At 43.3% G+C, this 71,403-nt stretch overlaps 1 protein-coding gene across 3 annotated transcripts; it reads left to right on the top strand.

Moving 5' to 3' along the window:
- The first annotated feature begins 31,342 nt into the window (after positions 1-31,342).
- On the top strand, positions 31,343-52,246 carry BTBD3 (BTB domain containing 3). Of its 3 annotated transcripts, none has more exons than XM_061989236.1 (5): positions 31,343-31,387; positions 42,748-43,012; positions 43,565-43,655; positions 44,113-44,231; positions 48,042-52,246. In XM_061989236.1, exons 2-5 carry the CDS (start codon positions 42,870-42,872, stop codon positions 49,072-49,074), a joined length of 1,386 nt encoding a protein of 461 aa, XP_061845220.1. In that variant the 5' UTR covers positions 31,343-31,387; positions 42,748-42,869; the 3' UTR covers positions 49,075-52,246. The 3 variants fall into 3 exon arrangements, with proteins under 3 accessions (XP_061845220.1, XP_061845219.1, XP_010207760.1); XM_061989235.1 differs by lacking the exon at positions 31,343-31,387 and adding an exon at positions 40,861-40,917; XM_010209458.2 differs by lacking the exon at positions 31,343-31,387 and having other exon boundaries at positions 42,497-43,012.
- Positions 52,247-71,403: the final 19,157 nt, after the last annotated feature.

Here is a 71,403-nt window from a genome sequence, read left to right as displayed (position 1 = left end):
AGGAAGGGCTGTGGTGTGCAGTGAACGGCTGGGTAAGTGCTGACTTTCCCCTCTCCTCACCCTCAGTCTGTTGGACTTAGCCCCAAGTAAATCTGTAGTGCCAGTTCTACCCCTGAGGACCTTCTCCTGTGTAACAGGAGTCTTGATAAACCAGGTCTGTGATCACACTGGGCCAGTAGCAAAAGCATGTCTGGAGGGGGATTGTGGGGAAGGGTGCAGAGGGGGCATCAAGTATTCTGTGTGTTTGTGCTCAGATACCTGGAAAACGAGGGGGAGCTCATATAGATGAGCTGCCCTGAGTGGTGCTGAAGTCTAGATCAGGCTGAGTGCAGAAGGCAGTGGGGAAGCTGGAAGTCCCCTTGAGTGGTCATTAGGGTGAAAGATCTCCATTTGATTGTTTAAATGCAGAACATTTGCACGAGCAACATAAAGTAACGTTCATTAAGGTTTTGGCTGAAGTGAGTGACTAAAGTGCAAAGCAGGTGGTGGAACAAGGTGGAGGGTCTCATTCTTATTTGTACCATCTGTAGATTTGGCCCACTGCAGTAATAATGGGAAGGATGAAATGTAAGTTTTCATTCTTCTCCTACCCCTGTGGCTTCTGAATGCTTTAGTAGATGTACAGGGAACAGCTGCAAAGCAGGTTTCTACTTGCCAGCAGCAAGCAGATTCATCAAGTTAGTGTCTTATGAATGCCAAATTACCCCAAACTGGGAGAATGCAGCAGGTACAGAGCAGAAAGAAAAGACCACAAAGCTTGGGGGTGAACAAAGAGGTTTCACAGTAATAACTGTGGAAGCCAGTCTGAATTGTTCTCCAGCTTAGCTCTTATATCTCACCTTTCCTGGTATCGCCGCCGCTGATGGTGTAATGGGATGTGTGTGGTGGGAAGGCTGCATTTCTGAAGGCTTGGCTTCATCCATTTGTTCAAAAGTGAGAGATGAATCTTAACCAGTGCCCAGGAAAAGTTAATGAGAACAACAGGGTTTGTGTGCCGTTCTGCTTGCAGGCTCCAAGTCACATCAAGGGCTACGTCCCGTGGTCGCTTTAAGGCACGCACTGTGCTAAGCAGATTGGGTTTTAGTACTTAACTCTGCAAGGGAGGGAGCTTGACAAAGGATTTCCATCATGAAATGATGTTTTCATCTCTGCTGAATGCATTTGGTGATGAGAGAAATGTAATAATCTGAGGTATCAACTGTCCCTCTCTCCTGCTGGCAGCGTGACTCGTGCCTCTTGCATGTGATACCTTCTCTCCTGCTTTTCCTCTCAGGAGGAGCAAAAATGTATGTAATGTTTTATTTTGGGCAGCTTATTTTTCCTTATGTTTGAAATAGTTAGTTATGTACTGTCTTGTTTTATGAGGTAGAAGCTAAAAATACACCTGGCATATCTTCATTGCCTTGGGATCCTTACTGCATGTCACATGGGTAGAAACATTGTCAGGTAGGGCATATTTCTACTGCAATGCTTCAGAGTTGCTCTTGTGACTCAAGCTCACAGGGAATGGATGGTGTCAGGTAGGGCATATTTCTACTGCAATGCTTCAGAGTTGCTCTTGTGACTCAAGCTCGCAGGGAATGGATGGGCCTTGCAGAGCTTCACTGATTATAAAGCCTAATGCTTCCCAAAATGGCATTATCTCTTGCTTTGGGTTTCCTTGGGATGGCAGAAAGCTGGCAGTCCCATTTCCAGATTGCAGAGGATGTAACAGCAGAGTCCATGAATGCTTCCTCTGCTGGGTTGGGGAGATGAGCTAGCAGCTGGTTGAAAGGCAAGGAGTGATCCAGAAACAACAACGCTGCCAGCCTGCTAATATCCCTCCTTGGCCAGCTGCTTTCCAGAAGTCAGTTCCTGGGCTATCTCATGTCTATGTGTTGGCTGATAACAAGGGTGTATCTTTCCTAATGCTTTTTCTGGTGTCATTTTCTTCTTTTCTCCTTCTGCCCCACTATTTGTAGCTGAATTTCTAGCTCAGGAGTCACAGGGAAGGAGATTCAAAACCCCCAAGATGGCATCTAGCGAGGCAGGTTTGCTTCAGCCAGGTCAAACACCCAAGTACCACAGCTTCCTTCATTCAGCCCTTAAGTAACAGCCACTACACCTTACAAAACAAAAAAGATCCTCCTGAATCAGCTTCCACTAGATCATAGAATCTTAGGGGTTGGAAGGGACCTTGAAAGATCAACTATTGCAGTGTTATTCTCTGAGGATGCACATTTATCCCGTGTCTTGAGCCCTGTGCCTGTCAGGCTGCTTGGTCTGGCAAATCTTAAGCTAATCCTAAAAATCTTTGCATCTTAACAAGCAAAGTATGTGGCATCTAGATGGAAATTTAATGAGAGGAGGCTGAGAAGCAAAGCTGACAAAGCAGTGACCTCTCCTCTGTGGTGAGCCAGCCCGAGCCTATCCTGAGGTGCTGAGATTAATGAGCATGTCGGTTTCAGCCAGAAGCAAATGGGCATTATTTATATCATAGAAGTGCTTTATTGGGATGCAAATTTCATAGCACTGAACTCTTTGCTCAGGAGAAGCCTTGAGCTGAGCCAGCACAAAGAATCACTGAATTATCTGCAGTTGCTACCACAAGCACGCTCTGGGGTCAGGGCTGGAGCAATCTCTCCCAGTGTGGAGTTGGCCATCTGATATGATTTATCACACAACTCACTGAAGAGGGGTACAGGCTTTCTGCTCTTATTTCAGTCTGTAACACAAAGTTATCTGCATACATTTTAGTGGAAAGAAAAAAGCTGCTTTATTAGTATAGCTTTATGACCAGGAGTTCTCAGCCATTCATGGCCTGAACACTGAAGTATTCTGATGGTAAGATTCTTTTGCCATTGTTGATTGAAGTGCTAAGATTTAGCCCTTTGGCCTGCAATTCTGGCCTGTTTTGTGTTTTAAAGAGTGGCTTTTTGTCTGCTAAATTATCTAACCAAACAGGCTGTAACCCAGGAAGTAGAAGACCTCTGCAGAGTTCACTTGATGCTCTTACTTGTGATGCACTTCTGAGCTCATCGCTGGGAGCTGAGAGCTGGAGATGTCTCTGGCAGCTTCAGAACTCCCTTTGCTGGCAGTCAGCTCCCTGTGAGGAGAAGCAATGCTGGCAGCAGACAAGGGTTGTGTGGAGAGGGGCATTGCATGGCAAAAAAATAAAGTAATCTTTAAACTAGCTGAATGATTTTTAACAATCCAAGCCTGGGACACAAGTAGGGGTTGAGGAGATAACATGGAAAACAAGAGGCAGCTTTGAGATTACAGGCAAGGAGGGGAGGTATGATGCCAAAAGTAGAAAGATGGAGAGGGAAAACAATGTAGAAACTGGTCTTCATGCACTGACTTAGAAAACCAGTACAGGGATGAAAATGGGAAGTGTCTGGGACAGAAGGGTGTTTGGCAGAGTGTATTTGTAGTGGCTGAGTCTGTCTGCTCTCAGCTACAACTGCTGCAGCTCCATCAGCAGGCTGGTGTCGCTCACTGTTGGTCCTGCCTTCTTGTAGCCCTTCAGTGGTAGCTGGAATTAACCTCTGTTAAAAAAACCCCAACAAATAACTGAATTGATAAAGCTGAACGTGGTGCAAATGGAATGTTGGCTTTTAAAGTCTACTAACACTGAAAGAGAAAACCCCAGTGATGTATAGACTGCTTGTCTGCCATTGACTCCCATCTCTGGGACATCATACCAGAGAGGAGGTGACCCCCTTGTCAAAGCCTTGTCTTGTGAGGGTGAGACATTCTTAGGAACTTATGATGAGCCTTTATTTACTGCAGACTGCTCAGACCTTGTTGGGAGATGGCAAGAGATCAGATAGGAGGATCAGAATGGTCCCCTTTGGCCTATTTGTCTTCCTATATGAGTAGAGAGTAAGTATCTTCTCTATAAGCCCTTCTTGGCTTTACACTAGGTTGAAGGAAAAGAAGAAATAAATCCCCAAAGCATCAAAGTTAATGAATTTACTAATGCACTTAAGAAATAGAATTGCTTGATATAGGGTCAAATGAGTCAGTACTCCATGTCCTGGGAGATGGAGAGGGAGGGCAGCCAGAGGTGATGCTCTGGCACACTCTTGTATGGGCAATGCCCAGCCACAGGAATTGCTTCACTATTTCTGAAGAGCACTAGAGTGTGTCTTGTACATGGCTTCATGTTCTCAACACCTAATTAAGCACAAGGCCAACAATTTTGTGGAGGTGATCTATGAGACCACATCTGAATCATACCATGTGTCCATTTCTTTTGACAGGTTTTCTAGAAATGGAGTCATTAAAGTGTTGTGTGTGTGTGTGTAAAGGAAGTCATGTGGATGCAGCAGGTCTCTGTGGCACAAGTCAGAGGGTGTTTTGGGGTCTCAGAAAGATGAATCTGCCCTTTTAAAGTGCTAATCCTTTCATCTAAGCTGATGTGAGAATCCTAACCACGTTCCTGTTACACCCCATTACCCAGATAGGTAAATCTTTTCAGGAAAAATAGGCTTCCAGCAGCCAGAAGTGATTCATTTTTGATGCAAGCAGAGTCCACGCAGGTTTGACGTGAGATTTCAGCAAGGTAACAGGAATTAAAGGGCACATCTTAAGCTGATGAGATGTTGGGTGATCAGAATTCTTACTGTTACACTGTAAATAATCTCTTACCACTCCATTAAATGAGAGGCTTTCAGAGCATGCAGCTATTGTTAATGACTGCCTCCTAATCCTGACTTTCACGGTGTGCTAATTCAAGGTCTCTGCAGAACACAACTATTTGCAAGTTAGGACTGCATAGGGGAAAGGGATGCTAGGCTCCAATGCAGAATTAGAGGCCAGCCACTGTGTGCAAAGAATCCTTGCTGCCATTACTCAGTGGTGCTTATTTACCTCACTTGAAGGTAAAGCTGCTGCAGAGTGGGAGGTGGAAACAAATCTTTTCCTAGCTTTACCCAGAAAGGAAGCAAAACCACATCTTACTAACAGATAGAAACCTCTCTATTCATAGGATGGTAGGGGTTGGAAGGGACCTTTAGAGATCATCTAGTCCAACCCTCCTGCAGAAGCAGGGTCACCCAGATCAGGTCGCATAGGAACATGTCCAGGTGGGTCCTGAAGCCCTCCAAGGAAGGAGCCTCCACACCCCCTCTGGGCAGCCTGTGCCAGGGCTCCCTCACCTCAACAGTGAAATAGCTTTTTCTTATGTTTAAGTGGAACTTTTTGTGTTCCAGCCTCACCCCATTACCCCTTGTCCTGTTGCTAGCTACTACAGAAAAGAGGGATGTCCCAACCTCCTGACACCCACCCTTTAGATATTTGTAAATGTTAATAAGATCCCCCCTCAGTCTCCTCTTCTCCAGAAGACCTTGATTTTTTTGAAAGATACTGAACTGCTCCTGTAAGGCTTTATTTTAGGCACTGTCATCACTCCCAGCAAGGTTTTCTTTCTGTGAAGAAACGAAATAATGGCATAAAAGCCAGTTAAATGCAGCAAATATTTGCAGTGCTGTAATTCCTTGGGTGGTGCCATGACTGAAAGCAGTGCAACACTGTGGGAAAGCTGATAAATGGTATTCATTTAAACTTGCAATTAAAGGAGAAAAATCTCTTCATTTGATGCTTGGAATGGTTTCACACAGATGGTCAAAGCTGTCAGCACATCTTGAGGGTGTTCTCTGCCATACAGTGACAATTGGGAGGCTTTTGCTGCTGCAGGAAGATGAGATAACTTTATCCTCTCCTCATGCTAAGCTGCAGCACTGCTTTTCACCTTTCAACAAATCCAGCTCTTGCTGACGTGTGATGGTAGAGCTGCAAAGGCCTGGCTGTGAAGGTGACCTCCCTGGTGGGAGCAGTGCTGGGTGGGATGCTTCTGGCCTGTGGCAGGGTTTTGTAAGAAACTGCTTGTTCCTGTGTCCAGTTACTGCCTGAGAGGGTTTGTTTGAATGTTTGTCAGTTACTGTGCTTCGTGTGTTTTAATTACTCAGATGATAAAGCTTTTATGATGTTCTAATGTGAAGGCTAAAAGCACTCTTTCAGTGTGGAGCTAGCAGCAATTTGTCAGCCCAGTTGCTGTGGCCTGTCTTGGGGCTTGTGCCAACGTGCCTGTGGTGTTTGTTACTGCTGTGACAGTCCCTCTGGCAGACAGACCCTGTCCTTTGCTGGGTTACCTATAGGAAGGGGTGGGGGGAACCACTCAGAGTACTTTTGGATGAAGGGCCTCTTTCATGGATGCCAAAGGAAAGGGGATCTCCTAGCTGCATCTGCAGAGCTCCAAATTGCCAAGGATGGAAATGATGAATGGATAATGAAGGTGCAAACCATATCTTTGGTGTGCTTTGAACAGTAAGTAGTATCCTGGCTGTACATGAAAAATGCTACATCAAGTAGAGTACTAAAGCTTATTTGGGCAGTTGTCTTTCGAGGGCATCAGTCTGAGACACAGCTGTACCAAAGCTGACTGCTACCACTGTTATGCAATTTTTTAGGGGGTTTATAATCATGTTTCCAGTAAAATATCAGTTCAGCCCAGCTTGGACAGGTCTTGTTGACTCCTCAGTCATGCTGCAGAGTCACAAATGAGGGTGGGTAGAGATACAGAAATGTCCTCTCATGAACTCAACAACCAGCAAATTGTTGGAGGCTGAAGGAGTGTTTGGAAGAAGTGTAGCTATATGTTTGCTCTAGTCTTACATTTTTTTCCTGAGGCATCTGCTTTTGGCTTTGTTAGAAATTGGTATGTAGGGCTACGTGGATGCTTAAGCAGCTTCAGCTCTTAAAGCCTTTGGCAAGCGTCTGCTTTTGGTTTTGGTAAGGATCTGCAGAGCTTTCTGCCTTGTGCCAGCTCTGAGCTCTCCATCCTCCCAGAGGGGCCTCATAAACTAAATCCTACTGACAGACCTAATGCCTTACAGTTGTTTTGCCACTAGTGAACATCAGTTCTCACATCCCTCTGTAAATAGTTCCTTACCGGCATCCTGTCCTTCAGGTTTTGGTTGTGAGAACAGTATGTGAACAGCAGGAAGCACTGAAGCAGACAAGTGAACCTCTTGCCTGCAGAAGAGCTGGACAAAGCAAAGCTATAGCTAAGTTAACCATAACCTTAACTTTCAGTTATTGACTGAGCTGTATGGACAAAGACTTTGGATAAAGCTTGCCAATCTAATCTATGTATGTGCTCACATGAAGATTGGCCAAAAAGTGACTCACTGGGGAGGGGGAAATCAAAATGGATGCTGCAAGTCCAATTAGACTGAGTTCAAGTACCATGCCAGGTACTCAGGATGTGTGGGAGCAATGGTGTTGCTCCTCTGCTGGCTTCTGCCCTAGCAGGGAAGTCTAACTTGGGGACCACAGTGGCACAGAGGCTTCCAAAGGGAAATGTGAACCAAGCAACAGGGATCTGAGTGGCTACAGATATCAACGTGCTCTTTATAATAAACATCTGCAGGCACACTGGCAAGCAGGAAACCTGTCCTGTTAAAGCAGAGCTGCTCCTGGGTGCAGTCTACAGTCAGTTCAAGGCATACTATTGTCATTCATGGACAAAAACAGCCCAAACCCATTTAATAACATCAGGTCTGTAATAGAAATTAAACCAGGAAGCTCATAGCTGAGGTTGGCACTTGATCGTGGCCTGCTCACCCACCAGGAAGGTTTCTTCTGAGTGACATAAATAGAGGAGTGGAGGTCACAGAAACCTCTTTACAGCTCAGATTGAGATGCTGCAGTGGAGTGTGCTTAGTCCCAAGGGTGCACCCTGGCTGGAAATAGCCAAAGGTGCCTGAAACTAGGCAGACCTTGTCGGTGAAGCTGTATGTGTGTGGAAATCCACACGGCACGGTGTTTTGCAGTAACCAGAAGGACTTGGGTCAAAGATGTCATTAAGAAGTGCAAAGTAGCTATTCCAGAGGCAGGCAGTCTGAAATATGGAGGTAGACAAACATGTGTCAGGGTGGCACTAAGTGACTGTATCACCAATGATCTTAAACCCACAACAGGGTCCTGCCAGCAGCTGTTGATCAGAGGAGCTGAGCCTTGGCTCTAGACCCATCAAACCTAAGAGTGTGGTTGGTTTTTATGCTAAAGATATGTAACATTACACTGTGCAGGAGGTTGCCAGGACCCCTTTTTTGCTGTTCATGTTTGTTTAGATCAGGCCAGAAGTACTGGCATTGTGTGTGAGGCAGCAAGCCATACCCTTCCATCCTGTACTTACAGTGTGTTTAGTCAAAACTGCAAAGACAACTAGCAGGAAAAATACCCCACTGCTGACCAATTTCTCTGCCTTAGTGATGCTCATCTGCACAGCAAGTCTAGAAACCATAAAAAGCTTTATTTAGAAAGCTGAGCCCTGAGGAGAAAGAGCAAATACTCTGCAAAAGGCAGAAAGGGTTCGACAGAGCAATTATGAAATGCAGAAAATTACACTCAACCTTTAGAGACACAAATGGGGTCCTGTGGCAGCAGTTTAATCACCCATCCTATTTTCAGCACTGTGTTTAGATTCAAACCTCTCTCAATAGGATGTCCTAGGTAAATAAGGCTGGGGCAGGGGTGCATTTGTGCTCAGCAAGTGAGTTAAATATAGAAGCATGTTTTTCACCTTCTGAGGAAAGGTTTTCTGGAGGAGAGAGGTTGGAGCTCTGATCCCCTCACAGATAGTGCCTCTTGTGCATGGTTTTCCCTCTGCCTTTTTTTTCCCCCCTCTTCTTTTCCCCAAAGGATTTGTGATCTTTTCTGTGCCATGTAGTTAGACATGAGGTGTCTTTTCATTAGGGGCTGTGCTGCAGGCTCCAGCTCCTGTGACAGCTTGGATAACTCATGGCAGTGTGCAGAGGCAAAGGTCACCCAAGGCTCGTGGGCTTTTCAAACCAGCAGTGAAATGCTTCTTCCCTCGCCTTGCAAAATGCCTTCAGGTCTTTGCTGTGATAAAAGAAGGCAAAAATGTTTTCCTGTGATGGAGTACTGTGTGCTAGGGGAAAAAAAAAACCCAACATAGAGGAGCAAGGCATCGTGCTGTTTCAAAGCTGTGCCACACTAAGGTGCAGCCCTTTGCACGTGAAGGCAGAGAGCAAAGCCCTGCACACCGAGGTCTGGGGCAGCTTCATCTGCTGCCCCAAAATTCCAGGCTGGCATTCCTTGTGTCTTAGTGATGTGTATCAAATAGGACTGTAGAGTATCAAAAAGAGATGACCCAAATCACTACTCAGCATTCTGAACTCTCACTTTTGAAATGTCAGGGTGAGGTACTTTGGGGTTTAGTCGTGTGTTGTGATGTTACAGTGCTAATAAACTGGTGAGTAGTCCCTGCAGAGGGGGAGCAGCTCTTTTCAGTGAGAGCATCAGCAATATCACCTCTTGGAAATTACTTTTTTTCTTTCATCTTCCTTACAGCCCACATCTCTAAGCTCTGCTTATGTGCAACACAGCTGATGGAGCTAACCATAAGAATGCAGCAAGTAGAAAAATGCTGCTTGCAGCTCACTGTGGAGGACTTGGCTCTTGTAGCTTTTGCTGGGCTCCCATCCCTGGCTTATGCTCTGTTATAGCCTGATCTGCCACCTCTGAAAAGCAGGAGGTTTTATTCAAGCCTTTATTGACTGGAGTGTAAATCCTTCCCAACTGATGCAGACATCTCTGACGTAAACAACGTGGAAGAGAGTTTTGTTTAAATTAAGTCTCCCAAGTGACTTAAGCTGTGGACTTAAATCAGGATCAGCTTTAATCTATTTCAAATAGACAGGAAAACTTGAGAGCAGTGAGAGTTTAAGAAATGAAGAGCAATTTGTCTTCAATACCTTGAAAACTAAGTTTCAAAGAGAGTTTCTTTCAGTTCTTGATAAGTTGCTCAGTGCAGTAAAACCACTGGGAGTCTGGACACACAGGTGTTTGGTTGCCAGCTGTGCTCCTCAGCATCACTCTGCCTGTTAGAGAGGAGCCTGGCACAGCCTTTCTCATTTGACAGGGGATGCCTTCAGGATTCTCTGTTTTTCCTGCTATAGGGATATGTCCTCAAGCAAGTTATCTTAAGAGGGAGTGAGGTGGGCTGAAGGACAGAGCAAAGCAAAAAGGTGAGGTTGAGTCAGAATCAACAGGTAAAAGTCCATTTCACTGTTAATGTTTTCCTGTCTGGGAGTTTAATGATGAAAGAAATGAACTATTTGGGAAAACTAGTACTAGGTGACAGAACACTGAAGTGAGATATTGCTTGTGCTGTCACACAATGTCAGTGCTAAGGAAATTGAGTTGTTTCTGTGCTGCAGCCATTCGGGGGCTGAGCAAAGCTTTCCCACCCAGCTGACTGCTGCAGCACCTTCCTGCAATGACCATCTGTTTCCCTGGTGCTACCAGCCAGCCAGCATCATCCCACCTTCCTGGTCACAGTGTAAGGTGAAATAGAAACTCACTGTGTAGCTGCAAAACCCAGCACTGGCTAGGATTTATCTCTGCCACCCTGACACCTAGAAGAAGCTGTGGTGGTGGGTAGCAGTGTAGCAAGTCCCAGAGCACTGGGACCTGCTGTATGGAGCAGGGCTGAGAAGTGATGTGTCTGCTCCTGAACTGCTTTAATAACAGTGTTTTTGCATGTCTTAAATATTCAGCATGCAAATTCCTGCAATGGAAGACAACAATAAAATCTCAACAGCTGTTCCTTTGCTTTTTCAAACAACAAAAAACCCCCCAAAGTACAAAGCAGTGTTCCAAGGTCATGTTATTCATTTATGGGGAGAAAATGAAGAGACATGAAGCGTTTCAGGCAGCTTGAGAGTTTACTGTTGTGCATTTAGGGATGTGAGCTTTCATGCCTTGAGATGAGTCTTGCTGAAGGCCAGGTAGCTGCACTATTGCTGCCTGAACTTCACAGGAGTCCAGGGACTACAGCTTGACCCATACAAACTGAAGAGGGTCCTACAGCCACGAAGAATGCTGCAGGAGATCCCAGGAAAGGAAGGAATCCCCTCTGTCTCCTCTCTGGGTACAACAGTAAGATTTGTTCTAGTATCACTCCTTTAAAAAAATCACTCACAACCTGTTTTTTATACAAAGAAATTGTGCCTCTACCTTATCTGTGCCAACAAGGAAATACAGCCTCCAGTTGACAGGAGCAATGGTGTGTGCTCATCTAGACATGCTTTTCCTCAGACAGATGAGAGGTCCAGAAATGTTTCCCAGGTGTTTTAAAAGCCTATCAGCCTTTCAGTGCCAATTCTGAGAGCTACTGGAGGGAGAAACTGCTCCAAGCAGTAGATTACCAAGGTGACAACAGGCACAGCTGTGGATTTATTCAACTCATCAGAAGGCACTTCCTTGCAGCACAGTGAGGGAACTGAAATCTGCTGTTCTGCAGGCAATGTGCAATCCTCCCATGTCAGTCTGCCTTCTTACTAGCAGGGAGATGCCCCAAGAGATACAATGCCCTTGCATTTCTTGGTCTGTTCTGCCTGCATCTGCTTCCAGGAGGGAAGGATCTGACTCTGCTGCTTCTGCAGCAAACAAATGGTGCTTTCCCTAGCTAATAATTTCCCCGTTGCAGCAGATCGTGGGTCTTGTAGCTTTGGATTGGGGTAAAATTAGGGTATTGGGCTGTTTCTGAATCATTTTTTTTGCTATGTATTTACTGACAACTCCTCTGTCTCATCAGGAAGCCAATGCTCCTTACATTCATTACTGATGGGGTAAAATCCTCTCTTCCTCTGTGCTCTTCAGTAGTTAATGCAGTCAGACACAAACACAACTTATGTGATTAGGAGGAATCAGAAATTCCCTTTGAGTAGCTGACAAGTTTGGTGGTTTGCTGAGATCAGAGTAAAGGTTGCTTTTGTGTACAGGTAGCTTTGAAGCTGCAATGAGCTGTGTCCACAAACCTCAGTGTTTGAAAGAGACATCCTGTGCAATCCTTTAATCCTCATGGCTTCAGCTGTTGCCCATCCGAGGAGCGTTAAAGGAAAGCGATGAGTTGTTATGGTTCAGTACAGAAGAACCATGAGGCACTGGTTCTGCTCTTGCCCATGTGCTACTTGAGGATTTGTCATATCAGAGGAAACTATGTAAAGCTTTAGCCTTCCTCCATGCTTAGTATTAGAATAGCTGGAACAAGGTTCAGTGCTCCTCAGATTAGGACTCTTGGCATTTCCAGAGCAATCCAGGCTCTTCTGGAACCTTTCTGGCACAGAACCAAGGAGCACAGGTTGATCTTCTAGCTCCTCATCAATAATAGTCTGACCACACACATGTTTTCATGTGCTTTTAAAGAATATGATTACAAATATAGCTTGTCATGTCAGCTTTGAGAGATACCTTCAAAGCCCCTTAGTTCTCAAAAGCTTTCTAGGTGAGCTAAGTTGGTACTAGATGTGATGGTATCTCCTGATAAATGTAGCTGGGTGGCTGTGAGGTTGCATGCAAGCTTTCCATTAAAGTGACTGTAGATCAAGCTGTGGATGTTGCTGCCTTAATTGCATTATCAGCTCCATTTTTCACCTCTATGGGTTTGGATGCATAAAAGAAGTTGGTTTCTATAGGTGACCTGAGTGCAAAGTAGTGGAAGGAAAGTTAAACTGCCTTGGTAAGTTTGGTTTCTGGCCAGGTGGTTGAAACTGCTATTGTACTTACATTGCTTCAAATGTTGGAAGGGCTTGGTGAGGACAGTAAGAAATGTGGGTCCACAAGCTGGATCTTATTTCTGAGTCACTCTCCTCTAACTGCACATCTGAGGAGACTTTTGTCTCTTATCCTGTTTGTGCAGTGGAAGAGCCTCAAATCCCAACATAAGCAAAATGAAGAGGGAGAGACCTACTTAAGATAATTTAGAGTTGTCTTATTTAGGGCTTCTAGACAGGTAAACAGTGGTTAGCTTGTTTTCTGGGTGCAGGTATTGTTGGAACAAAGCCCATGCAGTAAGTGCAACATGCCTATGATTGAACCCATGCACAGACCAGCTGTGAAATGCTTCTACAGTGAGCTTGACTGTTCTCAGAAGCAAAATACCTTGGGTTCTTTGAGGCTCTGACACAGGTTTTTGTCAATAATGTATTCCAAAATGTTCTTCATTGTCTTGCACATGTCTAGGTCCCCAGACTGGTATATAGGGATGTGTAAGGGTTGCTGGGTAAGGGTTGTCCTTGAACCTGTGGGGTCCTTATGTTGGAGCATCATTCCTTCCGTTAACCAAATGGTGATACTTCGTACTGTGAGATGACACCCCCACCTCTGCATAAATCCCATTTCTGAACAAATTTGGGCATGGAGGCTCTTGCAGGAGAGGGCTTAATTGCAAGAAAGGTCCCCAGGGTTTACATTAGGAGCAGTGCCTCAGGAACTGCTGGGGATCAGCAGAGCTTTACAGGAAAACCTGCCCAATGCCAGTCTGCACTTGTCTGCCTGCAGCACAAACTATCAAGTTCCTGCTAATTTAAATTCTCCCTTTGGCATCTGTAGGTATAATTGCATAAAGCACTGGACAGTGAATTAATTCCACATCCATATGTAGATGTAGAGTCTTCAGAAAGACTACGTGTGTTAGCCTATATCTGTAAGACATTGGCTACTGAAGATCCAGAGCTATTATGCACCCTTCTTTTTTCACTTGAAAACATAATGATCTACACTTCACCTGGGTTAGTAATACCCTGGTATCTGTTCAGCTGTCCCATCAATGTCACTGGGAAGTGAAGCCCTTAATATTCATATGAATAGATTTGCTGATGGTTTCCAAGCCTGTGGATTACACAAATTGATCATGCTGGGTAAATGAAAGCTCACAGATTCAAGAGAAGCTACTTAATCTCAGTTGTAACATGCTGTATTTAATCAGTACTGCTGTGTAATGCCTGGAACCAGGCAGGAGCCCAAAGGCAAAGCAGATCAGCTAAAGCCAACTAGAAACATGGATGGAAAGCAAAGCCAGAGGCAAATCTCATCTGTGTATGCCTTGTGCTTGTGGTGACCCACTTGGTTGGGGGTTTTTATTTTATTCTGTTACACAGAGTGCAGTTGTTTCAGCAGAAACAATTCCTGTGTTAGAGCTCCCAGAGATGACCCACTATGAGTGCATCCCATGATGGCACCAGCAGCTCTCCAGTCTCCTTGCCAAGGGGGCGAGGTGCCCAGCTCACTGCTCCCGATATCTCTGCCTCCTCCCCCCAAAATGAGTCTCTGCCCCTGATATGGGCTCATTACCAAAATGAGTCTCTACCATCTTTAAAGAAATGAAAATAGATCTCAGCTTCACCAGGTCTCTCCATAGAATGCAGGGGAGTCTCTGCTCCAGCACACCTCCTCCTCTTTCATCACTGACCTTGGAGTCCACATGGTTGTTTCTGTCACTGTTCCCACTCCTTGCACCACCAGCAACCACAAGGAAAAGAAGGGGCAGAAGAAGAAGGAAAGGAGGGGGGAGGGATATCTTAAAGTGCTGGTTGTAATTTTCTCATAATCCTACTCCATCAACCATGCTTCTGTGATTCATGAAAACTAAAGAGCCTGTTTGGCCCAAGGCAGGTGCTGTGGCCCCAGTCAGATCCTGTCTGCAGGGCATGGGGCATTTGGGCTCTGAGGAACCCCCCTCACCTGGGGCAGGAGATCAGGTTGCCAGCACCTCCTGCTCCTCTCTTAACTGAGTTTTGAGGCTTATCTGGCTTTACTGGCCAAAGATTCTCTACTGACACACCTGCCCTTTCATTTTTTCCAGGTCCTAGCACATTTCACAGCCTTGTGTATTTTTAAATCCCTGCCTTGACATTTGAAGCTCTGTTTCCCTGCAAGGCCTCCTCCTAAGTCCCAGCTCTTCAGAAAGCCCCAAGGGGACAGTGTTTGCCAAGGGTGAACCTGTTCTGTGTTTGTGGGTGATGGCTTCTAACAAATAGCACATGCAGAGACATGCTCTGCTGGTTCTGCCTCTTGCTTTTGCTGGGGAGGAGTGAACTGGGATATGATAAATCACTTAATCTTCACTTCCAAATGCTTCTTGAGATGTAAACATTCTGTGTAAATCCCTCTAAATTGTATTAGCTTTGGCCTCTGTATTTCTTGCCTGCCACCACACCACTGCTGCTCTGCAGTATGATCTCTTAGTAGCTCAGTCCTGTTTTATTTGGATATTTATGTTCATTTTCCCATATCTTTAGGGGGTTTTTCCCAGCTTTGGTGTTGAATTATATTTCCTGTGTTTAATTATTCTGTATAAAAAAAGAGGCAGATGGAGAAGGCCCTGTGAAAGGAATATCCAGTCTCCACAGATGGTTTTTGATGGCTTTTGATACTGTGAGGGTCTGGAAAGAGCGAGTTCCTCATCCCAGGTTGGACATGCTCAAAAATATGCTCTTTGAACCTTCAGAATACAGATTTAGATTGATTCTCACGTTCTCCAGTCTTGGTTCTTATGTTGTTTCCTTGTTAAACTCCTCTCCTTCCCTCCTTTTCCCTGCTAATGTTGTCCTGCTGTCATGACAGCCGAGAGCCACAGGCGATGCGATTCAGGTGCACTTCACTCAGATGTGACTGACATCAGTGTTCAGACTGGCCACATCTTTCCTTTTCCCTGATAATGGTGATGCAGAGCAATGCATGGGTGAAACATGTGGCAGCGAGAGGATTCTATCTGCTCTCCTAGTTTGATGTTTAATGCATGAGGCAGAACCCCAAGCACTTGATCACGATGTCAGGGTAAGCCACGACGGAGCACGTTGACAGCAACACGGTTGCCTACATGACAACTAGAATCAATCTGATCTATGCAAAGGATTAATACCTCTAGCAGTGCCACTGCAGCTGAGCTGAGCCCCAGCCCAGGCCTAACTTAATCCCTGATCTGTGTAAAAGGTTTGTGTGCTTTCAGGAGGTGGGGGACAGTTGGTGAGGTTGCTCTTGACAAGCACAGGATGGCAGCTGTGGGCTAAAATTTGCTGAGCTGCCTCCCCAGGAGGAGACAAGCTGATGAGGGATTTAAAAGAGAAACTATTGTAATGTCTTTTTTAGCCTTACTTAAATAAATCAGAAGAGCTGGCTGCTGGTGATTTGGGTGGGTTTTTTTACTAGAAGCCAAATATTTTCCCTTTGAAGGCCTCTTCATAGTGTATTTATTTACAAAGGAAAGATAACAGCCTAGTTCATATTTGACTTCCTGTTGCTAAATTTATAGATGGAAGGTCCATATACTGCCTTGTTTAAGGTCACTCATACCTCACACAGATCATTAACAAGCCATTTGGTCATCCTTTATCAGCCATCTGTATTAGGAGTCTATTTGATTAAATACACTTAAAAAGCAGGAGTGAGAGAAAGGGGTTAAACTGGAGGCAGGAAGGGGAAAAGGCAGAAACCAAGCAGCAAACAATTGGCACCTGGGCTCCATTGAAGACTAAAAGTGGAAAGAAATGGCTTAATTGAAAAATCTGCCTATTGTGTGTGACTGTTAGCCTCCAAGGGAAACAAACAAACCCATTCAAAGAAGAAGGGGGGTGAAAAGGCAAAGAATTGGAAAATCCTGTGCTCTTGTGCAGGCTTGGGCTGTTTAACTCTTCCCCACCCAGGGCTATGGGGAGAAATATTTGTCACAACCCAACCACCCTCTCCTTTCTTAAAACATTCAGTAGGATGAGTATTTTCTCAGCTCCTCCTGGCATATTCTGTCACCAGCTGGAGCTGCTGGGGGCTCCCAGGGCAGCGTTGGACATGTGGGAAAACCCTAGTCTTGATGAAACAAGCAGAGGGATGATCCTTGATTTCTTTTCTGACTCAGAGGTGTTATCAAAGTGTGGATCTCAGTTTTCCCACTCACTTTTAGGCAACTTGTGGAGATCCCCCAAACAACACTGAAGTGTTTTCAGTACACTTCAGTAACTTTCCCTGGAATTTGCAGGTTTGCAGCTCAGAGGAAGGCAATGAGGGCTTGGTTTGCTTCCCTGTTGCAAACCCAACCTTCTTCAGCGATGAGTTGCTGAGACTCCCCTGAAGACAGTCTGGGAACGCTCATATATTATTCTTGGACCTGATCCATACTGAGGATGGCTCACAGCAGCAAGCCTGGTGCACTCTTGGATCAGCTAGAAAAGATGCCTTATTTACATGTGGCTCACCAGAATTGCTGCTTTGATAAATACTGTACCCAATACAGACCAGTCCCAGCTGCTTTGGACCAGCAGCTTTTGCCCAAAAGCTCCTAACAGTGCTGGGTGGATGCAAGGTGTCATTTCATTGAATTATCATATCCAGTTGTATTTTGCAGAGCACATAAATGCTTCAGCCCAGTTGTCTGCCATATGAAATACCACAAGCAACACCATCAGCAAGAGTTACCTCCAGACCTGAAGGCTCTGGGTTCCAGCAGGCAAAATGCTATTTGCAATAAGATCTAACCCCTGAGTCCCCAAAGAGTTTTAGACTATTCATAGTTGAAAAGAGAAGACTTTCCCTTCCAAACTTGGCTCAATAAATGAGGCAGGTGGGGTTGTGAGCTGTCAGATACCTCTAGCAATGACTTCATCAGGCAGTGAATTCAATTGTCTGTAATTGTTGAAGGCACAGTATTTTTGCAAGCAATGTAATATGCATGTTGGTAGTGTGGCTTTGTTTCAGAGGCTTTTAATTGAACAAACTAGAAGAGATTCTTTAATTTTGCTTTTTGCTCTTGAATTTGTCCTTGTGCTAAAGCACTTGTGCTGATTCTTAGGTTTCAGTGCATGAAGCAGTGGTGGTGGAGGGTTCCTGTTATACCAGATGTCTCTAGTTGTGTTGGGAGCTGCTGCAGTATCTTTGTGATGTACAGGTGTTTGTCTCAATTCTGTTCCATTAAGTGTGCAAGCAGTGGTGTGAGGATCAGAAATATCTGTGTATATACCCCCAAGGGCTGCTGCCCTCGAAGCACTAAAAAGGGTCCATCTCTTGTCTGAGCCTCAGTAATGTCTCAGCATTTCTATCCAGAGCTGCTGCTGCTACATCCTTTCCTATTTTGAGATCTGCTGTTGTTTGAGCATTCCCCAGAAACTCAGAGACCCTGGGTCTAAAGCTTGCTCCATAAAAAGCACTTTGATTTTACATGGTATCATTATATTTTAGAGCTACCTCTGGTGCCCTAAAACTGCAATATCTTGTTGTGCAGTTTCCCCCCCTCTCTTTCTGATCTAACAAAACCTTAATTAGGCTTTATGGAGTGCCAAAGCTCTAACAGGAGAACCTTCTCCTACCCCAGCTGTCCTGCAGCTTGAGGTGGTGAATACAAGTCCCCTGAGAGGGCTTCTGCTGGGTTCTGCTCTGGTTGATGCCCTGATGGCTGGAGTGGGTTGCTGGAGCTTTCTGTCTCCTAAACAGGCTTCTAAAGGTGTCCTTGTTGAGGAAACTACCTTGGTCTTTTTGCCTGATGATCTTCATGCTGTTGGGACGCAGGTGTGGGAGCTGGGGACAAGCATGGGAGAGGTCTGTAGAGAGAAAGATGGCAAGGAGCTTGGCTGCTTGACTGCCCATTCAGAGAGCTAGTTGCTGGCAGTCCTACTCTGAGGGGCCTTTTTCTCATCTATCTTTAATAGAAAGCACATACAGCAGAAGCTGGACTCGCCACATTACAGAGATAAGTCACCTGCAAGTGACTGTAGTGCTCTTTGCAGTCTAGCCCCAGGCCCTGCTCTAACATTATCATCTTTTATACTGTTAACAGAAGTAATAGTGCCAGCGTGTCAGGAGTTCAACTGCCTGGCTAAAAGCAGAACTGTGCTTGGATGCCTGCCTTTTTAATCTAAGACTTTTAGCAATGCTGAATTATGAAAACACTGCTGGCAGAGGCAGCAACACGAGGCTGTCATGGAGCTGAAAGCCCCTGCTCTCCTTTCCAGAGCTGGGGATTTAATGCCAGTTTGTCACATGGAATGGGTTCAAAATCAGGTCTCCAAGTACGTATCCCTGTTGCAGAGTTGCTCCATGGCTGGGAAAGCATGGAAGAAGCACAGGCGTGGGAAAGCACACCTGCCACGTGCTCAAGGAGAGAAGGATTGAGCTCAATGTGGAGGCAGCAAGAGCAGCAGCAACACAGCAGGTGATTAATATTTCAGAAGACACGAGTGAGCAGTGACTTTGTGGCAGATTCAAGCAGCCCCTGTCCCCTGTGCTCCTGTAAATGCTCCTGCATCTGCTTCCTTTGCGTGCTGAAAAGGCAGCTCTAATCCACATTACTCTCCAAACTGAAACAAATGGGGAAATGTATCAATTTGACACTCTAGTTCTTTGCAGTAAAGGATTCTGTGTTAGGATGTGACAGTGGTGCTCAGCATGCAGCCTCAACATGTATTATTAACACCATCCATTTGGCTACAGCTCTAGCAAACAACATGAAGAGGGAGTTAGGGCTGAGCTTATGGGTAAAACACACCCCAGAGATGCTCCAGCCCCAAGAAAACACACACTCAGGAACTTAAATTCAAACCTAGTTGCTAACATTTGAAAGAGAAGCACAAAGATGTTAAGACACAAATGCAAAAAGCACCACCCAAGCTACCTGAACTCTGCCCTGAGGTAATGTTATGAAATGCTGATTTGGGATTATTCTCTTTCATGATTTAGTCTCCAGCTAAATTGACTGAGGCATGGCTACTTGTCTAATTTGGGATTGAAAGAAGAATTAAGGCTGTTGGCTTCAATCATGAAATTAAAGCTAAAAATTGTTTCCAGCTTCAAATGTCTGCAAATAAGCTCCCTTCCCAGAGCATGGGGCTTATTTGCTGTTGCTTATTCCTCTCCCTCTTACATTACCCGTTATGCTCTTTCTCTTTTCTCATACTCTCTGGTGTGCCAGTACTCATTAAAGGAGAAATGAAAGATTCATACATAGAGGATTCTGAGACATAAAAATGTTATGGAGGATGGTGCAACAGTTGTGCCTTTTCCTGCTTTTGGCATTTTTATAATGATGGTTTTGGGAGCTGTTTTGTCTTTAGAGCATACAGTAGATGGTCAGAAAACTTGTACTGCCTGTGTTGCTTCGCAGAGCCTTTCACTTTGCTCTTTTGTCCTCTCTGTGTGAAGTGAAGGTCTGTTTGCTCTGCAAGGCCACTGTCTGAAGCATGTCATGGCAAGGTGACCAGCCATAGCCCTCCCCAGGCACTCTGCCAGGTGGTCAGTTACACTCTCAGCTCCAATTCCTCTGCAGAGGGCAAAAGATATTAATTTGGTGGGGCTCAGGAAGCAGACAAGAGTGTGCTGTTGTTGGAGAGAGGCAATCAAGCTTTAAGAGCTTTTGTCTTCCCATATTTATAATTCAAGCTGTTGTGTAAGTAGAAAAGCCCCTTGATAGGCAGGAAGTAGATGTGACCTGCTTTCAGTCCAGTCAGTGTCAATAACACCAGGTGGGTATTCAATATATGCTTGGCACAAGAAGGTAGGAATCTCCTCCTACCTTGCAGTTCATCACTGGAGCTTGTGGGCAAGAATGGAACTCCCTTCTCTCTGCCCTGTTCATAGCCTGAGGTATTTTGCCTGTCCATTAACCTTCATGGGATTTCTGAGTCCTTGTGCAGTCCAAGTGCTGCTCCTCAATCTAAGCAGTGACCTGCATCTGTGTGATCTGTGTGGGGCAGGGAGGCCTCAAGTCTTCTCCCTGTCATGTGAAGAACCATCTCTTCTTGCCTTTTTTTTGAGTATGGCTCTTATTAGCATCATTCAGAAGCACTTGCATCTTTTGTTGGAAGAGAGAGCAAACAACTGATGTCTCTTCTTCACCTGCTCTGTGTCACTTGGTTGTGCTCTTGCTTTGTAGCTGATGAGGGTCAGAGAAAGACTTGCACCTCGGTGCAGGAAAATGGGCTGCCACTGCCTTTGACCTTTCATTGTTCTCCTCAAGGAACTACAGCTGTGGAAATTCAGAACAAGTACAGATATAGCATTTGAACAGCTGCTGTTGACAGGGCTAATAAACATGGGTTTGAACTGCTTCCTGGGAAAAGTAAAAATGTTTCATACAGGATCTGCTGCACAAAATGTGGTTTCCCTGAAAAAAATCCATGTGGAGGTTAAACTCAGCAATGTGATTGTGGGATTTTTACTCACAGTTTAAGTACAAAACTTCAATGGAGAGTTAAGCCAGTGTTAGAGTGTCCTTACAGCTGGTTACAAATATGAAATCATGAAATGTTAGACTGATTTCTGAGCAAGAGAAGAGCATTTTAGTCCTGAAATCAGGAGACAAGTGTCAGTTTGCATCTTCCTGAAGGTACAAGCTGCTGGAACTATGGGTTCCATAAGACTCTCAGCTTTCCTTCTATTTTCCTTTTCTCTTTTTTCCCCCTTTTTAAAAGAAACGGGATTTGTGGAAGAAAGCTAAAAGCGTGACCCAAACGTCTGCTTGGGAGGCTGAAGCATGTCAGAACAAATACAAGCAAACCCAGTTGGTTATTTCTATTTAAGTCTCAGCACTTTTGGAGGCTTGTTTTGGCATGATCAATTAGCTCCTCTGTGCTTTCTCACCTTCCCCAGAAGCAGTGGGAGCTTTACAAGTACCGTTTTATAATCCTCAAACAACTTACTAATGCTTTTGTTTCCCATCAATTTGTTGCCAGGCACAAAGGGGTTTAATCACAAAATGATTGATAACTCTATTTAAACAGAACATTAGCCTAATGACGTATGAAAGTGTAGCAGAGCTGTTAGCTTATGTACAAATGTGTTCCTTAAAAAGCCACTGCAGTGGCCTTGTCTGCTGTCCCAATCAGTTTGCTAATCTCTGTGGATTTCTCCTCTGCATTAATCTCCTGCTGATGAACACTCATTAGGCACATTGCAGGGACTCCCTCGCTGCCCACAGTCCTTCACAGCATCTTGAGACAGAGTCTGCAGTGTGAGAAGAGACCTGGATGGAGGGTGACAAGGGCTATGATTAGCCATGTGTAGCCCACATGGTCAGTGCAGCCTGTGTTGCTCCATACTTCTCTCCATACGATGTGTTCCGTCTCAGAGGGCGTGAGGCCATGGCTTTGGAGTCATCCTGAACACTGCTTTGGCCTGAATTGTATTGTGATTATTTTCTGTCCCCCATAAGTGAATCTTTTGGCTTTCTTATCCAGCAATTTTTCTTCAAAACACCAGATGTATTAAGGGCGAAGGGAAACCAGGCATTGCACTCCTGGGCTCATGTTTGAAACAACAGGGATGGTGAAGCCCTGTGTCTGCTGTCTTTAATGGGAGATGTTTCATGAAAGGCTTTCAGCTGTAATGGAGTTAATCTTTGCATGAACCAGAACTCATCTGATCTCCACTTGAAACCTCTGGTAACTTTTCCATTATCACAGACTTAGAGGAAATTGGGGTTTCTTTTTAGACAGTGCATTTGTAAAGATTATGCAGGCTACATCACCATTTTAGAAAGGCTTTTCCCAGCACATTTTTCTTCATTTCTTCTAATCAGTATTTGGCTAAGGAAAGCTCCAGCTCCATTGCTAATGCTGCTTGTCCCTGGGTGACCAGCTAAGTAATGTCACTTGTCATTATCCTCCGTCTTCACCCTAAATATCTCACTTCTGGATGAAAGAGTTCCTACTGATAGCTGTATCTCCATGCTTCCTGACAAGTGTGTCAGTCCCATGCTGCAGAACATGTGTCCACCCCAGATACCTGATGACAAAAGAGCTATGGCTGATAATTCCCTTCACACCCTACAGGAGCAGGCACTGCAGATCTGGGTAGGTGTTCTTAGCAGTGATGCTCTGTTTTCAGTGTCACTTTCTGCAGTGACAGGCCTGCTTGCAACAGGACAAGGTTTTTCTCCTTGGATTGCAGAAGCTGATAAGCTGAGATGTTTCAGTTGTAGCTGGTGACTGCTGGCATGGTTACTGCCCAGCAGATCCCAGCTGATGGTATTCATTACTACTGTTACTGTGCTCTCTACAGTAAATTAATAAGACCTTGCTATCAGAGACCAAAAATAGGCTACTTCAGCATTTGTAGGGTGAATACTTGTGGGGAAATCTTGAGGAATGTGAGAGATGCACAAGGTTGCTGGAGGAGCTTCTCCTTCCCCCTCTTGTCTATAAATAGCCTCATGCTTGGGACCTTGAGGAGAGGTCTTTAATTAAACAGAATGGTTTGTAGTATCACAAACATAACAGTGGAGATGCTGATGCCCTCATCTGGTATTTCCTGCCATTGTGCTGGATCTCAGTCATTTTGAAGCCTTGAAATATTTAAGGGATTTCTGACAGAAACAAGGACTGGGATGTAACTCATTTTCCATTTGTTCCTTAGTGGGCCACACCTATATTGTGAAAATATAGTGGGGAAACTAGCTTGAAATTCAGCCCCATTCATGCAATAAAACACTTGCAATGAACCATTTCCTACCAGCCCTTTGCTAGGTTCAGGGAACAAATCAGTGGTGTTTCTACCTATGAGGAAGGGGGTTTCTACATATTTGGGGGGTTTTTCTCTGCTTCCTTTTGTCAGCACTCTTACCTAGACCAAATGTTTGATTTTCTTCTTGCAAATAGTCACCACTGATTTCCAGAGGACTGGATGGTTCCTACAGCACAGCCATCTGCTGCTTGTTGCAGGCTGAGAGCAACCTACTGTTTTTAAACACAGCCACAGCTATGAGTATGTAACACCTGAACGTGTTGACTAGCACCTCATCCCTTTTCCCCCTCTTTCCCGTTAGCAATTGTTTACATGTTCTTTCAAAACCACGTTTCTCCCACTCCCCCCAATCAGGTTTTGTGGTTTCTGTCTCTTTGTAGACTAAGAAGCATTGTCTCCAAGTGCATGCTGTGCTCAGGCAGAGGTGGCCTGGCAGCAAGCAGAGATGCACATGTGATGCTAGGGGGACAAAAGGCCCGCTGATTTGGAGGAGAACCCCCAAACTGCTGTGGGTGGTTTTATACCTATGTAGTATGTTTGTTGTCATCCATTGGGTGTTTATCTGGTTTGTGTCTTTCCTCTTACAAGGTTCTGACTGCAAATAAGAACTTCTTAAATAGCTAGGTGATTTATTATAATGATTGTGTTTAAAACAAAGGTTTCTGTGGAAGCATGTTCTTTACACAAGTTGATTAGCTCAGTTTCATGCCAGGAAAAACTGATATGGTGGTAACATTCTCCCACCTGCCTGAAAGGGAGGAAAAAAAAGCCTCTTTTATTTTTTCTTCTTTCTTAGAGAATTGAAAATCAAGTTAGTTTTACTGGCTGGAGCTCAGCTATAGCAAGACTTGGGCCAAATTCTCCACAAGTGCAAAGCAGTACAGCTGGAGCAGCTCTGGCAGCTGAGCCAGATGAAGTTTTATGGTTTATTTGATCAAATTAAAGGATATTCATATCTCACATCAATTCCAGCAGAGAGATTTGCAAGGAGGAGCATTAAGGATGGCAAAAAGTCATACATATGACCATTTACTATTAAAAAAATCTATCAGGCTTACATTGGCAGCCCAGCATCCCCAGGCTGTTACTGACCCTAAGACCTGTCCTGTTCCCAGTGAGGTCAAACTGGACTGTTACTCACATGGTCCAAGCAGTGACTACCCTAAAACCTGAGACAGACCCTGCTGCTTGCACTCATGAAGAGCCTGCTCTATCACCCCCAGCAGCTGCCTGTCCTGTGAGCACAAAGCTTATGAAGAGCAGGTAGTGTAAGTGATGGGAGGCTGTCCTGAGCAAGGAGGGATGTCCCTAGTGGGTATCACTCCAGTCAGAGACTGTGGGCATCTTTATTAGTACAGTTCCTCACGTCTCTGCACTAAGCCAGCTCAATTTCTTTCACTAAACCCAGATGAGCAAAATAGCCTGTTCATCATATCCTTGGAAAAAAAAAAACCCAAATAAAAACTGCAATCTATCTGCCTGCAGGTGAGGAGTACAATTATATCCCCCTACCTTTTATATTTTGTCCCCAAAGAAAAAGGCATCTTTTACTGCAGGAGAATCTGTCCTTCATTTAGCAAAGCCAGCAGCTGTTGGGAGAGGAAAGCTGCAGATTGACAGAGAAAGGAAACAGCAAAAGAGCTTCCATAACATCATAAAACCCCCCATAATCTTGAGATGTTGACCTCACAAGGAAGCATGGCTAATCAAAGAAAAACCAGCCATATGATGTCCTGGTTATTTTCTAGCTGGGAGTAGTTTATACACTGCAAGGCATCCAGCTCTGAGAGCCTGTAGTTCCATTTTTCTTGTGGGGGTTTTTTTCCTCCAGAACAGGAGATTTAGCATGTTTAGAGGTTAGTTCCTTTATTTCTGAAACCTCTGCACTTTTGTGTTTTAAGATGCCATTTCTTGATCACATTATGGTCTGGTTTGATGAAATTACTTCGGGGTTGGTAATTTGCAAGGGCATTGGCACAGTTGCATTAAATTGATGGCCTGTGTGAGAAATCACATACTGTATCATTAAACCCCAAATCATTTAAAAGAACAATTTCTTCCATCTCTTCTCTTGAAGCTTCTTTAATCTTTGAATTTTTCCTCCACTTGAATATTCTTTCTATAATGCAGTTCACTTCCAGACCCCGCTGTTCAGCCGTTACTGAAACGCCGTCTTCAGAAACACCAAACCAGGGAAATGTTGATTTGTTTTGATCTCAGGGGAAATAATGTAACTTGGTGACAAGCCTACCCACAGCAACTCTTAATAGACAGCCAGACAGCTTGCAGAGAAACCACCTTGCTGTTAAGCTGTATACACATATTTAATTGCATTTAAATCTTGAAGGCTGCTATGACTTGTTCCAGCTCTATGAATAATGGGGTGGGTTTTTTTGGTTCACTGGCTTAAACCAAAGGAGACTAGAGGAAAAAAACCCAAAACCATAAACTGTTTGGTTTAATGTTCAGGTTCTTTAATTCTCTTTGCTACATGGCCTTTTATAAAACTCTTTTTGTAGCTTTTATTACGAAATGGACCAAAAAAAAGTGGTTTGAAAATGAAAAGCTGAAACATTTAATGCAGATATTTCCTGAAGAGAATTTGGAGGGGGGGAAAACAGCACCAATGCTGTGCTCCCACCTCAGCTCACTCCTGAGACCCAGCAAGCTGGGGTACCATCAGCCACTGTGCACCGATGGGGCAATGATGGGACTATCACATCCAAAGCATTTGCTGTCCAGTGGCTGCTTGAATCAGGTCAATGCGTCCTCTGCCATCAAGGAATAAATCATGGATGGATTTGTTGCAGGTGTATTACTTCTGCATTTGAGGAACTGTAGTAATCCTGCAGTATATTTAGTTCCCATTTGAGTCTTCTATCTGTTGAGCTGGAGAAGTTGCTAACCCAGACATCTCCAGTGCCAGTTAATGTCAAGTGTCGAATACCTCCTGCTTCTGCCATAGTTGTAGTTGAAACACTGGCACTTCAGTGTAACAGTCCTGAAATACCTCAGGGTGCTAAGGTCTTCCCTGTACTTTACTGTCCCCACACTGTTCCTGCTGCAGGCAACCACCCATCTGCTGAGGGGCTGTGGGCTGTCAGGGAGGAGATGCAAGAGAGGAGTGGAGGGACTGAAGAGCAGAGCAGGGGGAAAATCCAAGAATATGGGATTTCAGGGGCTGCAGTACAAAGACATGAGTTGTCAGCCAGGTTCAGGGACCTTGGAGCAACTTGCTACAAAACAAGACTAACAAATAAACCCTGGATTTTAATTAACATGTTCTTTCATTCCTGCACAGAATTAAAAACCCATCCGTCCTCAATCACCATCTTTTTTTAATTAGGAGGTTTTGCTGTACTAATTGTTACACTTGTCCATTTCCATCAAATCAAACTAATGACAGCCAGATGGTCGTGGCTCTCAAGATGCCTCACTCAGGGGCTAATCCATGCCCTCTGCTGCACAGAAGCAAAGAGCAGAAGGAGCCTGTTCTCTTCCTCCAGGCACCAAAGGGACTGGATTAAAAATTACACAGTCAGCAGGAGGCCAAGCTGGTGGATTTTGCTGCCACCAGCTCTCTCCACAGAGCTGAGGTTGGATTATCCACCCTGTTCATACGCTGTCGTAAAAAAACCATGCGAAGGGAGGGATGAGGAAGAGCAAGCTCATGTCTCTGGAGCAGAAACAAGGTGCACTTGCTCTCTTCAGTCACTCCAGATGATGTAAAGAGTCATACATGCTGCTGGTGTGCTGTGGAGATGCTGGGTGCATCCTCTTCCACACTCTCTCCTGCTTGGTCCATAACCCACACACACCAAATTATTACAGGCAAGATCTGTACCCACGACTTTTACTCCAGGATAAGAGTGGAGATGTTGTTCCTGGCAGCTCCTGATAATACATGCATGTTCATAATTACAGCAGTTTATTTAAGAAGCAGTGGGTCAGACCTGTTGTGATCACTTGAATGATACTTGGAAATTATAACAGGGTGCACCCATTGTAAGTTGGGATAATTAAGGCTGCTGTTATTTACACTTCACCCTTATTGCTGGTTTAATTTTGTTGAACATTTTTACTCCTCATCCTGCCTTAGGGTTTTGTAGCAAAATTCATTAACCATTTCTGTTAAAGCACCATCTTATTTTGCCATCAGAGCTCAGGATTGAATTAAAGCTCCATCCAAACTTACCTGCTGTTAGTGCTTCCTCCTGCTCGGGGCTGACAGCCCAACCAGAAACCAGGGGGGCTTGCACAGCTTTCATCACATCCTGCAAGCAGCTGCTCTCAGAGACCCTCCCAGCTAATAAAGTCTGAGGACTCTGAGGCAGGCTTTAACACCCAGAGATTTTAGGAGGCTTGACAAGCATTAGAGCAGACTTTTTGGAGTCATTTGTTGGCCTATTACTCTTGCTGGGTATATTTTTCCTAACTTCACCTTGGTAGATGCAGCATCCAAAAGATAAAACACCCATCCTATATGTTGCCCTTGCACAAAGCCAGGGGTCCTGGCTCCAAAGCACAGGAGGAAACCCACTGGTCTGCCATAGCCACTACCAGCTGCAGTCCACCTTTAAAGGGAAAACCTCAGCTCTCCATTTTCCCCTTTTTTGATGGACAACCCTGTTAGGATTTAAGAGCCACAGGATGGTGATTCCTCAGTCTTGGCTAAAAAAACCCACCACTGGCTATTTTTTTTTACTAACATAACCAAAAGCTTGTTCATGTGTCATTCAACCAATGCTGTCTCTCTATAACTTGAATGGGTAAGCCAAAGTTTCGCTAAGGCAGGCTTTTCTTCACACCTTTCAGTCTCTGGGGACCTTAAGGCTCCCTCTACAATAACCTTTGAGCTCTGTCTCCAAAAGGCAATGCTGAAGAGCAGCTTGTGAGGGTTTTGAATCCCTTGGGTTGCATCAAATGCCTTATTCTGGCATGTTTCAGAGGAGCAGATTTTCCTGCAGATACCACAGGGGCTTCAGCTCTTTCTCAAGCTTTCAAGCTCCAGCTAAAGACAGCAGAAATCCTCGGGCTGTTTGAAAGCAGGTTTGGTTGTAAGGTTGTGATGGGATTTTTCTGTATTCAGGCTAAGCTGACCACCTCAGTTAGTGGTGTGGACTTGCCCATGTGTGTTTTGGGAAGGTTAACAGCCTTTTGGTTAGGCCTGGAGGTATTTCTGCCCTGGCTCTTGGCAGGAGGGTAGAAAAGGGAGAGGTGAGGAAAATTGTCCCTGCCACTACACTAGACTAGAAATCAGTATTCTAGCTACAGTTTCATAGCCTCTGTGACCTGACCTTACAGGTTAAGGGGCAGACAAAATTCAACACCCTCTGCTATTACTTAGTTAATACTTAACCCAAAATTTGGGGTTGGCAGCCTCAATGAGCTATCGCTGTGCTGGAGATAAAGAGTTTAGCTCTGGGAGCCTGAATAAACCCAGAGGATGTGGTAACTTCCTGGGGACGTTTGGGATGGTGTTGAGCTGACTTCCCTGGCTCCGCTTCACACAAACCTCCTGTGGCCTTAAGATGCTGAAGCATCTCCCTCTGACTGGCCTCAGTTTGGGTGCCCAGTTTCCAGCCTGCATAGCTGCAAAACACCTGGGTGTTTAACTGTATATTGCAAGGATCTTGTCCTGCCTGCCCACAGCAGCTGCCCAGGCTGCTTTTACAAGTCAGGTGTTTGCCTCTGACAGGCAACTCTTCATATCTTTATGACTAGACATTATTATATTGTCCTTTCATTTGATAACTGCTCCAGTAATGGCCTCCATTTGCAGTAAATCTTTTGTGCTGTCTTTTCCCCCCTATTAAACATTAAGATGATAACCTTTGTGGGAGGCTGCACACAGGAATTCAGCGAAGCTTTAAGAGGCTGAGGAGGAGGAGAGATGTGGAGGGGAAACGTGGTCAAAGCTAGCAAAGTGCTTGGTGGGAAGATGCTTTTGGAGGAACTAGTTATACCCTGGAGCACTTTGGAAAGCCTACCCAGCATGCAGGTTGAACTGGAAAATGAGTATTTAAATGGCTCTTCAAGTTAGTAAGTCTTTGGAAAGTGCTGCTCAATACCTGGAAAATATGCCCCTCACACAAGAACAGATGAGTCTGAATATGACTCAACAGAAGCACTTGGCTTCATTTTAGCACTGCCATGGAGCAGAACCTATCTCAGTTAAATGGCTTGGCAGACACCAACTAAAATACTTTGAGCAGCTCTCTCCAACACACAGCTGGTTCAGCTTTACCTTCCCCAGCAGTGCAGCCCTTGAGTTGCCCAGGAACCTGGGCTGGAAGCAGGCAAGACTCCAAAGCCATGCAGAAGCACCCCAAAGACCTCTGAAGCTGCTCTTGAGCTATGTCTCTTCTTCCTTGTGTTTTATTTTCCTCACAGTATGGTAGGGGTTGGAAAGGTCCTCTAGAGATCATCCAGTCCAGACCCCTGATAAAGCAGGTTCCACTTGATCAGGTCACACAGGAACATGTCCAGGTGGGTTTGGAAACCTCCAGAGAAGGAGACTCCACACCCTCTCTGAGCAGAATGTGCCAGTGCCCTGTCACCCTCACAACAGTTTCTCCTCATGTTCAAGTGGAACTTACTGTGTGCCAGCTTTTGCCTGTTGCCCCTTGTCCTGTCACTGAGCACCACATAAAAAAAACCCTGGTCCTATCCTCTTGACACCCACCCTGTAGGTATTTAGAAGTGTTGGTAAGGTCCCCCCTCGGTCTTCTCCAGGCTACTATCTTTTATGTTTACAGCCTTCAGCGTGAAAATCAGGTGGAAAATGAGAGTGCTAATCTACAGCATGTTTAAGTTCACTTCAGATAATTAATATTTTGTTGTCTTCCTCAATCCCAATTTAACCATCATTTTCCATGCTATAATTTAAAGCATATATTCTGCTGGTAAAAATCCGTGAGAGCTATAAAGTGTCTGTGTATATACAGTCATTATTGTTGATCTCTAGCTTCTTATCTATATTTTAGTAGCTAAAATATAAAAATGGGGAAGGCAAAGTACTGATTATCCACAGATATGCCTAATTTCACATTGTGAAGCTATCTGCTGAAGTAATATGTATATAATGTAGGTAAATGAATGTTCATGGGAGACTAAAGATGGAACACAGCAGTGATTCTGGAAATAATTGTTTCTTCAGGGGGGAAAAAAAAGACCCAAGCCACCCTAAAGCTTCAAATAAAGCTTTTTGCTATGCTTTTAAAAATAAATGCTAGCAACACATTTTAATTTCCCCTGTGGTTAGATACACTGGTGTTATGAGAAATCCCTTATTTATGAAGCTCCTGGATAAACCCAGGCGCTGATCCTATAAACGCCTCCATCCCTGTCGATTACTCCTTCGGCAGCTCTAAAATGAAAAGCGTTTTGTGGTGAGGTTTGTTTGTGGAGGTTTTTCTGAGCAGCTCAGAGAGGAAGGATGTGCGGTATTAGTCTCTTATTGTGTGACTGGAAAACGGGAAGATGTGAGGGGGAAAAGTTCAACCGTTGGGTTGCCCGTCGACGAAACGTGGATGTTGTGGCGGGAGGGCTTTCTGCCTAGGGTTTTGTTCTGTTCTGTTTGTGGGGTTTTGTTTCTTTCTTAGAGATGAGGGGTTGAAAAAATGCCACGTTTTCTATGGAACAATTTGGTCTTTACAGCTTTGCAAATCAATAGAACCGTTGTCTAAAGGGACCGTCGACCTCTTGTCCTCACAGACAGCGGTGCCTACCTGCTGCCTCTCCCGTCAGGTTCAGCAAGCCGGGTACAGAATCTTGTCCGTGCTGCGGTGGGGACGCCGCGAGCTTTGCGTGCTCTCCCCCGCCAGCACCTCGGTGTGCCGTGGGGCCGGGCCCCGGCTGGTCTCCCGCGGGCTGACGGCCTGTGCTGCTGAGGACTGGTGCCGGAGCGGAGGCAGCCGCCCGCCGTGTCCGCTGAGGGCCCGGGCCCGCTCCCGCTCCTTCCCGCCACGCGCCGTGCGCGCTCGCGCCCGCGGGGCCGGGGCGCGGCGTGCGCGTGCGCGCGGGGCGAGCGGGCGCGTGCTCGAGGCGGGGCTGCGCGCGGCGCTGCGAGGGGCCGCGGTTGCGCCCTCAGGTCAGTGCGCGGGGCGGCGTGGGGAGGGGGGGCCGCGCGCCAGCCGACCGTTACCGGGCGCGAGCGCCGGCTGGGGCGGCGGCGGCGCGGGACGCGGAGAGAGAGGGAGAGGGAGAGGCCGAGGCCGCCCCGCTGGGCCCCGGGCGGTGCGGGGCTGGAGCCGTCCTGCCGCGGGTGAGGGAGCCGCCGCCCGCTGCCGCGCCGGGGAAGGGGCGCCTCGAGGTGGCGGGGCCCGACCCCGGCGGGAGGGCGGATGGGCCGGGTTGTGGCGGCGGCGGGAGGTCCGAGGCCGGAGGAGGCAGGCAGGTGGCCGTTGATCCGCCAGCCGCCTGCAGGGACGTCTCCGTGAGGGACGGGGTGGAGCGGCCGCACCTGAGCGCCGGCGCCGAACTTGGGAAGAGCGAGGCGGGAGCCGGAGTTGGTGGGGGAGGCGGTTCCCTGAGCGCCTGGCCCCGCTGGAGCGGTCGGCGCGGCCGGCACAAAGAGCCCCTTGTAAAACGGTCTAAAGTCACGATTTCAGTCCGCAGCCGTTTCGAGAGGTTGCATTCTTACTTTTTTCCTCTCCCTGAGTGTATGCAGCTGCCTTTTGTGCAGAAGCGGGTTGGCTTCGTCGCGGTGCTGGGGTAAAGCGGCGGAGTTAAACCGCTTCGGTGCCCGGTGGTTTGGCATCAAACGTGAAGTACGAGGAGCACCGAGCTTGGGACCTGGCCGTGCCGACGCGCCCCGCCGCCAGGCCAGGGGCTCCTCCACGGGGTGTGTGTGGGCTGACACACGGGGAAGAATCACACTTAGCTAAACCTAAAAGCTGGGGTTTGGGTTTTTTTCGGCTTAAAAGTAATGCTTTCTTTTTAAAGAAGTAATAGTTTAAGTATCAGTTCAATAAATTTCCTATAGGAACAAGTAATAATTACACCAGGTTTGACATAAATACCCCCTCCTCTTTCCCATGTTGTTGGCTGAACTTCCTTACACACTTATGTCTGAACACCGAGAAGTTTCATTTAAGGGCCTGCACCTTTACACTTGTTATTTTCCTGTTTGTTTTGAGAAAGCTACCTGTGGTAATCTTCTGGTCTATCAATTAATTTGCTTATACATTTTTCTGAGTGGTGATGCATTTAACAAGAGTGAGTAGTGGGATGTTTGTGCTTGACATGAGAAAAAGTTTGAGGTGAAGTTATGATGATTATTAATGTACCTAATTAAAACAGCAGACTGATCGTGTTTCATCTGAAGAGGGCTGGTGTAGGGTTTTTACAGTTGTTGTTAGTCTTCACCATCCTTTGTTTTCAGCTTGTAATCAGCACGTCTAACTTTAATCCTAGGCTTTTTGATTGTTTTTTGTACAGAGAGGTGATGTTGGCTTATAGTTACACAATGCTATGTTTGATGCTACTTCAGCGTTTATGCTGGAGTCAAAATAGCTTTTATTTTGTTGTGAAAGAGCCACTTTCACTATTTCCCACAGAAACTATATGCAGTGTGACACAATATGTAGTATTTTGGGTTTACTGGGTGATTTAACGTCACAAATCAAATCTCTTAGGGTTTTATTCATTTGAGATAGGTTCTGCAGGATTGTCAAGAGTTGAATGTGGAGTGCAGTACTTTCTTTCATAAATCCCCCACACTAAGTACGTTGGAGCTAACAGCACAATGACCAGCCTTGTGTTTCTTCTCCAGTGATCCTGAGCTCTGCCCTGGAGGAAACACTTTTCAGAAGCAAGATGGAATTCCTTTGGCTTACCCTTTAAGGCTGAGGAAAAAAAAGATATAAGTTGTAACAGTAATTTTTGTTGTTTGGACACTTATTTGTTAGAGTTTGTGAGCAAATATATCTTTATCTAAAGTTACCAGGTTTTATGCTTACGATGACAATGTCAGTTCTAGGGTAGGCTTGGTTAAAACAGAGGTCTAATGATAATGGGCTTTGGGGTGTGTTGTCAGAAGAAATTTAGGTCTTCACCTGCTGTGTGAACTTGTGCAAATAACACTGGCTTTGCAACGAATGACATTCATGCACAGCATTAGCATCCTCCTGACAGTTCAAGAGAAGTCTCTCAACAAGCTCCTCAAACCTTGCTAGCTATTTTTTTGTCTTACATGAGCAAGTATTCAGATACTTGAGCTGGTGTGGAAGCCCTGCTTTGGGAGGCACTATATAAATAAGTGATAAGCAACAGTTTGTGTCTCAAATAGCTGATAGATAAAGCAAAAGAAGGAAATGACATGGGAACCTGGGAAGATTAAAAGCTTTGAGTGGTGGAAGTCATCTTCAGATTTGTTTTCTGCTATTAAGTTGAACTCTGATGTTACACCTTAATTAACAAAACCACATTGTATGTATGTATATCAGAAAACTGACAAGGGGAAAACCTGAAGGAAAAGGTTATTTCATTAAGAGTTTGCAGACTTGTCATTATCTTGGCCTGGCTTATCTTGTTTTCTCGTCCTACTGCCCTGTCTGATAACTCAGCAAGCTAGAATAAAAGAAAACCAAGCTAGTCTTATGGCAGGGAAGTACTTCCATTTTAAAGGCCTGGTGAACTGGTTGGTGATCTGTGAATATGTCCTGGGTGTGTAGGGCATAGAATTGAAGCAAACAGACGTGGAAAGCACCTTGAGACATTGCCTTGTCCAGCCCTGCTACCTGTATCCTGAGATTACCTGATACCCTGAATGAATATTTCATCAGAGGATTATGTGCCACTTCAGTACAGGGCTGAATGACTTGTGGAACCATCCTCCTGTGACAGGATATTTAGGTACCAGGTTACAGTGTATCCACCCTAGCGGCAGTTTCGCCTCTTCACACCGAGAGCAGTTTAAAGGAGTTGTTTTCTTTAAAAACCAACATTCTGTGCAGTTGCAGCTGTTCTGCCTCCCTATATGCTCAAAGTGTGCTTGCTTGCAAGGGTTTTCTGAGGTGGTGTATTTGCTTGTGCCTGAGAAGTGTGAGATTTTATATGTAGGCTTGCAATAGCCAATGGAACAAAATCCTTTTAAAATGTAATCTGTACTATGCCACGTGCTTCTTAAGGCATGTCACCTTGCCCACTAGCAAGGCATGTGTATGTCTGCCATGTATGGTCCCTTAATTATTCTCTTGTTTGATTACTTCTTCCTTAAGTTTTCTCCAAAAAAGTTCTGACATGCCACAGAGTGTCTGAAACAGAGTTACTGTGAAGGAGAACAGGCATTTAGGATATCCTAGATAAATGTGTTGTAATGCTTAAAACCATACTGTGAAACAGAGTTTGAGGAGTGTGTTAGTCTTGACAATTTGTTACTGCAAAGTAGCTGCCATTCACTGGTAAAGAGGAGGAGAAACTGATGGAAATACTAAAGCATAACTGATGTAATTGGCAAGCGTGACTGTTAACAGCAAGGGAAAGTAAATCTGATTTTCCAAAACAGTTGATAAGATAAAAATTTGGCAACATCTTTATTGCCCCGTGGAACAACCGTTCAAAGAGGCTACGTGTGCTGTGAGAGACTGGAAACAAAGCTAAGGGCACGTAATAAGATCTGCAGCTTCTAATGTGTGACAGAGAAAGATTCGTTGAGAACAGTGCAGTTCAGTGGATGTAATGTTTGGTTCTGTTCCTTGAACTCTTTGAGCATGGCAATCAGTCTCTTATATCTAAAAATCTGGGTTATTAAAAAGTTGTGAAAACATTGCAGGAGTTGTTACTCAGGGGTTTTGTTTCTCACTTGTGAGAAGTGAGCACCACAGTGCCTGAGAAAGTGTTTCTTAACAAATGCTTGGTTTGATGGATCTGATTTGAGTTTGTAAGCCACAGGTTCCCTAAACTTAACTAGATGTGAAACTACACATTGCCATGATATAATTTTCCCGTGACAACACCTAATGATGTTTACATCACAACACATAACCAAGCTTTCCAAAGTCCCCTCTGTTTTTCTTTACCTTGTTGGAAGGCACTGGTAGCATGGCAGTTCCAAGAGACTAAAGTTTGCAGGCCACATAGTGGGTATGGTATGGGTCATAGCAGTATCCTCTCCCCTTCTTTTGTGTCCCACAGGGTTCTTCAATGCTATAATTAGATGTGATGAATTTAGATTGTCTGCTCATGAAAAATCTAGTCTCTTGAATTATGTGCCAATGTAATCAATTGTAGTGTAGTCTTCCTGTGGATGCTTGTGGGGTAGTTACTCTTTGAGTGTCATGGGTTCTCACAAAGGAGAACTTGCTGAGAAAATGCCTTTATCTATGTTAGTGTTTGTATTTTGCAGACTTACTGTGTGTAAGGGGACAAAAACATTTGGGAACCTCTGATAGAAAGGAGCAGGACCAGTCAGCTGCCTTACAACCTGCCCTTTACACAGCCTGTATTAATTTATCTATTCAGCTTAAAAGTAATAGTTTCTTACCCAAGTTAAAGTTGGTATAAAGGTTTGTCTACATAGGCAAGATCTGCCTAAAGATAGGATGCTCTCTGTAGTCACCCGATCCTTGATCTGTTCCTTGAAATGGGCAGCATGCGAGTAGTAATTGTAGTGGTGGTTTTTCTGGAGTGCACTAAGATCACTAGCTTCTTTCTCACAGGGCACTAGATGATCATTAAATGCTAATGACTTTTGATTACTGTTGACCTCGGTCAATTTAGAATTACTGACCTAGAGAGGAAAACCACTGTATCTCATTACCAATTTCCTGAGCTATCTGATCTTTCTTTTGTTAGTCAGTTTTGGTAAGAGGCAGAGTAGAATTAAAGTTGACCTCTGTCTTAGAAAAAGGGTCGAATGCTTTCAGGTTTAGAAATAAATAAAAAAAACCATGGCAGCCACTAAGAAAGAATTCATTTGATGATTCCACCCATTAAGAGCAAAATTCAACATGGAATGAAGAGGAAAAGCTACGGTAGCGATGTTGCAGAAGAAATGTGTCATTTGTCACTTCTAAATTAGTAGGAAAACAATTTATTTCCAGTAACCTTAAATTATCATTTTGTAGTCACAGGTTTTCTCATCTCAGAGTTCATTTATAATTCTTGGTTTTACTTTGAGCTATCGAGAAGCAAATTAATGTTTATAGAATAAATTGCAAATTCTGCTCTGGGATATTTTCTACCTACAGTTCCTAGACTATGACATTGGGAAATATTTCTCAGCAGGCTGGTAAAATCATATATTTTGTGTCATAATGAAGCATTTCCCATAATTTCTTACCATACTCACAGAAGAGAGTTCTTGTGTGATAATTCACTGTAACAGGATCAGGTATGTTGTTCACTGTTGATTGTTTAAACATCAGCCTTTCTTTATACGCTTGTGGGTTTATGGACTGTCATTCGTGCAGCAAGCATGGTATTGAAACTATAATGAACATACAGGAGAACTATAAACACTTCTTTTTGTTGTTTCATACTCAACACACTAGCTATATTTATTTTCACCCAGCTGGGAACAAAAGCTTTAACTTCAAAAGCAAAACTCAACAGTGTAGAGAAGTCTTTTGTGTTACATTGTGTTTGGGGTGTAAATATGAAGTTATGGAAGCTCTCACAAGGGTTAAATTGCGAACTTTAAGCAGCTAAGCTAGAAAGTAACAGGAAAATATGACAGCGGGAGATGTTGTGCTTGGATATTGCTGTAGAAAAGCAAAATGAGAATGGCTGCTGAGACAAAAAGGACATATTAAAAAGATTAAGTCTACTTTTAAGGAGACCAAAAACAAGTGCCATGTGGAGACACAGCCTAAATGCTAGTAAATAGTACAAGAATGAAAGATGAGAACACATCTGAATACTCATTCTTTAAGCTTCTGTTTTATGTAAGTTTGTATTTACCTGTTGACTGGGCTGGTCAGGGCTCTCTGCTTTTGTTTTCTTCAAAGCATTAAGAGTGATTAGGAAAATGTACAAACATAGTGGATAATACTGTGCAAAGTGTTTAAATACTCAGCAGTTAAGAGTATTTGCTGACAAGTATGTTGCTAGCGTAGCGTAAGACCTGTAGCAAAACACAATTTAGCTGTTCTGGACTTTGGTTTAAAGCTTGTAGTGTTGATTCAAGATGCAGTTCTGCTCTGATGCTATTATACTCCTTTCCAGCTCTTGGCTGCTCTGGGAAAGGTGATCTTTTTTTAACGTGTGTTTTGGCTTCTCTGAGAGTCTTCACAATGTTGCCTATCCTTCTCCCTGCTTTTAGTTTTGCATTTTTTTCCCATGGAAGACTTTCCTGATTAAGACTTCAGGACCAGCAGTGGATGCAATCTTGATTACATCCAGTGCTGCCTATGAGAAACTTAGGAGAGAGGAGGTTAGAAGATTTTGTCAGCTGTTATGTATTTTTTATTTGTGAAATCAAGAGTATAGTGTCAGTCACTTTTCCAAATGAGTGTTTTTACAAACAGAAGAGTTGGAATGGTGATGGGGAAGGATTTTTCCAGGGACTAAATCATTCAAAGGTAGGTAAACAGAACTAGGCTCCTCAGGTGCGTGGGTTGGGTTTGTTGAGTTGTTTTTTGAACTTGTGTACTCTATTTTTAAATGAATGCTTAAACTCAAATTCAATGAAAGTTAGCAGCGGACAGGTAGATTTGTTAAACAGTAACATTGTGTTTCTTTTCGTTAATCAAGATATATCATCTGAAATTTGTTTCCTTGTAAGGAGATACAAAACTTAAACAAAGAATGTTAATAATGCATAGGCATAGTAACTGCCAAGGGAGAGACTTGGCAACTTTACAAAAGAGAAATATATGCATTTTCTCATTGCCTACTTGGAATTCATTCCTTTATTCATGATCTGGTTCTAACAGGCAATTGAGAAGTTTGATGAAAGCTTGGGTTTTTTATAGAATTGCCCAGTTCACATTACTACATGAAGAACAAACCTGTAAATGAGAGATAAAAAAACCCCACAACTTATCAGAAGATGAAAAAAGACAAACCCAAACCCTTGGGTATACTTAGCATTGCAGCAGAAGAGACTGATGTAATATGAGGAAGAGTGCTCCCATCAACCCTGGAAATTAAATGATTTCTCAATTGGAAGTTACCTTGAGAAATACATAATTACAGTAGTACCGTGCTATTAAAAGTTGTACCAAGACTTGAGCCTCCTGTGCCAACCCTCCTGATGGTGTCAAGGTGTATGATGGCCTTAAGGAATGAATGAAACTGGGGTATATTGCACACATTTGAAAAACAAAATTGATGCTTCGGGTGTTGACAATATTTAGTCAGGAACTGTTTTCTGAGGGCTTGTTACCAGCTTCTAATGATTTGAAAAGGGCGTGTGACTTGGTGTATCTCAGCCTGAGAATATAGTCCTTTGCTTAATTTGTCACTTCTGTCATGTTGGATTTTCATTAAGCGAGTGTTAAGATTTAAGTGTGAAATTTCCTACACCCTTTTAGTAAAAATATTTCTGGTTTGACTACTTTGCTTGTAAAATAATGATTAATGTGCCTTTGAAGAACTGTGTTTCCTTTTCTCTAAGTTGTGTACATCAAGTTTGGTTCTGTTAATCTATAATTAGTAAAGAAAATACAAAAATTGCTGCCTAAGGAAAATATTGTATTAAGCTTTCAGAAATGGGTAGATCAGTGGCTGAGAGAAAGTCGATTTCCTTGATCCTTTTGCTGGAGGCAAGCAGATTTGAACTTGGGATTTTCCCTAGTCTTTCAACAGGAGATAGTTCATAGGTTACTTTTACTGGCTGCTAACATACTGATTTGTAAATTCATTAACAATATGTGTATAGTAAAGGAAGAAAACCACGTTGTAGAAAAATAAATGGACGTTGCTGCCAAAATGTAGAGAACAGTGAGGTCAACTAGCACTAGTTCTTTGGTGCATTTTCCCCTTTTTCACTTGTGTCTAGTGATGGGTTTAGGAGACTTAACTTCAGAGCTGGTGAGGTGCAGTGGAAGGCGGTGTAAAGCCTGTAATAGATTTGTAGTTTTCATAGGAACATTTGGAGTCTGTTGTGGCATCATCACTGTTTTGCTGTTACAGCAGACTAGATTTTGTTGGGTGGCTTAAGAGCAAAGACAGTGGTTAATCTTTTTATTTACTGAGGTGGATTTTTATCCTATCATGCAGATTTTATCTTTGTGTCTACTGGGGGTCTGTCTGACTCCTGGATTCAGGCAGAACATACTTCTGTTGCAGCTCTTCCCTCTCTTCCCAAGAAAGCAGTGCTTTACAGAAGTCAGAGGTGTGGTTGGCTCCTATGGGTTCATGTCAACTGTCTGTCTGTCCCACGCCGAGTTGACCAGTCAGTCCATCTATCATTTTTCTTTCTCTTCCCAGTGACCTCAGCTGGATTTGTACTGGTCAAATGGTTTGAACAAATGTGTGAGGATTGTGGCTGTTGTGTACTTTGGTAGTCTGCAAAATGGATTTATGGAATGAAAATCAAATCTCTCATATCAGTCTCCTAACCCAATACGTTTTGCCTTCTGCCAACTACATTGCTAAGAATCGGATTTTCTGAGGAGTACATGGTTTTTCTGTGTCTTTAAAAGGGTTTTTTTGTAAAACCTTTTTCCTTTTGAAATATCTGTCCTGTGCAGTGGCAAAAGGGTTATTTTTGTAACTAGAAGGGCTGGAAATTTACTTAAGGAAGGGGAAAAATATTATACAAACTCGAATTTTATGCTGAGAATACCTGCTGTGTCACGTTAAACTCAGCTGTGAGCAGTTATAAACATCCCATCTGTGAGATGTTTCTGCTCCTTTCTTCCTTCTTTTACCTTTCTGCAGTTCAGTATGGCTTAGTTGTTAGTTTCCCTTCCAAATCAATCTGTTGCAAAGAAAGAAAAGAAAAATGTGGAGGTGGCAGAGTGGAGAGAGAGAAAGAAAAGCTCGCTAGAAACTGTTTCATTGGAAATTGCATAACCTGCCTCTCAGCATATTTGGGAATGTATCACTGCCTTTCAACTACACCAGACATAACCCACCATCTTCTTGTAAATTACCAGTACTGTAGATTTTGCACAAAGATGTTGGGTTGTGAAATGTAGCAGCTGAGGCAGGGACGCACATCCTTCTGTTTGCCCCTTCTGTGAGCAATGACTTCAGACAGGACAGATGTGTGTCTGGAAATGGTTATCATCTCAAACTACTGCAGCAAAGTCTCCAGACAGCCAGCTGCCAGGGTGTTTGGTTGGTGCTTAATACAGAGTGCTTCCTAAGGAGACATGAGAATCTTTGAAATACTTGCACAGTTTAGGATTTGAAGACATTCTGAGATTTGTGTTACAAACCCATAGCTGTGATCCATGCCATTGTGTTGGTGGCAGGGCCAGCAAGATGATCAGGGGACTGGAACATCTTTCTTGAGAGGAAAGGGCTGCAGGAACTGGGGCTGTTTAGCCTGGAGGAGAGAAGACTGAGGGAGGATCTCATTAACACAAGTATTTAAAGGTATATATCGAAAGGATGGGGCAGCACTTCTTTCTGTTGTCTCAGGTGACAGGACAAGGGGTAACAGGCACGAGCTGGAACACAGGAAATTCCACTTGAACGCAAGGAGAAACTTCTTTCACTGTTGAGGTGAGGGAGCCCTGGCACAGGCTGCCCAGGGAGGCTGTGGAGTCTCCTTTTCCAGAGGTTTTCAGAACCCACTTGGATACATTCCTGTGCTTCTTGATGGAGGGGAACCTGCATCAGCAGGGAATTGTACTAAATGATCTCTAGAGGTCCCTTCCAACCCCTACCATTCTATGATTTATTAAATAGCCTGAGTAACATTACTGTGCTTCAGTTTGTCAGTGGCATGTTTCTGGTAGGGTTTTCAGCAAGGTCAGCCATTTCTCCTTTGATAACTTTCATTTCACTGTTGTACTCTTGTCCAGCAACACTAATAGAAGCTAGAAGTGGCTACATTTGCTTTGAAAGCAAAAAAGACTTTTTTTAAGTTAAAATAATGATGAAATAATATTTTAGCTATTGCCCCTCCCACTAACATCTTAAGTTGCTAAGCTTGTGGGGTTTTTAATGCACTTGACCTACTGTTAAGGAAATCTGATCTACATTTAAGTTCTGAGTAGACTAATGACTGAAAATTGTTGCTCTTTCCTATTGAAATGCTTTGCTTGGCTTAGCCTATGTCCTATTTATTTCAGAAAGTATTTGTGAATAAAATCAGAGTGTGTTTGCATCTCAAGAAGTGATTTCTGCCCAAGTCTCTCGAAATCAGACTTTTTCATTTAATGCTTTGAAATATTGATTAAATATATTCGCTCTGGTTTGCTTTAATCTGATTGCACATCCAGAAGTTTTCTTGTGATGTGGTGCAACCATGTCTGGTGTAAGCCAGCTTAATTAGCACTGCTTAGTCATTTGGGACCCCTGTCAAAGGCTATTATGTTATCTGGAAACATAAGGAGTTAAAGCTAAAGCTATGACCTCATCTCTATTCATGTTACACTGGAGTAGAAGCTGTGCTGAAAGGGATTGTTTAACTGCATCGAGATCTTTGCTGCCGCTTGCTTTAATTTGGTTCAGCTCTCTATAGCATGCTTTTGCTGAATGACCGTTATGGAAGGGGTTTGTGGCAACACTGGAGACACATGAAGTCACACTGATATCGTACTGCGTGTGGAAAAGGCTCCCATAGAAATATTTAGACTCAGATACCTTCTTTCTACTTGTCTTCAACTTTTAATTTCTTCCCCTGTGAAAATTTCGGCAGCATCAAGGAGAGCTAAAACACACACACACTTCTGGGCAGTCCTGCACTTACGCAACCATGCGTGCGGTTCATTACTTTGTTACTTAGCACCGTGTAGGGAAGGAGGAGTGCAACTGCTGTCGCTTTAATGTCAGAGCGGCGTACGCTACAATAGGTGTCACTGTGCGGCTGGCTCCAATCGCTATCCCTGACTTCAGCTATTGGCTCCTAACGCTGCCTGACTCCATCTGCAGGGCTGCAATACCTACTCTGTTCCCATCCCTTCAACGCACAAGTTCAGCTCGCCGAGCAGACTGGCAGTTGCTGCTGTGCGTGTCTTGCTGAAGCCCTCCGGCGAGCCGGTGCTACAGCTACACCGTGGGCTCTCTCTGCAGGGTGTAGTGCTGTCAGGCAGTTCCTGATCAGGAGATCTGGAAATAAACTGGCAGGAATGATGGGGATGTATTTAACGATTCAAGTACTGGATCAAACTTAAAGCCAGTTTTTTACTCGGTGAACTGGAAAGGTCACCTTGTCTTGCTGGAAAAGAAGCAAACTCTCAGCTCTCCTACTCTCTGTTTAACAGCGGCCGCGTGCATTTCTTCATGCTATTAGTTAGTTAGGCTATCTAGCTTTACAGACAGGTATACTCATGGTAGATGAGAAGGGAAAGAACATGAAATGTCTCACCTTCTTCTTGATGCTTCCAGAGACGGTCAAGAACAGGTCCAAGAAGAGCTCTAAGAAGGGAAGTAGCAGCAGCAGTAGTGGCAGCAAATTGCCTCCAGTTTGCTATGAAATCATTACCTTGAAGACCAAAAAGAAGAAGAAGATGGCTGCTGATATTTTTCCCCGAAAGAAGCCAGCTAACACTAATACAACTGCTGTCCAGCAGTACCACCAGCAGAATCTCAATAACAACAACACTATTCCGGCACCTAATTGGCAAGGACTTTATCCAACCATCCGAGAGAGGTAAGTCCAGGGCAGTTTATTTTTGCTGTCTGAACTGAGTGGTGAGAAGTAGCTAAATATTCATGCTGTGTATGTTTAGTTATTTATTTGCTGAAGAAAACACATTTTTCTTCTTTTTTTTTTCCCTTCTGTGTATGAGGCAAGTATCTTGGTAATGGAAAATATTTTAATATCTCTTTTCCAGACAGTGCAGCTGTTTGCCTTGAGTAAATGAAAATGTTGCTGGGAGCTGCAGCACACCCATAAAGATTTGCTTTTAGACCTTAGTGGAGATTTTCAGTGATACATGCTCTCAACTGTGATTTCCACTTCATGGAAAGTTCTCCTAAGTTTGGAGTTGTGCTTTTTGCATCCCACACACCTCTTCACCTCTGCTAACTCTTTTCATTGGTATATATATGTGTGATGATATATCAAGTGGCTTAAAGCAAGGTGTGACTTACTTCTCTTTCCTAACATGCCATTTTAAGTTGTTAAATTTAATTTCTTGGGTCTGGGGTGAGCACAGAAATTACAGCGTGCCGCAAATTAACACGCTGCCTCTGTTTGTAGAAATGCAGTGATGTTCAACAATGACTTGATGGCAGATGTTCATTTTGTGGTCGGGCCACCAGGTGGGACCCAGCGGCTGCCAGGACACAAAGTAAGCAACAGCTGCATTATCAGCTCGGGTGGGGAGAGCCGGAGCTGGCTCCCACGGTTACGCTGGGACACAGCGTGGGAGGCTCAGCTCTGCCGGGACAGCCGGAGCTCTGTGTTTTCAAGGGCTACGTGCAGTGGAATGGTCTGTCCTTTGCTTCTCTCTGCGTTTCCAGTTAAACAGTACACTTGTAGGACCGATGCTTTGTGCTGCTGATTAATACTGCTCTTGAGATTTTGTAGCAATAGTTAACTTCTGTAGTAATGTGAACATTTTCCAGTAGCTAATGCATATATACCCATGAGAGTAAAATGGAGGCAAAGTGTGTAATGCTGTTCTTAATGTTGACTTCATTTCTTCCTGAAATGTGTCGGTGAAGCTCAGAGTGGCTCTCCCACATTGTTTTTGTTGGCAGTGCTTTCAGTTTAAAGCGTGAAATAAGATTTCCCTTTCTCAACAGTACGTCCTGGCTGTTGGGAGCTCTGTATTCCATGCGATGTTTTACGGAGAGCTTGCCGAGGACAAAGATGAAATCCGTATACCAGATGTTGAGCCCGCTGCTTTTCTCGCAATGCTGAAGTAAGCATCGTTCATCTGCTGGATATGTTTTGCCTTGTGATGTATACATACACTGCTAATGTCAAAGTTTTAGACTTGCTTATAAACAGAAAGCAAGCAGTTGCTTAAAACATTCCTCTTTCCGTGTTTCAAGTCTTCTAAACTTTTACCTCCTTTTGCTCTCCCCTTTTACAGGCGTGCATATATTAGTGTAGGCAGTTATAAACAATGACTTTGACAGGAGATCTTTGGGCACATTGTATACTGTAATACCTATTGATCTGCTTTGTCACTACACAAAAGAATGGAGTTGCTAAAAAGAATTGTCAGCTTTAACAAAAAAACACTTTTCTACTTCGCAAGCATAGTGAAAAGTTAAAAACACACACACAAAAAAACCCCCAAGCCCAGAATTGCTGGGTTTGTGTACTGACATTGTTCCAGTTCGTTTATAAACTTGATCTTGTCTTAGAAACACAGCCTTGTGTTATTGAGTATAGCCTCTGAAAATTAAATTTCTCCTCATCTGTCATATTGATGCATTTGGAAAGTGATCAAAAGGCTGTTTACCTGAAATAGCATGTTTTGTTCTAACAGGGAAAGACAGTCAGTTTACAGGATCATTGTTTTTCTCCTTCTAAACTATATTAAGAGGCGCTATCTTTCCCTAAATGAGATAATGAAGCAGGTTCCCTGCTGAATTGTCCTTGAATGTGTCTATAAACTCTGATTATTAAAGAGAAATGCCTTATCATAGAAATACTATGGCTTTGAGGGTTTTTCCCTTCAGCTTCAGTAACTGCCATTGCTTTTTGATAAAGAATATACGTTAGTATCTGATAGTGATCCTTTTAATATGCTGCAGATTTGCTTGCATGTAATGGTGTAATCACTAGCTAGCAATTTATTGTATTTCACAGGTTGTTTTGACTAGCTCGTGGTTACAGAATGGCTTGTTTTTCTCTGTGACATTTTCAGTGGCACTGTAGATGAACAGTGAGTTTGCTACAGAGTTTTTATAGGTTATCATGAACATGAGAAATATTCTTTGCAAGTATCAGGAACTGCCAGGAAAAGCTTAAGTCACACAGATGTTCTGTTGACTTGGAATATAACATGTTATGTAGGTAGATGAGTTATGAATGCCAGCTTTGGGCCTTTTTGCTTTTACAGGTGTTTTCTGCAGAGCTCAGACTTGTGTTTTACTTTTATGTAGAATTTCACAAGGCACAAATGCCCCCCTTTCAGAACAGCTTTCACTGTGGCTAAACGTGATTTGCCATATAAAAACTGGATGCTTTCTGAATTTATCAGTAAGAAATATGTTCAGAGAGCAAACCTGGAAATGAGAGTATCAATACTGACATCTAAGTCTTGGCTGGTTATTTAGCCCATGGCAATTTAGGAAACTTACCTTAGAGAGCATGGGCAGAACTATGTAATTCTTCACCTCAGATTGTATTTTAAAAACCAAAAGACCACAGAAAGTTTGTGGTCTATGTGAATGTTGAGTTAACCTTGCCACTGATAACCACAGTGGTGCAATGTGCCTGAACCTGCAGTGCTCCTGTGTCTGTGAACGCCAGGGGTGTCTGCAGCCGTGATGGTGCAGGGAAGGGAAAGGGATGTTGCTCAGCAGTGCAGCATTCCCCTCATTCCTGGATCCAGTGCGTGTGCTGCACTGGGTGGAGCTTGGAGGGAGCTCCTCTCCCCATGAGAAAACATCCCCATGAGTGTTGTTTGTGACTGTTGCAAGCAGTGGATGGCAGAAGGATAATGATGCTGTTGCTACAGGAAGAAGCCTTTTTGCCTATCCCGAAAGCAGCCCTCTCTCATATACCGCTTTCTGCACTCAGGAGGGATGCATCATAATCTTTGTCACAAAATACAATCGGTTTATTTTGTGTCTCTTTGGAGAATGGTTTTTGGGGGTTTGGTTTGATTTGGTGTTTTGTTGTGTGGGTTTTTTCCCTGGACGGCAAATTGTTAGGGCATCAGTATTTTTTGTCTTTACTATGCAGTGGGCATTCTGACAAAAAACATCAGATGAGGTACTGCCAGATGTAACAAGAAATGAATCTGTTGGAACTGTGATGTCTCGTCTTATACCAGGATGAATGTGTAACCTAAACCATCAGACCCAGTGGTCTAGCAGAATTCTCTGTTTAAGAACAGAGTGAAACTGGAATATCAGTAATTGCAGACCAGAGTCAAGGTGCACTGGTGGAGTGAGAAGCGCGAGGTATTGCTGACAGCAAATCTGTGCTGTGTCTGTTGTCAGTCAGGGATATTAGTTCTTCATTTTCATGAATATTAAACTAGCAACCTTCATACTATTTCAATTTAAAGCAGATGTCATCATTCTCTGCACTACTAGCAGGCAGAGAGGAGTAATAGAAGAGAGAAAAGAGTTGGAGAGCAATGAGGAGAATCATAAACGCAAATTAATTGATACATTGAACAATTTTTTGAAGAGTAAAGGAGCGAAGCCTGTAACCAGTGATACATAGATGTGCTCTTTGCTGCTAACAAATAGCCCAGCTTGAAAGCAAGTGATAAAAGTTTAAAAAACAGGTTTGGATCTGTGTAAGTGTTCTTTTTCTCTTTAACCTCTTAGATTTTAGTGTATTGCTTGAGCAGTGTCTGCTCTGAGCTTGTTTTCTAAGTGTGGCCCGGAGGATAGTACCCTACAAAATAGCACATCTACAACAATACAAATAAAGATATGTACAGCTACAATGAGATCAGCACAGGTACTAATTTTACTTTATAAACACATCTGTTCTGCAAGAAATTCATTGTGTTGGGAAACCTGCTAACTAGAAACTTTAAATTAGTACAGGGTTGCACACAACTCCAGCTTTACTGGAGGAAGACACTTTTATCAACCATAACCATCAAGACTTGCTTATCCCTATGAAGAGCAAAATTGCATTTGGCATGGTTTTAGCACATTGCATTCACCAGCTGCAAATGGGGCCCTGAAGCATGAGATATTAAAAAGAACAAAATGTACAGTGCTTTGTTTCTCTGAGCAATGAATCCCTGCAGTTTAGTCACATAAATAGAGTTTCACCTTCATCTCTTCCACTGCACTGACATAGCAGTAAAGCTTTTTTTTTTTTCTTTCTTATGCAATCAGACTGAGGGAAAACACTGTGGTAGTGGAGCTAGGATGCTGTAAGCATTAATAAACCTGTAGATTAAAATTCTGTGCCTTTTCCTATATATTTAATCGCCCTGTTGGAAAACTAAAACACTAAAAAGCCAATACCTCCCCTTGTCCTCATTCACAAAACACCCCAGTGGTTACACAGATGGGCAGCACCTGATAAGATTTCAAAGCATTTCTGTCCTTAGACTAGCTAGTTCTTCCCAATAAATTTGGTTTTATTCATGTATTTGTACATACACCTTGATAAATCATCATTCACCATCACAGGGCATCCAGTCAAGGTATTATGTCATGTTCCAGACTCTTGTGTGAGCCAAGTAAGGTAGCCTTTGAGGAGCTACTGCCTGAGACAAATAGCCTGTTGTTAGCATGTACGGAAGGAAAACAGAGCTGGAGGGGCCATAGATTGTAAAGGTAACCGTTGTCTACGTGACCTGTACCCCATATATGAAGTTTTAAGCCCATTCTCTTCCGTGGTCATACAGAGTGATGAAATTGGTTTGTACTTTCTCTCTGGATTTAATCAATGTTCCCCCAAGGCACTGCGTAGTTTAATTTTGAAGCCATTTAAATATTCTTTGTTTCCAGTTTTCAGATGACGACAAAGTATGGTTTTGCATGAAGTGGCAGCGTTACATGCGTGTGTTTTATTTCAGATACATATATTGTGATGAAATTGATTTGGCTGCAGATACCGTACTGGCTACTCTTTATGCTGCCAAGAAGTATATCGTCCCTCATCTTGCCCGCGCCTGCGTCAACTTTCTAGAGACAAGTCTAAGTGCAAAGAATGCCTGTGTGCTGCTTTCCCAGAGCTGCCTGTTCGAGGAACCTGACCTGACCCAGCGCTGTTGGGAAGTGATTGATGCCCAAGCTGAGCTGGCTTTGAAGTCCGAGGGATTCTGTGACATTGATTTTCAGACACTCGAAAGCATTCTCCGAAGGGAGACTCTGAATGCCAAAGAAATTGTTGTTTTCGAAGCAGCTCTGAACTGGGCCGAGGTGGAGTGTCAGCGCCAGGAGCTGACGGCCACCATAGAGAACAAGCGCAAAGTGCTGGGCAAGGCGCTCTACTTGATCCGCATCCCTACCATGGCGCTCGACGACTTCGCCAACGGCGCCGCGCAGTCCGGGATCCTGACTCTCAATGAAACCAATGACATCTTCCTCTGGTACACGGCTGCCAAGAAGCCAGAGTTACAGTTTGTAAGCAAACCCCGGAAAGGCCTCGTTCCTCAGCGGTGCCACCGTTTCCAGTCCTGCGCTTACCGCAGCAACCAGTGGCGTTACCGGGGCCGGTGCGACAGCATCCAGTTTGCCGTTGATAAGAGAGTGTTTATCGCTGGCTTTGGGCTGTACGGCTCCAGCTGCGGGTCGGCAGAGTACAGTGCCAAGATCGAACTCAAACGACAAGGAGTTATCCTAGGCCAGAACTTGAGTAAATACTTCTCAGATGGTTCTAGTAACACTTTTCCCGTGTGGTTTGAATATCCAGTGCAGATTGAGCCCGACACCTTTTACACAGCTAGCGTGATCCTGGATGGTAACGAACTCAGCTATTTTGGACAAGAAGGAATGACAGAAGTTCAGTGTGGGAAGGTGACTGTTCAGTTCCAGTGCTCCTCGGACAGTACAAATGGCACTGGGGTACAGGGAGGGCAAATTCCTGAACTCATATTTTATGCTTGAATGAAAGCGTGTGGAGATGAAACGTTTTGCTATGAAGAACTTGTCTGGTTGAGGCCTACTGACACTTAGCTTTTTATCTTCAGATATGTGGTCAGTACAGGTAACATGTAACTAAAGGCTGTGGGCAAGTTGCTGCCTTGCTATACTTGTAGCATCGTTGGTGATAAAGTGTAATAATTAAACTGGAAGCTCTTAGGAGCAAGCAAGTTTTAAAGGCTTAGTAAGAGAGGTACCTGTTTGCTGGTGATGCACCTGCGAATCACCAGAGGATATCCCCATCTTGTATCTCGCTAAACACTGTCTTAATTCATCCATTTTCTTGGTTTCCATTTCCTGCTTTCTACTTGTAACTATTTGAGGAGGTAGAGGCAGAAACAAGAAAATGGAATCTCTTCAGAGATTCCAATAAACTGAGCTGCTTTTGATCACAAGGGCTGAAAGAAGCGCTGCAGTTGTAAGTAGAAAGCCTAAGTTTAAATCTTCATCCTGTGAGATTCTCCTGGGGCCAGCTGTTTGGGATGGCTGCAGGGGAAGAGAGAGAGAAGCAAGCAGCTTTCAGGAAGCTATACAGCATATTGACCCTGTCCACAGTGCATAGACGTGTTTAGAGTGAACAGGGAACATGAGCTTAGCAAGTTACCCTCAGAGCACATTTTCTAGGAATCCCACCTTGAAAGCATGAAAGTACTTGCACATGTTGAAATTGTATATGCAGCTCTTGAAACTCCACTCCTATGGCCTAGTTTTTGCTACCTAGAAGTTAATTTGCTATTTAAGTGGCTTTTCTTTGAACCCTTGCTGTGTAAATGAGAATTGATCCTGCATCAGATGCTAGATATTATTTGTTTGTTTTGAATGGAATTTTTTTTCTTCCTCATAAACATTGTAGAGACAGATTATAGAGAATGTACCAACGCTGATTTGGACCCATATTACCATGTGTTATCAGTGGCATTTTAGACAAGGACAAAAAGATTCCCAACTGTAGCCATACTACACTTAGTGTATATCATCAGATAATATTGAGGAGGAGGAAGCCTTCTCTAATGTGTTAATGTTGGATCTCTTGCAGCTGTTTATGGTTACACAGCAATCAGAGGATTATGTGGTACAGAACTTCTTTTCTGATCTTATTTTCTTCCTATCATATGTCTGTGTTGCTTTTTGAAAAGTCTTAGGGATCGTGGCTCCTTTGTCAGGGAAGGGAACCAACGTAAGTAAGAAATACAGATATTATTAGAACACAAGAAAACCCTTCACCATTGCATTGGAACAGTTGCCTCAGAGGGACACTCCCTATTGTAAAGCATCTCATTCTCATTTCGTCTCTGAAGTGGGTTCTGTTTGTTGTGTGTGTTTTAACGAAATGAGAGGACCAAATGATTCCTTAGACAGACTGAAGATTAATAGTGTAGTATATCACCACATTAATGCAGCATAACCCTAAATTCACTTGTCAGTTTTGTAATAAAAATGTTTTTCTCCTATGATTTCTTACCAGTTTAAAACTATTGCTCTAAGTGTTTCTTGACGGTTGGAATCCTGGCCCCTGGCCATCACAAAGTGCCGATACATCTTTGCAGTGTCCAAAATACCACCTGAAGTAAGGAAAAATGGAGTGCAGACTTCACACAATTTATGGCCAAAGCCCAGTTCTTCTCTCTAGGTAATAAAAGGAGAACAGGTAAAAGAGTGCCCGGCAAGATCTATATTTCTCCCCCATCATAGTGTTTAATATTTGATATCCATACTTATGTATGTGTAAGCAACGTTCTTTCTGAAACCTTAATACCCTCAAAACATAGAGAAAAATGGTTTGTGTTGTGTTGGTTTTTTTTGTAACAGATGTATGTAATGCAGACTGTTAGTGAAACCTAAACAGTATGCTCCATGGAAAACTCCCGGAGAGAGATTTAAAAAACCTCCACTTAATTATATTTAGATCTGCAGCCTAAAATGGACGAGCTTATAATTGTATGGACTGGAGAAAGAGTTGCTGAAGAGAAGGCAAAAAGGACTCTTAAGGTTGTGATGAGGTAATGGTCATCTACTTTTAGACAAGATCTGAGCAGCAGTTCATTTAAATACATTTGAAAAAAGAGAAATAAACTAATCAGCTGATGAAGTTTTCCTGCAGCAAGCAGTTGATGTAGATGTAATTACTCTGATGATCAAATTGACAAGTTGCTTGCAGAGGCAAGCTGCATTCTGAGCTTAGAGATAAAAATTGGGTGCTTGAGGTGAGGGGCCAAATCAGAGAGTGCTGCACTGGGATAACTAGGCTTGGGTTCTCACTTTTCATTTACTTTTTGGTTTTTACTTATGTGCAAAGGTGAGGTATCTGCTCTGTTCACTGTGTGGAGCAGAAGGGAGGAGGTGAGAGTGCTCTGTAGCTGTTCAACATAGAAAATGAGCTGTTACTTAATTGAAACCTTTTTGAGGAAGTAGGATGAAAGCTACCACCAACTTGATTCCTTTGAGTTCATTCCAGGTTTTAGGAGCTGGTGCATGTGAAGTTTTTCATTATGGCTGCATAAACATAAGCACCCCAAACCACTTTTTGATGCTTACAGTGCAACTTGATTCTGAGCAGTGCTTGGTGCTATCGATACTGGTGTATAAGTAGGTGGCTAGTACCAGTCACCTGAGGACATCAGGGCATTTCAGTAGATATCTAAATGTGGATTTGGTTGGTTTAGCAGTAGCATCCAAGGTTGAATACATTGATTGACATTTTGCAAGCCTCAGCCATATCAAACTGGAATGTTAGAGATCCTTTCATAGATTCTGTCTTAAACTGTACCTGGCCATCTTTGCTACTTGTATGTTTGATTTTCCTGGTGAGGGGAATCTGTGATAGGAGAGTATAGTGTAATATACTTTCTGCATATCTAAAATAGTATTTAAGTGAACATTTTAATTTCTACATACATATTGCACTGAACTGTTCTGGGATTATTTTTGTAATTGGTTGTGATAAACGCAGCTAACTCAAGGTCACAGCACCCGTTCTGCTGGAGCAGTGCTGGACCTTAGCAGGCTTACAGCATTATTTATAAAGGACAGATATATAAAAATATGAAGTACCTCATGTTGAATGTTATTGTACTGTATCTTTAATGTCACAGTGCAGATCTTGTTGGACTCATGAATGTGTATAATTGCATTAAACATCCAAATAAAAATGATTCTTAAATGGCTGTTTCCTGCGGTATCTTTGAAGCATGAGCTGTTGAAAGCCTTTACTTGGTTATCTCTTTTAGTAGTCTCTATTGTTGCAGGGTTGTGCACAGATATTTGTTGAGCTTATGTATTCAGAGATCTTTTGATCCCCGTAGAAGTAAAAGACTAAGGAAAAAACAAGGAGGAACAATGAAAATGTTAATCAGTTACATTGTAAAAAGGTTGGTGATTAAGCTAATGAGCTAGAGTGAATGAATTCATTTATGTCCTTTATGAAAGAGCTTGTCTACTAGCATTAATATTTTAATGTTCTATTAATATTATAAAGTATGCAGAGATGAAGGGGGAGGGTCTTGTGTTTATTCTAAAAGACAGTTGACACAGGAAAGGCCATAGTTTTGAATCTCTGATAGATCAGAATAAAGGCCATGGTTAGTGCCAAGAGGCTGTTCTCTGCTGAAAACTTAATTACACAATATTCCTTAGAATTCTGACTGTTTTCTTACTTAATGATTTTCTTCCAGGAGATTTGAAACTTCATTTTAAATAGTTTTATGGTCAGTGAAGCTGGAGCCCCAGTTCGTGACGTCCATTTGCAAGACTTGTCAGATATTGCTAGCTAATGATAAGAAATACTCCACAGTGTGATACAGAGATGTGGAAATTTAATTGAGTAAAATCAGTACCTTCAAACTTCATCCAAAATTCTGATTAAAGAATGTTTTCAGGCATCAAACTTGTCACTTTGGTAAGTAATTTTTCCAGAATTCTTACTGCAGTACTTGATCCCACACCGGTGCATTCCAGATCCAAATTCTCTTGGGTGTCCAGTGCTTCTCATTCATTTGGAACTGGCTTCAAACAGGAACCTTGCCTTGTTCTGTGCTAATGAGACCAGCTCTTAAATGTGTGGTGTAGATGTCAGTGTGTGCAGGAAGGACTGCAGCAGTAGCAGTCTAACTAGATATGTTAGAGGAGACCGGTGCTGCTGGCAGTCTCAGGTTCTCCAATAAACATTCAAGAACTAAGTGGATAAGTAAAGGACAGGAGCTGACAGTCACTGGCTCTCACAGAGGCAAGGTCTCATCTGTAACAGGCTCCTTGCAAGTGCTCATCTTTCAGAAGTAGGAACCTGAAATTTTGTGGCCTCTGATAGGCAAAACTACTGATCATACAGCCCAGGAACAAGCCTGTACCTCCTTAAAGAAGCCAACTGTGATTGCTATAAACAGGAGGGGTTTTTTGGACCCCTCAAGCTGAGCACTCAGCGAAAGCTGAGATCCTGACCCAGGGGTGAGATGGGGCACTTCATCCCATCAGCAGTATTTGGCCACTGTGAAAAGCAGTGGCTTTTAAGCCAACCTGTTCTACCATGCTTGCAAACCATCTGTGGGAGCAGGAATATCTTCTGATGTCCTGAGGCAATGAAAGGAGCTGGTTTCTCACATGGCACTGTGACCACGTTCAAAGGCAGATTTTAAAAAGACTTTTTGGGCTGCTGTTCCGTTTCCAGAAGTCTGAATTTCTTTTCTCTCCAAGACTTCCTCATGAAGTGAAGCTCTGGTCCAATTGCAATCAGCAGGAGTTGCCCTAGTGACCTGGGTAAACCCAGGATTTGCATTTGCAGTGTGCACTCCATGTGATTACTCCCAAAACACAACATAAAACTGCCCAGGAATGGGAAATGAATTTTGAAATACCCCTGTAATCTGATTATCTAAAATACAGGTAGAAACCCTTCTGGTAAATCTTATAAAACTCATGCTCATCACATTTTATGTGCCTGCCCCCCGAGCTTTTCTACTAGTGTGCTTTATCTTCAGCTGTGAATTTATAGGCAAAACAGTAAATTTGTATGAGGCTTTATGTAGGTTTTTACAGTCTGTGTATGCAATTCATAGCACACAGGATGCATAATATGGATAAAGGATTTTTGAGATTAGAAAGTGTGTGTAAATTGCCCATAGTCTGTTCAGCATGAAGGAGAACCAAACGAGGCTGTTTTGCTTGAAGGCACTGGTGTTTTCAAAGAGCTTCTGGAAGTCTGTCGAGCTTGTTGATAGCATCAGAAGTGCATTTATATTAAGCCTTTAATTGTAGCATTTAAAATTAACTTTCTAATTGTTTTCTGTAGACATAGATAACACAGTTGGCCTTCAGGGATCCTCCATCCTGATCCAATGGGGTTTACGTTTGAGTGGATAGCAGCAGTGGCAATTTTCTAGATGTCATTTTAAAGCTTCACAGTCGTGTTAAGAGCAGCTGAGGGAACATCAGCATTTCAAAAATAGCCATGGCTGGCTTTAGCTGAACCACAAACAGGGGCCTGCATGGCGACATGTGTTCAGTAGTGATGCTGTGGTGAGGTAGAAGAGGAAGGGTTTCCTTTCCCTGAGGGAGAAACACCTTGTGTTGCCTTTTGCTGACAGCAACCATGTGCTGAGCATCACGTCTACCAATTTAGCAGCCATGTGGAATTAGAAGGCATGAAATGCAATGGGGGACCACTGGGTGAAGGCAGCAGTGGAAGCTGCTGGGTGCAGGGCTGTGTGGGTAAGCTGATTTCCTGAGCCAAAGGACTGGGATCCTGTGTCATAATGCTCTCAGTGACGGATGATTATAGCTGTGCTGCCGAATAGCCTGTGATTGGAATTTTGTCACAACTGTGAATCCCATTTTGCATTTTATTGTTATTCTGGGAGAGTCTCCAGCTCTCCTCTACCCTGAATTGCCTATTCCTGCACTGTGCCAGAGGCTTCCATGTGATTGAAGCCCAGTCATTCTGTGTGTGCTGAGGTTGAGGGGACTGGGAGCACCTGGACTGGCTGAGAGTGGGACACGGCAGCACTTTGGTGAGCTGCTTGCAAGCTCTTCTCAATGTACTGAATGCTGACCCAGCATGGCAGGAGAGGGCAGGATAATTCTTATGTACATGTGTGTTTGTATATTGGTGTTCCCTAGCCTCACTTTCTCCAGGCAATTACTGGTTGTACTTGAAAGGGAAAATCAGCATTAATTCACTTTTTTTTAGGATGTAAGAATTGTGAATCCCTGAAAGCCAAGCTAATTCATTCCTCTGCCTTTACAAAGTCAACAGGAGTGGGATTGGGGTTGGTGGGGCAGGACTCACATCTACCTTGAAAGCATATGTGGAAATGTGCTTTTTTTTCTCTAATGCCTTGTTCTTAGAAAGTTGTGATGCAATAAAAACATTCATAGAGAGGTGGAGCTTGGCATATCTGCCTCCTTTCTGGAGTAAGATTTCTTTATGGGCAAAAGAACCAAGGAACTGTATTTAGCTTAGAAATATTAAATCCTGCAGAACCTCCAGAGCTTGGGGGTAGCATAATACAAAGGCACTTCCAGACCTTCGCTTGCAGTCTTAAGCTAAAGTGTGACATGCTCTTGCTTTTCCTTTTACTCACCAGGGCATGATGGTAGCAGTGCTCACATCAGACACCATTAGGGCTTAGGGAGAAGTGATGCTGAGGGAGAGAAATGAAAGTCAGAGATGTGGAATACTGAGGAAAAGTGTCTAATCAAAACTAACAGCTCTCATCAGGCACAGACAATAGACAGTAAACTGGCTTCAGGAGAACTATTCAGGCATCATGGGAGCCAAATCAACAGACATAAGGTAAGAATACAGTCAAGACAACTATTTAAATGATTTTTAAAAGTTGCTTATGCTTGAGACTTCCCCAGACCCTACAAAGGGAGAAGTTGTTTTGATGCCTTAGAATAAGGCCCATATGTGTTTTTCACTTTGTCCTCCAATCTTCATATAGTAGGTTCTTTGCAATTTATGCTGCATAAGCTGGGTTTCTCCTCAATGCCAAGGCATGAGAAGGCTCACCCTGCTTAGAGAAAAATTTCAACTAAAGCCTGGAACTGTCATATCAAGCACTCCCCCCTCTACACTGTCTTTGTTGGCTCTTAATAAGATGGCAAGGAGCAGGAGTCCCAAGACACAGCTGGGAGAGGAAGCTTGCCCTGCACCCCCACTGCGTTTCCAGGGACGGCAGTAGCAGGGTGCTGGGTTCACTTGTCCAATACTCATAGATTTGATGTGGATCAGGTGTGGCTTCAGCATCATACCTTTCTGGTGGGTTAGCTGGGGCAAACAGGACAGCCCTTGCCAAGTTCTGGGGTTTCTGTGTCACCTTTCTGCCAGCTGGTGGGAGGAGATGGATGATCCAGATCTGGCGTAAAGCCTGCTGGTGTTTTGAAAAACATGAACTGACAGAGTGAGTTCGTACCAGGTCACAGCAGTTCTGAGCTGGTATTGGGAGCTTTGAAAAATCACTCAAGTGCAAAAAGTTGGGGTTCCTGCCATCTCATGGCAGTCATTTTTGTTCTCATTTTACAAGCAGAACTCCGTAACAGAGCAGTCACGGGGATTATGGAGATCACTGGCTCTGAGGAAAAGGTAGAGACTTAAAGCTGAAAACAGGAGCTCTAAAGGCAAGGTGTGGAATGATCCTAGTAAAATCAACTGGAAGATACTGTGTTGTTTCTATTCCTTCCTAGCATCTTCCAGTAACAGTCTGTACTGTCAGGCTTGTCACTGTTTGAAGGTGTATTTTCATGTAATGAAATACGACTCCTTACATTAGCAGGACTAAAAGCAGATACCTACTGTTTCCCACCTAGGAAATCTGGCTTTAGCACTTTTGTAAGAAGAAGGAGAGTTTATTTTCAGCATTGTCAAAAAAGTAAAATTAATTGAAGTAAAGCTTGGAATGACATGTGAGTGTGAGTTGATTTGGGAGGCAGGCTTGCAGAATGCAATTTGAAAATAGGCAACACGAGAAGGAACCAGAGCATTAGGTTACAGTAGGGCTGATTAGTTAGTAAGGATAGTCTATCCATAGTGTCAATGAGCTGGAACAGACAGGTAGGAGAGAGGAAGATGCACATAGAAAAAGCAATACCTGCATAGTTGGTCAAAATCAAGACCCTTCAAAGGAAAAGTCAGCCAAGTTAAGGGACATGAAATCTCCTAAGCTGGGTTTCTGCCATTTGTCATGCTGCTCAAGTGATTGTGTAGATGAGCTCCTGGTAGGATGCTGTCATTAAGAGAAATGAATTACTCCAGAAGGCCAGAATGAGGTCTTTCAAAGGTCATTATCAGAACTGGTTTCTCATCAATACACTACTTGATTGGAGGAAAAGACTCAAAATTGCAGAGCTTTGATTGCTGAGTGGGAAGCTTTTAACCACTTCCCGCTGCTCTGTCATTTTGTGCTAACCCCAAATGGCCCTGTTAAATTGATGTCCTGTTTCCTATTCACTGCCCACAAATCACTCTTCTGTTAATATAGGAAACATTTGCACATGATAGGAATTGGAGTGGCTAAACAGTAAATCTTAAAGCCAATAAAGAACTCAAAAGCATTTACCTAGTGATCAAGGTGTTGATTTGTCCACCACCCCCAGCACTTCATCGTGGTCACTTGGGAACTTCAGTAAAAAGTACAGAACCTCACGTCTGCCTTAAGAAAGTCTTTGCTCAGCCACTGTTCCCAAACAATGCAATGTGAGTCAGTCTGATTTCTGTGTGACAGCTAATTTCTCACAGCTAATGAGAAGATAAAACAAAGGCTAGGAGTGATGCAGCTGTTCAGGCAACGGGGTGTCATTGCTGACGCGGTGTGACGCTCAGTGTTGCTGCTGTGGGTTCAGTCAGTACAAAAACAGCACAACAGCTCTGTCTTCTCAGGACAGCAATCCTGTGAGAGTGCTTGGAGCCTGGCAGCTCTTTGGGCTGAAGAGGAGCTGACAGGTGAGCCTCAGGAAGGTTCTGTTTCACTTTGATGGATGTTTGAACTTGTATAGTGTGCCAGATTTGCACATACATACACTCTTCTGTCCAGAATTGAAATGTGCCTCATGTCCTTCAATGACTGCATTTGCCTGAAGTCCACTCTTACTGTCAGATGAAAGTAAGAGATGCTGATTGTGCACTGGGGTGATACATGGCTCCCCTTTTATACCTGCTTTGCTGCAGAGGGTAGTGTAGGTAGCTGGAAAGTGAATCCTAGAATAAGACTAGGTAGCACAGGAGTACCCTAATGATGGTCTCAAGGTACTTTGACATAACTGGAGAGGACAGAAGGAGAAAGGACCTTGTAATCTAAGGTGTTTGTTGTGAGCAAACAGCACAAAAAATTAACCCTTCTTCTCCTGGTCTTCAAATAATACTGTGCCCTTCACTCCTCCATGTCTTTGTTTTCCTCGCTACAAAATTAGAGTGACTCTGCAAAATGCTTCAGCAGCTGCTGATCAAAAGCACTCTATAGGCAGCAGGGATCAGGACAAGGGCAGAAAAGCCCCACTTTGCTCAGGCAGCTGAGTGCACTGCTGTGCTCTGTCACTGAGAGGCTTCCCATATCCTTAAATGTCACTAAACTCAGAAAAGCAGTAGTACTGAAAATCAGGATGAAGGTGTCCTCAGATGTAAATCCTTTCTGAAATCTTTGTAATCCTCAAATGCTTTAGTTCCAACAGAACTTCCCATAAAATAAACTGTCAGCCAAAAGGTAAATATAAACGCAACATGTCCCTAAAGCAAACATGTTACTGGCTTTTAAAACAAGTCCATTTAAATAATGTGAAAATATATTGAAGAAAAGGAACCTATTCAGCTTTATGTTTAAAGATGAATTAATGCAAATATCACAGGTTTATCCTGCATTGCTCCCCTGAGAGGAGTCACTGGGGAGGCAATTTGTTTCGTGTTAGCTAAGACGAGGAGCTTTGAAGTTAGTGAGTTGTCTGTCTCTGCAAGCAGTCCATTTAATCCTGAGGAAAAGTGTCAAATCTAAGTTAGAAAGAGTTCTGTGTCTATGCATTATTTAAAGCTCTGGCAAGACGAGGTCTTCAGAATGCCACCAACCAGCCATCCAGGGAACAGTGGCACAGACAATTTCTGGAAGAGGTGTCTTTATTGGCTGTTAACAGTGAACATGCAGCCCTGAAGAACAGGTGTCACAAGGAGGGCCTCTATTACACTGTTTCTTTTTTCTTTTAGGTTGATTACTATTAGGTTAAGGACTCTATTAATTGCTTTTTCATGGTAGCAAGTGAGGATGATTTCAGTGAGGACTGGTTGCTTGGAAAGCCACTAAAACTGGCTTTTTTTCCCCAAAGACAGTTTTGATAGTTTCAGGGGTGTTTGCACACTCCTGCTCCCTTGGCTGCACTCATTAAAGTGTTCCTGGAGCTGTGCTGTAACAGGATTAGGTGAATGATGTAGAATTAATCTCTTTTAATTTCCACTTGGAATACTTTAGAGATTTCATATGTAGGATCACCATATAATCGGTTTGTTGGCATGACTGCATAGGCAGCGATTTGGGACTGGGGATGGAAGCAGGTACCTCTTACAGACTGTTTCACAGAATCTTAAAGGTTGGAAGAGACCTTGAAAAATCATCCAGCCAACCCCCCTGCCAGAGCAGGACCTCCTAGAGTAGGTCACACAGGAACTCATCCAGGGGGGTTTGGAATGTGTCCAGAGAAGGAGACTCCACATCCCATCTGGGCAGCCCCTTCCAGTGCTCCCTCACACAGTGAAGCAGTTTTTCCTTGTGTTTGTTTGTAACCTCTTCTGTTCCAGCTTGTACCCATTACCCCTTGTCTGTCATTGGCCATCACTGAGAACAGCCTGGCTCCATCCTCCTGAAACCTGCCCTTTACATATTTGTAAACATTAATGAGGTCACTCCTCAGTCTCCTCCAAACTGAAGAGCTCCTGCTCCCTCAGCCTTTCATCATTAAGGGAGATGCTCCATCCCCTTTATCATCTTTGAGGCCCTACACTAAATTCTCTCCAGCAGCTCTCTGTCCTTCTAGAACTGCACAGAAAGTTTTAGAAGCTGTTGTCTGAAACTCCAGAGCCATCAAGTTGACGGCAGATGCCGCCTGCATCCTGGAACTGCTTTTTATAAGCCAATTTTTCTGCTCTTTAATTACAAATGAGACCCTTAGCTATCAATCAACTCAGCTCCACTCAGCTGGTATATGTGAGCTCTACATAGTATCAGTCTTTAGCCTGAAGATGCCAGCCTTAGGGTATCAGCTGCAAAGAAAATCTCTGCTATGTGAACAGCTTATAAAGCAATTCAAGGAGGTCAGCATGCATCTGAAGATTGCTCAAAACAATAGCTAGAGGGGGAATATAAACTGTTTACTACAATTAGATTTGCACTGAAATCTATTGATGCAAAATTCATGGCCAACATGAATTAATTTGCTCCTGATCATTTCTTACAGAAGCTCCAGATTCTCCCTCCTTCCCCTAATGACTTCTATTCAGCAACTGTGGATTTTTAAACTGCAGAAGCAGAGTAGACATAAAGGTTTTGAAACAGCACTAAAAATCTCTGAATCAAATTGCCTTTGGAACTTTAAAGTTGCTGCCAGTTTATACCAAATGAAAACTCTGGGTTTTTTTTATGGACTATGCTTAAAAACATTTGAGCATCTTTCATCTCATTGTCACTTCTGTGGGAGGGAGAACTATTAGCCCTGTTTTACACATAGTGAAACAAGGCATAGGACATTTGAGACAGCCCTGGAAATGACTCTGTTATGTACCACAGTGTTACAGAAAGGCACTCTCTCACCTTTTCATGTTAGTTGGATCAGCTGCAGGATCTCAAATTCATGTTCTTGGTGTGCTCAAGTTCTAAGCAGTGAGTGAGATAGGCAATGTTTCTTCAGGTTTGTACCAGCAGAAGAGGAGAGTAGGGTATTGCTGTCTCAGAAGATGTCATCTCTGCTCCTTCTCTGAAGGGAGAACAGAGGGCTGCAGCTGAGTTGTGTATGTAATGACCTGGAATTTATATATTTGCCCATGAAACAGAAGCTAGTGGCTGTTCTAATGACTAGCATGTAGTGTAAATACTATTCTAAGCTGAATTCTTTCCTCACAGAGTCCATGCATGCTGGTGAAGTCAAGGACAACTGGGCTGGTATCCAAGGACAGAAGCTGGTTGCTTGTCTACTTAGGATACATTGAAAGCATTAGGAATGAAGTGTGAGAAGAGTAAATAAGCCTATTTACCATGTGGAGGAAAACTGCCTTACAAAAAGTGAGCTGAAAAATGACTAGTTAAGGGCTGCACTCAATTGCCCTTCCCAAAATTGCAGGCTCACTTGCCTCTCATCTTTATCAACACAAAGTGAACCCTAAGAAACACCTTAAAGAGATGACTCTGCAGTAAGGAGGTCCAGTCCAATGCACTCAGTTGAAAAGGTCCCTTTTGTCTGAGGAGCTGAAGGTAAGAATAGTGATATTTGTGTGACAAATTACAGTAAGAAAAAAAGAAATCTTGCACCTTGGTGTGAAGCCTGCAAGGATGGGGACGGGAAAGCAGGGGATTTCAGTGGTTCCATGGTTTTGCTCAGGGTGTAAGTGTGAATGAGGACTGGCTCTTCTCAGGCTAGTTGCAATGAAACAATGCAGAGGAAGATTACCTGCGAACAGGAGTAGAGTTGGGGAGGATATGTGTTATCATACAGAATCTATACTCCAGAAACAGGGTATCAGGTGTGAATTCACAGTGCTGGTTCAGGACTGAAAATGGTCTGCAAAGCCTCGGACCATGAGATTTAATATAAACTGTCACTAAAGGCTATTTCTGGCTTAGAAACGTGTGCAGCGTGAGTTTGTAGCTGCAGTTTACCCTTTAATAGTTGTTACATTAATATTATAAACCAGTCACTGTGCAGACAGGGTGGGAAAAGAGAGCTTGCTTCTCTTGTCTATAAGAGCTTCCTCAAAAAATGAGATTAGCTGTCAAGGGAAGAAAAGAGAGCAGTTTCAGGGCCACAGCTGGGCAAAGGGCCTTGTTAGCCAAAGCAGCATCTTCCATAAGTAAGGCTTTCACAGTAGAAGTAAAAATACATCGAGTTTAAGTCCTTACTAAGTCGTTCCCAAGGAAGACGTGGCAAAAAGAGCTCAACAGAGTAGGCAGATCCTGCTGGCCCAAGTGGCTGCAAGCCAGGAGCAGGGATAGTGTGGGTCTGCACTTCTGCTGGAAAATTATAAATAAAGGAACAGTGAGAAAGGGAAAGTGTAAGTCATGACACAGCCAGAATTCATTTAATGGTTCTCAGGATTTAAAGCTAATCACAAGCTAAGTTTACCCTCATGATTCCTCCTCCCACCCCACACCTCCAGGATCTTCTAATTTATAGCCTACCAGATTCCTGTGCTTTCCATGAGCGTGATGTACGTGAATGGAGCAGTCTAATATCTCAGGAGCTCCAGAAGCCTGACAGTGTTTTCACATTGCTTCTCACTCCAATAAATCAAAGTGTTCAGAGCTACGGGCTGCATACCCAATAAAAGCCCTATGGTAGGGAACGAGGGCTGTTTATGCATTGTAAGGGCTGTGAATCTCCTGGATGGCATTCCTGCTGACTGGAGTGCCTTGCAGCAGTTATATAATTGCAAGTAAAAATTTCACTGGTTCACCAAATTACTGAACCAGAAGGGTTTGCTTACTAAAGGGCCAGAGGGAAGAAACTGGAAGGGAGACGTAAAGGCGAGAGGCTGTATAAACTGTTGGGCTGTGATCAGCATTTTGATCATTTTAGGAATTTGTCAAAGGGAAGAGGGGGAAAAAAATGTGTGGTGAGAGATGGGTGAATAATTAACCACGTATAATTTACTCAATGGTTTTTGTTGATTGGGGATTATCTACAAATGGATTCGTGTGTGTGTCAAATGTTATTCAACAGCTCTTTTCAGTGAATAATTTTTGAGTTGCAGATTTATCCTGAGGAGTTCATTTGGGTATTTGATGATTAAATACTGAGAAAGAAGTGAGAGTACTAACACACCAAGAAGTAATCACATAAATAGTGCTTGTATAGTCCCATTGACTTCTTGAGGTGTAAGACAGGAAAGGCTTGTCTGATTTGATCTTTCATCACTGTCTAAGCTCTGAGGAAATCACTTTAAATCTTGAGAGCAATGAAATTTGAGGCATCTGGAGTGAATTGCCCAGTTCTATCACCAATGGATAAACCCAGCTTTTGTGATCTGAATACCTATCTGCCTACACCTGATCATGTGTATGAAACACTCATCTGCCAATCTTGTACAGACAACTAAGCCTGTTTCTTCAACTTACTGTACTTCCCTCCTATCCCTTCATTAAACTGCTGTGCTCCTCCTAGACTGCCTTAGAGCTTATTCAAAAAGAGCAATTTCTCATAAAACATTTGCAATAGAGTCTAAGCATCTTTCTCAAATTTAAAGATTTTAATAACCATTTTTAATATTAATTGCCAAGGTTCTGAGCAAGATCCTGATATTCTTTAACCTCTCTTCCCTGTGTAACCTCAGACAGATCAATTGCTTAGAGAATTTTTGTTATCCCCATCTTACAGCTAAAGCCCTTTTGGATGATCAAAATGACTTGTAGTCATGAAGCAAAAAACTCAGAGACTTGAATCCCCAAAACTGCAGCAGTAGCTAAGGGAATGTGTGCTCCAAGGGTCTACAGTACCTCCATCCAGCATCTCACGGTGATCTGAAGATGCCAAATAAAACTACAAGTCAAAAAAACCCCCTAAAGATAAAAATACAGGTGGTTTAGGTGAAAGACTTTACTGGATAGGATGTGGACTTTTAAGTACTTTTGTGGTGACAGGTCAGTTGCATTTTACCTGTTTATTTAAATGCCACCCATGAGAGATCTCTGGACAGTCCCCTGGAGCCCAAGCCAGGGCAATAAGTTGTCCTGAGTTCAGAGTACTTAATTTTGCTTTGTAATAGTGAAATAGATGGTACATCCATTCAGGAAAGCAGAAGTTTACAATAAAATAGAACTCTATATTGCCATGTAGCTTTCTCCTGCAGAGTTCACACTCCAAGTAGCATAACTGGCCTTTCAGAAAAACATGTGGTCTGCTCAGCTTCTGTGCCTGTGTTTGCAGCTCACGAGCAGATTGCTAATGTTCTTTTTTTGTTTGTTTGTTTCAGTGCTTTCTCTTAGTAGTCGATGCTCATGACAGTTTGATTACTTGGAATTTGAGGTGAAAATGCCCAGCCAAAGAGACAGTTGAGAGAGAGAAACCAGCGATGCGTTAAAATAAGAAAATGGGGCTTTTTGTGAAGAGCACAATTGCCTGTTTGCATGTTGCTGAAATGCAGAGGTACTTTTAATAACTCTTTAAACCTCATCTTTTTCTAATAATCTTCATAATCCTCACCTAGGATTGCCAGGGAGTAATTTGTAGCTGCAGTGCATATGACAGGGAGAAAAGCAAAGCTGCTTGACAGAACATCAAAGGTTTGTGCCACTGAAGTTTTATGCAGCTGTTGCTAAATCTTTCATGCTTGAAACAATGATGAAAAATGATTGTCAGCTATGAAACTAAAATTATATCAATCTACTGCAGGGTTGTAGATTTTTTTTTCTTCATTTGAAAACATGACCCAGCCTAGCACAGTTCACTTACCAACCTCAAGTGTTCTGTCAGGATTGGAAAAGAATAGAACTGAGTCAGGAAGGGTGAATGTATTTCATGCTTCACAAATGTGTGTTGGGGGTGGGAAGGAGAGAATGCTGGAAAATAAAATCAAGCAGGTCAGTGCCCAGATACCTAATTGTGATTGTCTTTATATAACACATGTAACAGGCAATGTAGCTGCTGTCTGAATTTCCAAGGGGAATATTCAATGTAGAGTAGCTGAAATGGATGCTAAATGTTGCTATAGGCTTCAGTTTCCCAGCAATACCGCTGCAGGTAATTTTGCTAGCTGTAAATAAAGGGATTCTTAAAGCTGGATGCTGAGAAATGGAAGTTTGTGGGTGGTTTGGCTTGTAATCACTGTCAAAATCAGGTCTTATTGAATATCTTGTTGGCTACTTCCACACCTGCTCTTTCTTACGTAGAGGCCTGCAGGATGTACCAAAGAAAGGGACCAAGTGCTCTGTGAGGCTCATTTGGGGGGCTCACAAGAAAAAAACAAATCCTCTCACCAGTCATGGCAAGGGGACTTTAGACAACAACATCCATTCTGTGTAGCAGTTAATTTTTTGCAGCTATTGTTGTTGGAGGGAAACAGGAGAGATGCAGCCTGGCTACTGCACTCCTCAGGCATGAGGGAGAGGTCCCGTCGGCCTGGTGCCCTCAGTGCCCTCCCTGCACAGGCTCTTTCCCACCTCCGGTTGAGCCAGAAGCTGATGGGAATCAGATTCTCCCCTCCAGAGCTGTTTTCTTCTCACTGATGAATATTTGCTGATTTTCTCAGCCATTTGCTTAGCAAAGTTGTGTTCTAATATCCTGATTATAGTTTGAAGCTGATTAGCATACATACACACAGTCAACCTCAAACATATGGGAACCTTTCAGAGATTATGTTAATTCTGAAGATATGCTACGTGGTGGTTAGTCACAAAGTCTGTGGTATAAATTGATGCTTCTCTGCCTCTGCTCTCCTTCTCATTTTCTGTACCACCTCTGGCTGAGGTCAGATGAAGAAAGAAATGAAATACAGCCTAGCAAGAAAAGGTTATAAAGATAAATGGTACCGTTGAAAAGTGATTGTAACTGTGCTGTGTAGTAAAAAGGTCTGCATGTTGATGAGCTGTGTCACTGTACTTGTTTGCAGTGTGCCTCCATCTTCCATTGTTTTGCTGTAGAGACAGTGACAAAGGTGACATTAAGCTTCTTTATCATGACAATCCAAATGCTTAATTTAGACAAGGCTTGTTCTGTTCTTTGGCTAGAGAGGGCAGCCCTGTGACAGAGATAGGTGGGTATTGTCTTCTCTCTCAGTATGAACTCACCTGTTCACCAAAAAAACCCCCAAAAATTTAAAAATCCCAACATTATTAGATAACCTCTTGGCTCAGAAGGCTTCCATGGTAAAATCTGTGCCTGTGAAGTCCTGTGTCTCTTCTGCTCCTTCAGGAGCTGTGCCTCTTGAATGTTAGGCAGAAAAAGATCAGCTTGTTGCTGCAGATAAGAGTCTTTCAAAGTCAGTCCCTGTGCAGTGGGAGTGTGCTGTATGGCAGGGGAAGAAGTAAAGGGTTAATGCAGCATGACCCAGAAGCCAGCAGCTGGTATTGGTTTACTTGTACATCTGTATTATAAGATTTTATGTGATTAAATTGTTCCACAAGGTAGCTGTAATAAAGTTATAAAAAGTCTCATCAATGCTCCAGCTGGTAGGCAGCAGAATGTGAGATGCAACTGACGGTTGAATGTACACTCTCATCAGTCATGAAAAATTATATTTAATTCACTTTGCTTTACTTGAGAGAGACTTTAAAGGTTTGGTCACAATGCCCTCTATTTTTAAAACTTCTTTTGACCTGATGCCTCAGTTATTGTGTTGGGTTTGTGTGGAACCATTCTTTTGGTAATGGGGAGGGGCTACAGTGGAGTCGCTGTAAGGAGTTCTAGAAACTTCCTCATCTGAGTCAGACTTCCCTGCGGCCTGGCCACGCCAGCCTGGCACCTCTGCCAGACTGCTTGAGAAGGGGAGTCTGCAGTGGGAGGAGGGAGGAGTGGGGTGAGAGGGAAGTGACCCTGTGGGCCCCACAGTCAACAGGGGAGGAGACGTGCCAGCCTGTGCCCTGACCCACGGAGGGCAGCCGTGGAGCCGGGGATCTGCCAGCAGCCCAGGGAGCACCCCGGGCTCTGAGGGGAGGCCATGAGAGAGCAATCCACTGACAGATTTCAGCCTGTGGGAGGCACCTCATGCTGGAGCAGGGGAGAAATGAGGAATCCTCCCACCCCGAGGAGGAAGGAGCATCAGAGGCCATCTGTGAGGGACTTCCCGCGCCCGCCATTTCCCGCGCCCGCCATTTCCCGCCTCCTGCACCGCTGAGGGGGCGACACCGGGAGCAGGTAGCTGAGTGTGGAAGAGCTGGGGGAAGGCACTCTGCAAAGGCTGGTTGCATTATTCTCATCATCCTACTCTGTTTTGTTTGTTGTTTGTTCTGCTGTTGGTTGGTGGTGGATTAAATTGATTCTGTTTTCTTGCCTAAGTCGAATAGTCGAGTCCCTTTTGCCTGGGCCTGTAATCGTTGAGCTCTGTCCCTGGGTTAGATTTTCTCCTCCCCATTCTACCACAGAGGGTGAGGAGGGAGCTGTGTGGTGTTCTCTTCCCAACTGGGCTTAAACAACGACACTTCTGAATACTCAAGAGCTTCCCATTTGACACTTCAAGACAGAACATGGCTGATCCTCGTGGCTTAAACCTCTAATTATACAAATGAACTAATAAAATTATCTCTTCTACAGAGATATTCCTTTTATCTCCACAGCTTTCCTTGGAAAGCACCATAACTTTAACTAAGAAGGGCCTTGTTATAAGCTTCTGTTTTAAGTCTCAGAGGACTTTTTTTCTTTAGTGAGCTTTTATTGAAGATGTGACTTTTTCTCTTTTTTTAATCTTCCTATAAGAAGGCTTATTTTTAGAGATATTCTGCTTCTGTGTCACCGAAGATTGGTGCTTTGGACAGCATGGCTTGCTGAATTTACTCCTAGTGAGAAATAGGTTTTCTGTGTCAGCACTATCTTGTATATGTTGTATGGGAATCAACAATGCCTAAAAGGAGGTACCATGTTTCCATTAAAAAAAGATGGGGGTTTGGGGGGAGTTTTTTAGTAAGGGGAAGGATCCATAGGAATAGTTGTCCTTCAGAATATGTTTTCCGTGCTGTGATTTGTGCTTCTGCCCTGATGTTTTTTAAGCATCTTACATCCATCCCTTTCTGAGTGCATTGCATGCCCCTGATTGCTCCTCCCCATACTGGAGTTCAGATCTTGGCATTCATAGTTGTCTTAATGCCAAATATAAAAAAGGTGATTGAGCATCCTTCAGGTGTGTGGGGAAGAACTAGTCTCCACCTCATTCTCAGTGGAAGGAAGGAAGTGTGGAGAAGGTGTGCTTCTCACTATTGGTTTTGCTGCAAAAATAAGAAATAAGGTGAGGGTAGAAGAGCATACCCAGAGACAACCTGACTTTGAGTAAAGATAGTTCTCTAAATAACCTAGTATTACATGGATAACAAGGGTATGAGCCCTCTAATACAGTGAATTTCAAGCCATTCAGCAGTGGTGAAAGAAAGGAGCCAGGGGAAAATAAACAAGAAACTCACATCAAAAGGAAAAGCACAGGCTTACCCTGATGATTTCTGACTGTGTTAACTTTGACAGGACTGGTCTGGGATTTGCTGTCTTCTCCCATCATGGAAGCTTTGACTGTGCCCACATTAGCAGGTCTTGAGACGTAGCAAAAGTAGTTGGGTGGAGTGAGACTGACAGTGTTGGGAACCCTGTGTCCACGATGTTGGGATTTTAAGTGGATTCCTGTAGACTGGCTGATGTTTGAATGTCTGTTCGCAGCTGAGGCACATCAATCACTTCACTGAATTGTGTCAGGGAAAACTCCTATTGATTGTTCTTCACCAAAAATTGTTTTCTTTATATTGTATTTCTTTTTAGAAAGAGCTACATTTAAACACTCTTCAAGGTTGCTGAGAAAATCAAATCTTTTTTGTTTTCTCTCCTTTTTTTTTGGACACTCTTGTGCAAAAGGTACTTAATTTTCTCTCCAAACAATAATGCAAAAGCAGAATAACAGAATACATGCCTGGTGCAGTGTCCACCAGTGCTGTCAATGTCCACAGTCATCAGGATGGTCAGGTACTTTTCCACATTTAAAAGTGTATTTTCTCTGTTTCTTTTTTAGGAATAAACTTCCAGAACTTTGTTGTTCTTATACCACTGGAGAGTAAAACATGCCTGAGGTGATTGTGCAGAACACTTCATAAAAGAGAAAAAAATGAGGTAATCTGTCCTAATCAGATCTTGTCCTGAATACATTGTTAGGTCCTTAAATGAAACAAGTTTTGCTTCCCTTCCACTATACTTCTTTTTATCATTAGCTACTGTAACTGAATGTTGTTGCTTTTATAAAATCAAGACCTCCTTCAGATCTGGGGTTTTGGCCACAATTACATTGCAGCAATGAGTTTCACTCGAAACTCTGGTGAGTTTCTTGCTCCAGGTTTTTCTAATCACTAAAAGTACCTTTGTTTTAAAAAGGAAAAACGGGTCTCCTTTTCATTTAAGCAAAATGAATTGAAAATCCAGGATGGACTCTTCCTGTTCTGCCTTTTGATGAAAAGGTTTAGTTTTGAAGATGTTGTGCAGAAAGAGAAAAGCTTTGAAAAGCTGTTGGAGTTTTTATTAGCGCCTGGTTGTTAGACTTTGAGAACCAACAACAATAAATGATCAAAGACACAGCTTCCTTCTTGGAGAGCTCATCATCTAAGTTGCAAAACTGAGGTAGTAAAGAAAAAGTTTTGCCCCACCACTGTTGCATCAAATTGGATATTCTACAAAGGAATTAAAATAATAAGGAATACTGTCTCAAAGCAGGGAATTTAGGTGGCAAAGGATACAGAAAGACTTGAAGCTCAAAAGGTCTGGGTTAGATTTTCTAATTAGCAGAGCCCATTCCAGCCATGTCAGAAGATGGTTCAAGAAACACCATAGCAAGGCAATTTATAGACAAATATGCCTGCACAGTTTCTGTCTCTTAGTGTGTAGAGCTTGCTTTCTGCTCTTCCACTCTTTATGTGAAATACGTCGGCATGCATGCACAAATACATACCCCTCTCTAGGTGTTTTGGTTTGCAACGCAGTATGGATTTCTTCATGTTTTTTGGAAGCCAGCTAAACTGCTGACCTGTTTGCTACTTTGGCATAAAATCCACCGTCATAATACAGTGTTTAAAGAAGCCTCTCCAGTCATCTCTAAATTGGTGGCCTTTTATTGAGTGCCTTCTAGTTAGTGTAGTAGAGGATGAGTAGATACATTCATGTGACTTTCATGAAATTTGCACATTTGCTTCTGTTTCCAAACTGTTTTTAGAAAGCTTTTCTTAGTTTTACATCTTCCACTTTAAATTTTTCTGTCTTGAGTACTGCAACAGCTGATGGAAATTTTATTGAGGCAGGGAGGAAATAAAACAAAACTAATTTAATCATATCAAGGGGAAACAAGTTATAGTTTCTCAACTGAGAGAACTGTGTTCAATCTCCCCCTTGGTGGAAAGTCCATGGGTTTCAAGCACTGCAGGTGAATGACTCTGTCCCAGAATGATTTCATCTGTCTGAAAAAGGAGTTAAGTGTTTGTCAATTTTGTCTAAACTGCCAGGTTTTCCTAGAAATAGTGTTCCAGGTTTTCATAAGCCTGAAGACATTTTTGTCATTTCAGCCTTCTTTAGCTTCTATGTCCTGCCAGCCATGTCTAGATAAACTGCAATGAAGGCTGCTGCCTCCATTATAATCCCACGTCTACTCTATCAACAAGCCTTCAGTACCATGACCGTTATAAAAGCCCTAAAATTTGATCTGCCATTGATGATAGGCAACTTTCAATTTGAGGTTGCTAGCCTGCAAAAATGACTGCAAATGGCATGTTGCAGGCTGTTATTTTGTACCCTGCAGAATGGTGTTCAAGTCCTCTCTCTTCTCTTTGAAAGTGAAGGTCATTCCTCCAAATCAGAAATTACTCTTGCTCTAAGTGACGTGGGGAACTATACCAGAAGCTTGTTTTACAACAAAAATACAGCCAGTAGAATAATGTTTCATGTCAGTTTGTTTTCTTGTGATTTGCCAAAAATGTAAATTTCTCACTGAGCTGGAGATAAGGCCAGTTCTTAAGAGAACAGCATATCTGGGAAATAGGCTTATTGATCAGATTAGTGAATTAGTCCTCAAAGAATTCTTGCTGTATTTTTAGTAGGAAATATTCTCTCATTTCCTCCATTGCCTTTTTTTAAAGCAGCACAGAGCTTACCCAGCACTACAGCTTTTCTTTTCACCAGGCTTTCCTGAGACTGGAACTGTTCAATATTACAAATCCATGTCTCCTCCTATTGATGAATCTGGCTCTTGGAAAGTGTGACTGACAATGATTTGCTATCTGATTAAACCAAGAAAAGGAGCTGCCTTGAGGGTTTGAAACAAGTGCCCTTTGGAAGATTTAATTGCTTGATCTCCCTAATCAGTGTTTTGTAAGTTCAGTGTGCATCCCATGTCCATCTTTTAAATGAGAGCAGGTTACATATTGGTGTATATTGTTATCACAAATTAGC

The sequence above is a fragment of the Colius striatus genome, chromosome 2 (assembly GCF_028858725.1).
Source record: "Colius striatus isolate bColStr4 chromosome 2, bColStr4.1.hap1, whole genome shotgun sequence".
NCBI lineage: Eukaryota > Metazoa > Chordata > Aves > Coliiformes > Coliidae > Colius > Colius striatus.
This window is presented reverse-complemented; position numbering and strand designations above follow the sequence as displayed.

Coding starts and splice junctions, on each gene's coding strand:
- BTBD3 (XM_010209458.2), top strand. CDS start 42,690: ATGGTAGATGAGAAGGGAAAGAACATGAAATGTCTCACCTTCTTCTTG. Junction 43,013..43,564: donor TATCCAACCATCCGAGAGAG/GTAAGTCCAGGG, acceptor CTCTGTTTGTAG/AAATGCAGTGATGTTCAACA. Junction 44,232..48,041: donor GCTTTTCTCGCAATGCTGAA/GTAAGCATCGTT, acceptor GTTTTATTTCAG/ATACATATATTGTGATGAAA.